General features: G+C 36.3%; 4 protein-coding genes across 6 annotated transcripts in view; 2 read left to right on the top strand and 2 right to left on the bottom strand.

Annotated features, from left to right (window-relative positions):
* The window catches only part of LOC121242699, a 35492-nt gene extending 6005 nt beyond the window's left edge, over window positions 1–29487 (top strand). The window contains exons 3-42 of one of the 2 annotated variants that reach the window (XM_041140630.1): window positions 1068–1127; window positions 1234–1314; window positions 1806–1882; window positions 1988–2042; window positions 2155–2203; window positions 2416–2553; window positions 5562–5640; window positions 9860–9938; window positions 10034–10080; window positions 10236–10430; window positions 11502–11577; window positions 13444–13524; window positions 13593–13673; window positions 14544–14620; window positions 14698–14752; window positions 14853–14901; window positions 15107–15244; window positions 16224–16305; window positions 16399–16477; window positions 17366–17412; window positions 18286–18497; window positions 18984–19071; window positions 19231–19350; window positions 19467–19585; window positions 19699–19771; window positions 19879–19998; window positions 23663–23731; window positions 23853–24023; window positions 24106–24153; window positions 24291–24432; window positions 24703–24800; window positions 25208–25352; window positions 25440–25528; window positions 25611–25721; window positions 26475–26549; window positions 27491–27556; window positions 27728–27916; window positions 28013–28123; window positions 28838–28918; window positions 29050–29487. In XM_041140630.1, the coding sequence (XP_040996564.1) occupies window positions 1068–1127; window positions 1234–1314; window positions 1806–1882; window positions 1988–2042; window positions 2155–2203; window positions 2416–2553; window positions 5562–5640; window positions 9860–9938; window positions 10034–10080; window positions 10236–10430; window positions 11502–11577; window positions 13444–13524; window positions 13593–13673; window positions 14544–14620; window positions 14698–14752; window positions 14853–14901; window positions 15107–15244; window positions 16224–16305; window positions 16399–16477; window positions 17366–17412; window positions 18286–18497; window positions 18984–19071; window positions 19231–19350; window positions 19467–19585; window positions 19699–19771; window positions 19879–19998; window positions 23663–23731; window positions 23853–24023; window positions 24106–24153; window positions 24291–24432; window positions 24703–24800; window positions 25208–25352; window positions 25440–25528; window positions 25611–25721; window positions 26475–26549; window positions 27491–27556; window positions 27728–27916; window positions 28013–28123; window positions 28838–28918; window positions 29050–29229 (3932 nt within the window). In that variant the 3' untranslated portion in view covers window positions 29230–29487. Of the gene's footprint in view, window positions 1–1067; window positions 1149–1233; window positions 1315–1805; window positions 1883–1987; window positions 2043–2154; window positions 2204–2415; window positions 2554–5561; window positions 5641–9859; window positions 9939–10033; window positions 10081–10235; window positions 10431–11501; window positions 11578–13443; window positions 13525–13592; window positions 13674–14543; window positions 14621–14697; window positions 14753–14852; window positions 14902–15106; window positions 15245–16223; window positions 16306–16398; window positions 16478–17365; window positions 17413–18285; window positions 18498–18983; window positions 19072–19230; window positions 19351–19466; window positions 19586–19698; window positions 19772–19878; window positions 19999–23662; window positions 23732–23852; window positions 24024–24105; window positions 24154–24290; window positions 24433–24702; window positions 24801–25207; window positions 25353–25439; window positions 25529–25610; window positions 25722–26474; window positions 26550–27490; window positions 27557–27727; window positions 27917–28012; window positions 28124–28837; window positions 28919–29049 lie in introns of both variants that reach the window. The other variant, XM_041140629.1, reaches the window with a different exon arrangement.
* Window positions 29478–30779, bottom strand: LOC121242700 (60S ribosomal protein L19-1-like). Its single transcript, XM_041140631.1, has 2 exons — window positions 30330–30779; window positions 29478–29937 (listed from the first exon to the last, which is right to left on the bottom strand). The coding sequence occupies exons 1-2, from the start codon at window positions 30439–30441 to the stop codon at window positions 29522–29524; spliced, it is 528 nt and encodes a 175-aa protein (XP_040996565.1). The 5' UTR covers window positions 30442–30779; the 3' UTR covers window positions 29478–29521.
* Window positions 30780–35350: 4571 nt separating this feature from the next.
* Window positions 35351–38651, top strand: LOC121242693 (galactose mutarotase). Its single transcript, XM_041140619.1, has 5 exons — window positions 35351–35600; window positions 35730–35779; window positions 36565–36691; window positions 37714–37818; window positions 37897–38651. Exons 1-5 carry the CDS (start codon window positions 35486–35488, stop codon window positions 38517–38519), a joined length of 1020 nt encoding a protein of 339 aa, XP_040996553.1. The 5' UTR covers window positions 35351–35485; the 3' UTR covers window positions 38520–38651.
* A 228-nt stretch (window positions 38652–38879) lies between these two features.
* Window positions 38880–46759, bottom strand: LOC121242694 (vacuolar protein sorting-associated protein 26C). 2 transcript variants are annotated; one of them, XM_041140621.1, is made up of 11 exons: window positions 46641–46759; window positions 46454–46546; window positions 46162–46226; window positions 43408–43462; window positions 42797–42886; window positions 42587–42671; window positions 42408–42503; window positions 41989–42173; window positions 41787–41875; window positions 39189–39288; window positions 38880–39090 (listed from the first exon to the last, which is right to left on the bottom strand). In XM_041140621.1, the coding sequence occupies exons 1-11, from the start codon at window positions 46689–46691 to the stop codon at window positions 39046–39048; spliced, it is 954 nt and encodes a 317-aa protein (XP_040996555.1). In that variant the 5' UTR covers window positions 46692–46759; the 3' UTR covers window positions 38880–39045. The 2 variants fall into 2 exon arrangements, with proteins under 2 accessions (XP_040996555.1, XP_040996554.1); XM_041140620.1 differs by having other exon boundaries at window positions 38880–39086.
* Between the last annotated feature and the right edge of the window lie 24407 nt (window positions 46760–71166).

Here is a 71166-nt window from a genome sequence, read left to right as displayed (position 1 = left end):
CATTTCCTACCGTAAATATTGGCTCATGGATATGATGAGGGATTGCAAAAATTCATTTCTTGGTTTTACGAGTAAAAGAAACCAGAATGTGGAAATCCTTAGTTAGTGGAAGCCATCCACTAGCTTTCTAAGTCATTTAAATTTCATGAAGTTCTACATATGAATTTCACATATCATGTGGAATTGACTAGTTTAGATTTTAGTCTTGTATTTTTTATCTGTAGAATCAGAATTGATTATAATTTCATGAAACTTTCAATAGATAAAAAATACAAGACTAAAATCTAAACTAGTCAATTCCGCATGATAAGTGAAATTCATATATAGAACTTTAAGATTTCTTTTATCAGTTCCACATGATAAGTGGAGTGCAACTCCCATAACTTCAAAGATTGTGAGTGAGCACTGTCAGAATTAAGACTTTATGCTTAAACTGTTGTATGAGGGGACTCTGTCCACAACAATTGTTGCTTTGTATTTTTCGTAGATTTTCTAAAGTGAAGCTCCAACTCCCCACTTAAATTAGCCGTCTCCGACATATACCCTCACTGTACTTGGGTTGCACCTTTAGTGCCTTTAATAAAATGTAGTATCTGTACCTTTAAGACGTGTACTGGACCACGTGTACTCGGTAACAGAATGGTTCGAATTGTCTTCTCTTCTGAGAAGGTTTTTCATTATATAGGCAAGACTGCCAGCTATACAAGGAAACTTAAGCTGTACATGCTAATCACATAGAGTGATCCTAGGGAGCCATACATGGTAAGCTAGCTAATTACATAGAGTGATCCTAGGGAGCCATACATGGTAAGCTAAATCTCCTCTCCTATTTAGGAGAGTATATACAGCCTAGATTAATGAGTCAATTACAGCTCTTACTCAGTAGGAATTTATCTATTGACACGCATAATTTATGGCCTTCTATTGACACTCAACAGCATCATCATAATTGTGCTTGTCCTAATGGTTTTTTTATCCTTGGCCTATGTAAATTATGAGCATTGTATGTTTTGTGCCATTGGATTGCCTATATGATTCTTTTTTCTGTGCTCAATTTTTGCATGCAGGTGTTGCAGCTTTGATTGTGTTGATATCTCGTGCAGATAATTTGAATGATGTAATATTTGGTAATGAGGGTGCTCTAAAAGGTCTTGATGAAGCTTCCCATAACATCTAATATAATTATCAGTCCCTTGCTTGATATACAGCATATGTAACTATATGCATATGCAGGGTTGCACAGGGATGTTGTCTTTATACTCCGCTCTACATTATTACCATCAGATATTCGGAACCTGGAAAAGCGTCTCACAGGCAATTTGTCTTTTAAAATTGTTACCTTTGTATAACTTCAGTTTTCTAGGAAACGTGTCTCCATTGAGCAATCTTTATAAAATCTTAACTTTTGTTTCTTTAATTTTGTTTCTTAAAAGTATACTGCTTGTGTACATGGATTACATCCTTTTTATTATCAATAAAGCTCAACTTACTTATAGAAAAAGAAAATTTTAAGCTCAACTTACTTATAGAAAAAGAAAATTTTACTTCAGCAACCAAATAGAGCATCATGGACCAGTGGTCTATGTTTAGTAGTAAGATATCTCACTGCTAAATGATGTTACATGAATAAAAAAGTTAGGGGTCCATCAAACATGCCCAACCATTTCACCAAGTTGGCTAATGAACTGATGGTTTCTGCAACGCACCACCTCATACTCACGATCTTGATTGTTGCCTTCTTTCTGGAACATATAGCATTAGTAGTGAATTTTTTGCTGACATCTACCCATATATCTTTCTTGCAGATGATTTTGCGATAGCCTATCTTGTGGATGCATATGTCTCCAGAGGAAAGTCTGAGCTGTTAGATGGAAAAGTCATGGTAAAATTATATCTTCTTTTTTACTTGATTGCTTCATTGTGGATGTAGAGATCCATTACTTCTAGTCTACTACAGGAAGAGTGCTGATATTTTTAAACTGTTTAGATTACTTCATCAGGAAGGTCAGACGCCATTGCAAGGGCTCAGCCTTTTCTCTCTGGTAAAATCTGTTCTTGGTACTCTAACATGGTTGTATTAGAACATCATTTAATGAACCTTTATTTTTCATTTAAGATATCAATATATCACCTGTTGTTGTGATTTGTGTGCAGCAATGTGTGAAAAGCTTTACATTTTTGAGAGTGAAGTTGGTGCTGGAAGGTGTGCTTTCTTCTTGGCTTGAAACCTTATTTATATATCCAAGACTGCTGTAAATTTTATTGGCTTGATGTCATGCTTTTCCTGGTCTTTGGGTAACTGATGTAATTGTTTTCGTGGATAAATGAAATTCATACTTAACATGCTATTTAGTTGATGAATAGTATTCCCTAAATTTTATCTTGTCATATTAGAGTTCTCTTTTTCCATTGCAGTAAAATTAATATGGTCAATGATCTGCTTGAGGGCATTCATCTTGTTGCTTCTCTGGAGGCTATTTCTCTTGGTGTCAAAGCTGGTATCCATCCTTGGATTGTCTATGATATCATTTCTAATGCAGCTGGGAATTCATGGTGAGTGCTTCTATTCTCAATTTAATATTTTGTTTGATAAATGTTTTCATGTTCTGAAATTTAAGATTCCAGATTAGAGGCAAGCCTAAGAATGAGATGCTGTAAATTCTTGGCTTTTTAATTCTGCAGCTATATCATGGAGGAGCTGGAAACATCTCTATGAGAGTTGAGAATTGTTAACAATACAATGTCACATTGTCTGTGTGGTCTAAAAATTTGCAGAGCAATGTTTTTAAATGAAAGCGTAAATAAAAATGAAATAGTGAAGTCATTTTGTCGAGTGCTTGAGCTATGCAGTAAAATCAATCTTTTGCTAAGAATCAAAAGATATGTTTGAGACTAAACCCTCGAATTCAGTTACAAAACTAATAACAAAATGAAGAGAAAATATAAACATACAAAGATCTCGTTTTTGTACTGTTCTTCCACATCATAAGAATACATAGGAAACATAACTTGCAAAATATGATATATACGCTAAGTGTTATGACAATGATTCTGATGCCTCTCTTTAAATCCTAATAGCATGTCTTTTTTTAGACAAGTAAGATGAATTTTAATGATAAAAAAGGCATTATCCAAGTACATAGGGAGTAGACATCAAATAAACTTAACTAGAAAAAGAAAGTAGGTCCAGAAAATTATGGAAGCTAAAACTAGATAAACATAAGTGGGCGGCCATCCAAAAATAGTGTATTAAAAAAAAAAAATTTGGGTTTCTCGGTTGTCCTTTTACAGCCTTTGAAGCTCTGTTCATTTCTTAAACAGATTGGAATCATTCTCCACAAAAGGCTACAGTGAATCTGTCATTGTTCTCAAATCTTCCTTTCTAGCATCCTAATAAATCTGCTACCCATCACTCAATCTAACCCAAAGAGACGAAAAACTGCTTGCCACAAAGTGCTACCGTCACAATGGAGTAAGAGATGATCGACGGATTCCCATTCCCTTCCTACACATGCAATACTACTCCATAACTAGGACATTGCTCCTCCGTGGAGTTCCAAATATAAGGTTTTCCCCTAGTATAGCCGTCCAATCAAACAAAGTTGCTCTTGGAGGGACCTTACTCTTTCAGATGGATGAAAACTAGTACATTGTGAGGGATTAATGCGTTGTAGAACAACTTGACTTCAAACACTCCTCTTTAGACATGGCTAGGCCTTAGACGTGGCCCATCTCATTTTATTTTCCCCATCCTATCTCAACCAAGCTGAATGCAGCAGCAAATTGAATGCATTAAAGAGATCCCTCTCCTAATCCTGTGCTGCTCTAAAGCCCACTTTCCATTGAAGAAATCTGCTTGAAAGCTGTAAATGATCTGCTACCGAATCATCCTTAGCCAAAAATGGGGAGGATCCAGAAAGGCTCTTTTGAAAGGTTGCGAAGTTTGAGCCTCATGAAAAGTTACCGTTTGACTCTTATCCTCGTATCATTTTTTGATAAGTAATAAGAATTTCAGTAAAAAGCATTCAAAGCGCCATCTGAGTACAATGGCAAGTGAACAAGATACAAGAAAATCATGGAAACTGAACCCATTAAAATCTATAGAAACTGTCCAAATGAGGAGAGTGTTGAAAAAGAAAGACGAGAGCTCCTCGATCATTTGTTTGCGAAATTCAGAATTTCTATTATTCGTTTCCCCACAAATACAACATATGAGGCATGCAAGTTTTTCACACTACTGAAATTTGTGGGCTACCACTTAGGGCTCGTTTGAATTGCCAAATCCCTGGCCTCGAGTGTTCAGTATATTATATATGGACTTTACAAGAATGCTATACATGGAAAGAAAGTAAGTTCCCAAATGATTCTAGCCCTATATATGGAAACTATATTCTGTCAAAGTTGTATGCTAACTGTACAAGCATAAGTAAAATAAGGAAAGCTGAAATAAGGAAAGAAGAATTATGGACAACAAAGCTGTCCGTTGATAGAGATGAGATGAGATGGTTTTAGATGAGTTGAATAAAATATTATTAGAATATTATCTTTCAATATTATTATTGTTTTGGGATTTGAAAAAGTTAAATTGTTTATTATTTTTTGTATGGGAATTTAAGAAAGTTCTAATGATGAGATTAGATGAGATGAGATGAGATGGGTTGAGAGTGTTTCTGTATCAAACAGGGCCTTAATCATCTCAAGATTTGAAAAGGTCCACTATGCCTCTAGACAGGACCCAAACCAAAACACCCCTGCTGAAAAATCACCACTAAGCACTGGCCACATTACAATGTAATAAAAGGTGATCCATAGATGTCCCAATCCTTTTGTACATCCAGCACCATCCAATCACATCAATGTGTCTTTTTCTTAGATTATTTGTGATGATAATCTTCCCTTGAGAGTCTTACGAAAACAAGGATCAGCTCTTAGAGGTACATCAATCTGCCATACTCTTCCAAGGGTTGTTATCACTAGGAAAGAAACATTATAGAAAGAGTGGACATTGAACATCTCTTTCTTGGAAGGGGTCCAGGGCAGCTTGCCTTCACTTTCCTGTTCTCAAACTAGTAGGGTACAACAGATTAAAAATGCAATAAAGGCCTCAATCTCCCAGTCACGAGCCATTCTAAAAAAGCTAACATTCCATTGAGTGAAATTCACTAGATGTCTCCAAAAGGTCCATTGAAGCATCCTTAGCACGAGCCACACTGTACACTTCCAAGCAAGCTTCTTTGAGAGCCGTACCACCACACAGACTATCCTTATGCTATAAACTCGTTCTGTACGGTAAATCTGACCTCGTTAACTCATAATTGATGGGTTTGTTTACCAGGAACCCCTTAGTAACTCGGACTGCTAAAGATTTTCCATTATAGGTTACGTTTTTGTACTAGTTATTGCTATTGTCATTATTCTGAGGATTCAAAGAAATCATTTAGCACTTTAAACTAATGCATTTACTTTCACGTACTATGCTACCACTAGAATGAAATTTCCATCAACACACTTTTTAATCTTTTTCCTGGGTTTGGGCTGGGGGGTTTATTTCTATGTTGCAGGGTGTTCAAAAATCATGTTCCCCCATTGTTACGTGGTCATACCAAACGTCATGTTCTGAATACTTTTATTCAAAAGTTGGTAAGATATATTATCGTCTGTCTTTTCGTGTTGTATGTTGCATCAGGTTGTTTTGGTTCTTATATTTCCTAGAGGCGTATCGACTTGAATCAAGTTGCACCTCTAGTTAGTTTATTTTTCTCTTAGATCACAAAATCTGGAACCTTACTAATTTATAAAGTGAATCTTACAGTGCTCAATTCAGACTATTAAGGTTGCATGAATCTTTTATATGCATAATTCCAGTGGAAGCTATCTATTAATTACACAATTATGCTGAAAAAAGCAACAAAACATGAACTAAAATTATAAATATAAAAAGCGAGAAATATGAATTTACCATGAATTGCCACATGGAGAAACAGTATATGCCAATAATTGAGAAACTGCAGCTGAACAAAGAATTTGCTGTGCGAAAGAATGTGGTTGGATTAGAAATCTAATGGTCCAAAATGCTACCTTTTTTTTTTAATGCAACTTGGTTTGCAATGGGAAAATGATGTAGCCTGAAATGTATGATATGAGTTGCTGGAATTTATTCACTATGAGGTGGTAATTTTTTGACATGAGATTCATCTCAATAAGCAACTAAAGACTGATGGCCAAAAGTGTAACACCCCGTTCCTGTAGGATAGAGATGTTACTAACATTCATAACATAATGCTCGGTAAAGAGATTCATATCCTGAAATACCTCATTTATTGAAAAGCATTAAAATGTTAAAACTGAATTGAACATAATTGTCTCAAAAACTGAACGTAAAGTAAAAGAACATAAACTAATCCTATGAATGATGTAAAAGAGATCTAATTCTCACTTATTCCTTCCTAATTCTTTATTCTAAATCTACTCTTGGCCATCTAGTTTTGCATCATCATGATCTCCATCTGTGAGAATTAAACATAGAAGAAAACAAGAAGACAAACAAAAATGAGTCGAATACTTAGTAAGTAGTTAATCATACCGTAAAATATAATTTGGCCTAGCATGGACTTAATTTTGAAAACTCATCGCAACATACAGTTTCATAGATTTACAATCATACACGTAACATGACTTTCTGAAAGACTTTACATACATATATCGTTACAGATTCATATAGCATATGTATTCATCATTAACATGAGCGGAAGTATATATGATCATGGCAATCTAACGTGAATGCATAATATCTTGTTTATCTTGTATTAACATGGAGTCCGTGTTTCACTTATCTTTCATAACATGGAGTGAAACACGCTTGAGTCCGTGTTTCACCTAACTTGCATAACATGGAGTGAAACACTCTTGGGTCCGTGTTTCACTTAACTTGTGGTTAACCACACTTGGGTCCGTGGCATCGTAACATTTCTTATCTTTCTTAATGCATGAGAATTTATTAGCTTCATGAACATTTTTAACATGGCATATTCTTGTACATGACATAGCATAACATGACATAATATGACATATTCTTGTACATGGCCTAGCATAGCATGGCATATTTTTGTACATGGCATAGCATAGGATGGCATATTCTTGTACATGGTATAGCATGACATAGCATAACATGGCATTTTCTTCTACATGGCATAGCATAACATGACATGACATAACATGCTCTGAACATTTTATGACATTCCATGGCATACATGATCTAAGTACTACATGAACATGGCATACATGATCTAAGTACTACATGAACATGGCTATTCCATACTTGACTTGAATTACTACATGAGCATCTCATGGCTTTCATATGATTTTAGTAACATTCAATCAATCGAGCCACAAATTCATTCATTCAAGCATAATCTCATATTTCATCAAAGATCGTAAAAGGAATCTAACCTTAACTTGCCTCTTAGCATAGCGTAGTTAACCATCATAAGAACATCATATTTTCATACATAACAATAATATTCACAGTACTCATGCATTTATATGATCATACTATTTACCTCTTAGCGCTGCTTACTGATTTCCAACTTGTAGCGCGTTACCTATACGAGGTACTAGACGTTATTAATTTCCTAGAAAAGCTTGTCATAATACTCCAAGTAATTAAATATGAATAATGGAACTTAACTAAAATAATAGGCTTCATAGCAAACTCTAAAAAACATACTTTAAAATCCCTTAAATACTTTTTATAAAATTTGCGTCTATGGGCTCATAATTATTCAAATAGATAAAGCCCATGGAAGAGTAATGTTTTTCTGAAAATATAACCAGCCCAATAAAATTACTAAAACAGTATAATAAAATTAAGGCCAATTAAAATACAAGACTATTTAAAGTAAGCCCAACACTCTCGTTGTTTTAAGAATAGACTTAGCCGGCCTTAGGGCCGGAGGGCCCGCTATGACACAAACTAATTCCACAGGAATTAAAACATGTGGGACAGCAGAGGGATGGCTGTGCGAAAACGAGGGACTCACCGAGAGAGGGACTGAGTGCAATGGCTGTTCAGGGTGGCTGATCTTGACGTTGGTGCAACTGGGAGGTCCCTATGGTGGTGCGACATTGAGAGAGGGAAAAAGCAAGAGAGTTTTAGAGAGGTGGAATTGAAAACTCAAATAACCGAGAGGGAGGAAGGTGGCGCGCGACGGCAGGGGCTTACCTGAGGGAGTGGGTGCGACAAAAATAGGTTGGCCGGCGTTTTCTGTGGTGGTGTGGGAGGTGGTCTGTCGAGATGGCTGTTGGTTGTCAGGAGGGAGGCTGCGTGGTGCTTGCGGGAGTGGGTTTCTTTCTCTACGTGAAAGAGTCTTTTCTCCAGGGATTTTTGTGTGTACAATTCAGAGGCCTTGTGGGTTTCTTATAGGCGACGGGAGGGAAGCACCGTGAATCTTTAGGAGATTGTTTATAATTCGAAATTGCTAAAATTTAGGAACATTTTCCTATGAGGGGTTAGATTCTGAGAGGATTTTGAAGAGTTTGAGTTGGAGTTAGTCTTGAACTAGGAACCAAATCTAATACGGGAACCTAATGGATAACCATACGAAGGTTCTGATAGGGAATGAATCACTAATTTAATCTTTCTGTTAGCATATTTCCTAAAATGATAATAAAATAATAAAGACAATAAAAATAAATAATAAATAAATAAATAAATAAATAAATAAAAATATAAAATACTAGTTTCAAGCCCTAAATTTGAACCCATATGTTGCAAAAAGAGTTCAATTTTTGGCTTGTGGAGGAGGCATATTAGTGTCGTGTTCATAAAATAGTGTACTAGCACGATTAAAATCAATATTCCCAGTTAATATTGAATGAGCATTATGGGGCTGTTGGAAGTCTGTGGGTGCCACTACATGTAAGCTTCATGAAAAAGTTCATAAAATGTTAAAAAACCTTGTATCTGTTACACGGGGAAATTGTTTCATCCTGAAACCCCAGTTGGTATAAACAAATATTTTGTGTTTTATTTTCTCTCTTTTCATGCTGAGTAGCCTTCTTTGTTAAGTGGAACCTTAGTTTCTAGCTACTCTCATGCCTGAAGTTCTAAAATAGATACTTGTTGGCTCATATGTATTTTAGTTAGGAAAATTTATAATTGAATTAATTCCATGATTTCCTTGTTTCTTTTTCTAGTTCCTGACTTGTAACTAGGTTCAGTTTTTGTATGCTTCCTGTGTACTTAGCTTTGCCTTGCTACTTGTCTCAATAAAATTTCTTATTTATAGAAAAAATTATAATTGAATCAATTAGAATACGACTTTGTGAACTTTAGGTGACTTTTATCTGTATCAGTATTTACAAATTTAATCTCAGTCATATTCTTTAAAACCAAATTATATTTCTGCAAATGCATCATTTATATCCGGAAATGATTAATAATCATAATAAGGTAATTGCTATATATATCCAGACATTGTTCATTGAACTGGTGAAATATATAGCAATATAGCACATTTCAGAATCGTTGAATATCTTAGTTCTGGATTGTTTATTAATTTCGAAAGAGAAATATAATGTTTTTAAAAAATGGACTTACATGATTACATCTGTGAAATATAGCTGATGTCATTTAACATGCAATATTGTGTGGCAGCTGTTAAGTTGATGTGCTGATATTGTCGGAAAGGTGTATCAAGTAGGACAAGTAAAATGTTCGAATATTACAGAAATCATGCACCGAATAATTGTACCAGTATGATTCTGGATAAAAAAAAACTATTGAATTTTCTGTGGTGTTGGTGCTGTCTAATATGTCATCAGTGCAGTACATGAGACTAACAGAGTTTCCATGTTCAAGGGGGTTATTTTGGATGTGGCCAAATCGCTCACTTTTCCTCTTCCTCTTTTGGCAGTTGCTCATCAACAACTTAATCTTGGTACTGTCTAACCACAATATATTTTGGATTACATAATCTGATATTTGGAAGCCACCCGTTTCCTTCTTATCTACTTCACACATTTCCTTTTTCAGGACGTTCACATGTTTGCGGAGATGATGACCATACCACACTTGTCAAGGTTATCTCCACAGAACTTTATTTACAAAATCTTCTGCAGAAAGTGTTTATGGCTTGCTTTCTAGAGATGTTTCAAACATATTTTTTTGAGTTATGCTATTTCATTTGTCAATATCATTTTTTTCATCATTTGTGAAATGTATAATTCTTGTACAGGCTTGGGAAGAAGTACTTGGAGTGAGAATTGCAGATGCAGCAAATGCAGAAATTTACAGTCCCGAGCAACTGGCAAACCAAAATACTGGCAAATCTAGTGCTGTGAACAGAATTGGATTCATTGGTCTTGGAGCGATGGGATTTGGCATGGCAACTCATCTGCTGAGATCAAACTTTTGCGTCATTGGTTTTGATGTAATTCCCTATTTTCAGTTCTTATTGGATTCTACTTGAAAGATTGAATTACTTGTGTGAATCAGGGCATCAGAATGATTAGTAACTGTTTCCTGTCCCTTCTTTTGCTTAACTCTCTCCATTTGGGATCTTTCCTGCTTCAAACTCTGAATATGTACGTGACTAAAGAATTTTCAGATGCTATAATGTAATTATTGCAAAACTTGAGAATAAGAAGTTAAATGTCGCTGAAAAGTTTTTGAATAGCAGTCATGCAGCTTACTCTGGAATTAGTTAAAGACAGTCTTGCAGTTTATCAGAATCCTCATGTCCATATTATTTTACAAGTTCTCAGGGTGTTGAATCAAAACCAAATGACTTTGTTTTAGTTCTTTCTTTTTGAGGTAAGGAATACTGAATTGTCAATATATGCGGTTTTCATTTCAAATCCCTTTTACGTTCTATCTTTACGGTGGGAAGAGGTGTTTACTTCTAAAACTGATGAAATTAGAGGACTTCAGAAATTCATACCCAATATATATGTATATTTCCTAGAGGCATGAAGTGTCATAGTAGTTATTCCTTTTAATTATCAAAAGTCATTATGCCAATGGTTTACTTGATCCATGTGATGGGGGCATGTTATACAGGTCCAGGTTTATCAAGGTAAAAGACATGTTGTGTTTACATGGTTTCTGGAATTCCTCGTCATAAAAAAATCTTCAAGAGTCATATCGCTATTTGCCAGTTTATTTTATATTAAGTACATCATATCACTGGCTTTCTAAAATTCTACTATTTTACGTGTGTTACGGTAACTTTATTGCCCGGGCTAGAACTGATTCTTACCTCATGTTGTATTGTAACTGTGATGTGTGCGCGCGTCCACAGATAATTGTGCATGCATGACCATATTTAAGGATTTGTGGAGAATATATTTATGTGTTTTTTGTAGTTTTGCGTGCATATTGGTCAGACAATGTTTTTCTTATTGTGCCTTTTGGTTAGAAATAAATATTTTGCCGCGAATTGAGATGATCATTTCAAATACCATCTTGATCAAATTATTTTTGCACCTTTCCTGGGATGCAGGTATATAAACCAACATTAACTCGATTTGCAGAAGCTGGTGGCTTGGTTGGCAACTCTCCTGCAGAAGTTTCTCAAGGTAATTGGGGACATGAAAAATGTACCTATATAAGCCACTATCTGAATGAATTAGTTAATCATAGAATAAATATAAAATTTGATGGACATTTCTCACAATGTATAATTTCTTCTATTATGATGAAATCTTTTGAGAATGTAAATTTCCATGATTCAATCAATACAAGTTTGTTTTTATCAATTAGTTCAGCTTAGTGATAATTAGCTAAATCTTATCCACATAAACTAATTAACTTGTCCGCATGGTGTTTTGATTTACTGATTATTACTATTGAAAAGACGATTGGCATGAACTACAACAAGATTTCTTTTACAAACACTTGTACCTTTGAAATAAAGAACTTGTCAATGAATATGGCACAAGTCCATTTTTGTTATCAGTGGGAGAAGCCCTGGACTTACGACCTTGCTTCATAAAGCAGCAGCCTATCATCTACTACTTGTTTTTGTCTCTCTTGGAACCACAAAATATATTCCCATTATGAAACACAAGTTACATATGCGATTTGCATGGATACAACATTGCCCCAAAAATTAGGTAGGTGCTCTGGACCCTGACACATTTATGAAGTTGCCACTCTGACAGATAAAACTTCATAGTGATTAGATGGATCTGTAAAGTAATAATTGTGAGCAAGTGGATACATCTGTAATTATCGGTTCTTTCCTTAATAGAGAGTCACCTTTCAGATTAGGTTATTCTTGCTCTTTTTTCTTTTGAAATCTTGTAAAATTTGATGTAAGTTTGAATTTATATTCCTATGCGTCACAGTGTAGTTGGGCGACGTTTTCTCTTTTTCTGGGCATGGTGGGTGATATAGTTCATGCATATGCTTTACCTAATATGTCACCATGGCTATATGGTAATTTCAGTGTCCGTGTCTGAAAATACTTCACAAGTCTTAGGGTGGTAGGTTCAACCATTTGTTATCTCTTGAAAGTGGAAATATGACCTTCAGTATTCTTGTAAGCCTCGGCCAACAACATTCCACAGATACTTTTTTTCAATTCTTGCTTGCATTCCTGCATCAACCCAAATTAGAGGTTAGTTTTGTCTCTAATCACGAAACAATAGGGCGGTACCTTCATTCTGAAGCAAAGAGCCATCATAGTCGCAGGAATTTGTTCGCCATTGAAGTCTAACTTATCACTTCTGTTGTTTTATATAGCATGTTTGCCTTCAAAAGCAATCATCCCGTATTAGAACTCACTTTATATGTTTGATATTTAAGTATTGAATGGGTGAACCCTAGTTAGGTACCTCTCATATATACTTCCTGTGTACTTGGGCTATGCCTTCTCTTCTTATGAATTAAACTTCTTGGTTACCTAAAAAAAAAAGTATCGAATGGTATTTATAAAAGATGCTAGCATTACCTAGATCTAGAATGCTTTAAAATTCACCAGACCTGTCAGTAGGACAAAACAGCAATCCCATGACTAGCTTTCCCTGATAATGTATATTGTGAAATGAAGGCACCATAACATATCCAGAGTAATTAGTGTTACTATTTTTACAGGCTAAGCACAACCCCGTACAGATTGATGTGAAATAAAGAACATAGACAGAACTAATGTGGACCTAAAGATATACTCCTGTATGAGTTGCTATGCGTTTTGTACCAAAACATCCAGGACAAAATTGGTGTATATATGTTTAAAAGTGAGCTGTAGCCTATTGAGTGTGAACTGCCTTCTCTGTTTCACTAGTTAATTTCAGTTGTTCTAGAATTAAAAAGAAAAAAAAAAAACAATTGGACATGTAAATGTGTTGTTAGATGTTTGTGTGAGCAAAACGTTTGCAACTATTTTCAAATTCTTTTGTGGAGCATGAGTTTATTTGTTTGTGGCGCATTTTGCGTTCCAGATGTTGATGTGCTTGTAGTTATGGTCACAAATGAAGCTCAAGCTGAGAGTGTTTTATATGGAGAGTTTGGAGCAGTTTCAGGTACACAAAACTTTCAGTATACCACTTCCAATCTGGAACACTGCTGACCTTATTTTTGTGTTTTTTAGCCCTTCCCTCTGGAGCATCAATTATCATTTCATCCACTGTTTCTCCTGGATTTGTGAGCCAACTAGAGCAACGTTTGCTAAGTATGTCCTTTATATGCAGAATTTTATCTGTTTTCTTTTATGCGGAATGAAAAATGCTGCCTTTTCTCTCTAAACGTTGTTGTTTATTTTACCCAGCCTTTAAGTTTTTTCAGCATTAATGTATATCTTTTTGAGGTGTTAGCTTATGCTAAGACTGCTAAAGATTGATAAAATCTCATTCTTATAGATTGTTAAGTCACTAATTGTCCCTAAAGTTAAAGCTGGTGACAAATTTTGATTTAATAACTTTATGTATAATTTAACACTTCCTGCATATGTGGTCCCAAATTCTCTTTTAATTGTGGGACTCAACACAATCAGTTTTGAACTTAAATGGGAGGCATAATGCGAGTCAAGTTTGAATTCAGAAACTTTGCTTTGTTTATCATGTTAAATCACTAGTTGAAGTGTATTACTTCTCTGGTACCTGTTATTATTCTGAGCTTAGTTGGAAAATGAGAACATCAAATTGCATCTCCAAACATAACTAGGTTTTGGTTAAATGCTTGATGTAAAGCTTCAAGAAATGTTTTATGTAATATGGTAATTTCTAATCTTGACACTTCAACCACAATAAATTTCATCTCTACTTCGGTACTCCCCAAGTGCTGCTGAACATGAGATTATAATGTTTGGAATGATTGCGAATTGTTATTTTCATTTAAATCCTATGATAGGTAGAGGAAAAGGCTGCTAATTGAAGGGTAATCTTATAATTCTCTGTCTGAATGTTAAGCATGTTTATGTTTATGATTCTCTGGTGTTAATTTTTCATTCTTTTCTTTATTTTTCTTAGATCCTTTCATTCCTTCCTTTTACACTGCGCTTTTTTAATGTGATAGTATAATGATCAATTTAAAAATGTCTTAGATGAAGGCAAGGGTTTGAAATTGGTGGATGCTCCTGTTTCTGGTGGTGTTAAGAGGGCCTCTACAGGAACACTTACGGTGTGCAAGGCCCCCTCCCATCTTTTCATTTATGAAAATAGCTCTTTTGTTGTGTGAAATTTCACTATCCTTTTCAGATAATGGCTTCTGGCACAGATGAAGCTCTTAAGAGTACTGGTTTAGTTCTTGCAGGTAAGAAGCACGCTTAGGAAATTCATCTGGGAAGCTTCTAGTCTTGGGCTGTGGTGATTCCTTATTAACTTTGTGACTGATACTTGGTTTTCATGTACAGCATTGAGTGAGAAGCTTTATATTATCAGAGGAGGTTGTGGAGCTGGAAGGTACCTGTTACTCAAATTGGTCGAAGTTGGTCCCCATATATTATACTGTCTTTCTTCTAATTATAAGTCCATAGACACATGCATCCTTATGTCTGCAAAATTAGAAAAAAAAAATGTATCTGTTCATCTACATTTGCATGTTGAATCTGATTATGCTGGGAAAGTAATTTTTTATTACTTTGTTCTTCCGTATTTTGTTCTCTAGTGGTGTAAAGATGGTTAATCAACTGCTTGCTGGAGTTCATATAGCCTCAGGAGCTGAGGCAATGGCATTTGGAGCTCGATTGGGTATTAATACAAGACTGTTGTTTGATGTCATCACAAATAGTGGGGGAACATCCTGGTATGTATCTTTGACTCTGTAATGAAATATTTTTAAAAAAACATATTCTGTAGTGATTGTAAAGTTTTTAAAATATGCATTTTTTTTTTTCTTTGCCAACATAAGTATGAGCACTTATTAAAATTGAATGTGAATAATGCATTAGATCAATTGGTACTCTTTTGACGCTATGCACTTAAGTCTTCTCTTTTGGCTTTAACCAAAAATTTGAACATTTGGCAGTCCGGTGAAAGAATTAAGCTCCACATTATAGGGTGTGACCTTGATTGTGGGTATCTGGACTGATTGAATTCTCCCCTGTTGGCTTAAGCTTTTGGATAGGAAGCTTTGATGTTGTCTTAGAGCCCAGTTTGTTGTTATTGGACTCCTTGTGCTTGGCTTGTTTGGTTATATGATTCTGTCTTTGGTCCTGTTAGGTTTATTGAGCCCTTAGGTGATTTTGTCTGTTTCTGTTGGTTTTGCACTCGAGAGGTGTAGGAAAAATAAGTTCCACAATGGTTGCTTGGGGTGGGTGGAATTCCACGAAATAAGTTCCAGTGACATATTTTTAGCCTCTTTTAAGTAAATTTTGAGTCACAAAATGCATGTGCAGTCCCAAGTTTATGTCAAGAAAGCTCTATGCTGAAGTGTCTATTTGGTTGCCCAACTTAATGGACTTAATTAAATGTGTGATGTACACATTCTTTATTCTGCGTGAAGAGTTGCAGGCCATCTAACAACCCATTAGGAAGAATTTTGAGGTTATAATTGAGAACCTTAAATGAAAGGTCAAGTTTACATTTCTCCATGTCTTTTCATTCTGTATTTGACTGGATCAGGCTTTGGTCTCTTCCTTCCTAGTCATTTCTGTTTTGTACTGAGATATACCCATAAAAAAATATTTTGTACTGAGATATGAAGCCTCATGAGTTGTGTCCAAGATTAGTTTTTCATTTTCATATATCTATAAATCAAGCTTGAGCAAATGGTTCCATTTCAGGATGTTTGAAAATCGTGTTCCGCATATGCTGGATGGTGATTATACACCATACTCTGCACTTGACATATTTGTGAAAGACCTGGTTCGGCCAACCTATGCATTTTTTTTTTATCTGCAAACTACTTATTTGACCAAAAGTCATCATGAGGTTAATAAGGATTATAATCATCTACAGGGCATTGTTTCTCGTGAATGTTCCTCCCTTAAAGTTTCCCTTCACGTTGCCACTGTCGCACATCAACTGTTCCTGTCAGGTGCTGTTTAGTTTTCCAATTTATTTAATGTTACATAGTCGTATACCTCTCTGTTTTACAGTCTTCAACATCCAGAAGACATTTTGCTTAAATCACCATGGAACCTAAACTATTGACATAATTTTTATTCTAATCTGTACTACAGATAGGCGTGTGTGTAATGTGCACGCACGCACATAAACACACCTATATATATACAGAGAGAGAGAAGTGTTGCAAATCTTTTAGGAGTCGTCAAGACCTGAGACACTTGTCATTAACATATGAAACTTTTTCTTCTTTCACAAAATCAACACAAACTTCTTGCAGACAAGAGTTCTTTTAGATTTTACCCTGTTGCCCGCCTCCTTGCACGCCTTTTATTAAATGTTTGCTTTACATCTGCATATCTTTAGCTATGCGGCTGTCCAGATGAGCTGGCCCAGTCCAACCCTTTTTATTATGGCAGCTACACCTAAATAATTGAGGCACTTATATATGATATGGACTTCTGCCACTTTCTTCTCAAAAAACTCTCATGATTTTCTGAACCATTTTTCTTGTCTTAAATATATATATATATATATATATCTGTGGTAGTAACCTGAGCAAACAATATTTTTTTACCATATGGAAGACTGCACTTTTTCAATAGGCCAATACATGCACACCTCTTTAATTCAAGATGCGAAACAATAAAACTCAGCTTCAATGTTGTTTTGTATCTTGAACTTTATCCTTCATATGGCGGAAACAAAACGTGCAGGAAGATAACACTCAAGATCATTTGTATGATGCGAACCACAGAAAGCCTTTCATTGTCAGTATATATGTTTACGATTGTTGCATGCATGACTTTTGAGTTGTTAGCTAGCAAATCAGTAACACTATGATTTTACGACTGAGCAGGTTCTGCTGCAGGCTGGGGCCGCCAAGATGATGCTGGTGTTGTGAAGGTATGGGCAAGTTGTGCCATGTTTTCGATTGCAATTGAGGAAACATAGTCCATAGACTGTGGGAGGACGAATTACTGAGATCAATAGATTATTTCAAAAGATTCAAATTTTTAGCCTTTTTTTCCATATGCTTTCCCAGCCAGAAGCCTTTTATTTTTGACTTACTTTTACAGCTCGTATTGATTGCATAAAGGTTTAAAATCTGGAAAGAGCTTTCCAACTACCTTATAAAGATGATAAAGCAATCATTCAGGGTGTTATAAGTGAATAATTGTGTACAGCCTTAATTGTTAACGTATACAATTAGGAGTTTATACAATTTAGGACTTCTCTCTCTCTGTTAATATTAGCTGTAAAGATATCTTACCATGTATATAGGCTGAAAATTAGGAATCAGTTAATTTCCCGTGTATAGCATATTATCTACTTGTATATTTTGGAGGTTCACGTTGAGAAGGACACACTGAATTGAAAGAGCAGTTTTTCCAAACAAAAGGTTCTCAGTTTCTTTTGGTTTCTCAGTGTTTTGACATTAATTTCCCCCATTATCTTAAGTTAGTATGGTACTAAATGACGTTGAATAACATATGATAATTTCTTTGTATAGCCTTTTTATGCCTCTCTTCTGCTTGCTTGAAATGTTGTGGTGATTTAAACTGGAGTGTTGTTAGGTAATATCACGAAGAACACCCACCCGAACTCTGATGACTGAAACTTCAGTGTTTTTGTTTCTTATCTTTATACTTTTTTTATCCCTTTTCTAACTTTATCCAATTTACGTGCACAATATAAAGTTATTTAAATCTAAAACGATCAACTAATGTTTGAAATCCAACAGTTACAGGTTTAACTGCAATAAGTATATTTCCACAGGTTTATGAGACACTCACAGGTGTAACTGTCGAAGGAAAACCTCCTGTTCTTAAGAAAGAAGTTGTCTTGAAATCTCTTCCAGTTGAATGGCCACTAGATCCCATTGATGACATACAAAAGCTGAATCAGAACAATTCTAAGACTCTGGTTGTTCTAGATGATGATCCAACTGGCACACAAACTGTTCATGATATTGAGGTTCTAACAGAATGGTGAGTCTCTTTAATTGTTCTTATATTTTATAATTGATAAGGTAAATATACAATCTAGATGCTATCAGAAGGTAAGCTAGGGACAAATGGATATTTAAAATGATTTCAGAGTAGTGGTCTTGAGTTCAAAGTTCAAACCCCAACTCTGCTCTTTATCTTTCATCTCGATAAAATATTTCCCATATTGGGCCCAATTATTAGTAGTCTAGCTCACATGTGAATGAAAGTGATAGTAGATAAATTAAATAATCAAATTCATCTTTTCCCATCATTTTAAGCTAGCTGAACAATTGGTGATTTAACACTACATAACCATTTATTATAAGTTAAAAACTATAAAAGTTGCTGCATTTTTATTGCATAATTAGGGAACTTCAAATATTCAGTGCTTCATAGAAGCCCTGTTTACTGTTTTGTTTGTTACTCAATAGAACCTTCCTAAAGATGAATTTCAAGCTATTATAATTTTCACATTTTTTATTGCAGGACTGTTGAGTCACTTGTAGCCCAGTTCAGAAAAAATCCTAAGTGTTTTTTCATTTTGACCAACTCCAGGTCACTAAGTTCTGAAAAGGTAAAGATCTCATTGTATCATCCAATCTTTAAAGCTTGTTTCTAATTCAAATAAGAAAACAGATCCTTATTAAAAGTCAACTTTCTGCTTTAAGAAGCATCTTAATACTGTCTGGTTGTTTCAGACTTATAATCCTCAATTTGAAATGAAATTTTACAGGCCAGTGCATTGATTAAAGATATCTGCAGAAACATACATACTGCAGCTAATTCAACTGAGAACAATGGTTATACAGTAGTTTTGAGAGGTGATTCAACTTTACGTGGTCATTTTCCAGAGGCAAGGACAAGAACTTCAACTAGAATTTTATTTTTGAGTAAATGGGATTGAGACTGACTTATTCAATTCACATTGTAAAATTGGATTTCCTTTTTTTTTTTTTTTTTTTTTTTAAGGAAGCTGATGCCGTTGTTTCGGTATTGGGTGAGATGGATGCTTGGATCATTTGCCCCTTTTTTCTTCAAGGAGGGCGTTACACTATCGAAGATATACACTTCGTCGCAGATTCTGATAAGTATGCTTTTATGTGTGTTTTTTATTTTTTATTTTTTTATAAATTTGTGTGCTTATTGTAGTTAATCATGATTAGATGTTAATTTATTACTCTATGGATGATGTTATCATTAGGCTTATCCCTGCTGGGGACACCGAGTTTGCTAAAGATGCTGCTTTTGGCTACAAATCTTCAAACCTACGTGAGGTCAAACATTTTTTCTTTATATCCGTTTGGAATGCATGGCCATTGATTCATGCTATTGATGAATAGATTTAGTTGTAACTGTGCACCTTTCTTCATCTTAAATATAGTGGGTGGAGGAGAAGACAGGAGGCCGCATACCAGCCAGCAGTGTAACGTCTATTTCTATACAACTTTTAAGGAAAGGTGGACCAGAGGCTGTTTTTGAGCATCTTTCCAGTCTGCCAAAGGTACATAATATTGTGAAGACGTGCGCATGAGCACATCATCACTAAAAGAGAAACACATTCACCACAGACACATTGGTTGAATGGTTGAAGTTAGGGCTGTTCAAACTCAATCATGTTGCAACCCAACCCGGTTCAACATGTTGACGGCTGGCATGTGTTGGCTTGGCTGGTGAAATACAAAACCAAAATCCAAAGCCTGTTGAGCCAGATTAGGGTTGACAAAATTCTGGACTGATCCCACCTGAAAAAATAATAATAATTAGGCCTAGTCAAGCCCATCATGTTCTTCACCTGTTGCAGAAGAGCTATCTGTGCTAGCCTTGGATGGCACCTACCTTAGTCTCCTTTTGTTCACCCATTGTCTTATCCCTATTGTATTACCACACTCAACCTCAGATGTTTAGGTCAACCAACAACTTTGGCCTCTATGGCTTAACTCATCATTGCAGTTTAACAGGCATAGAAAATAGTTATGCTTGAAGATTTTCCTGATACTGTTTTTAGTCAAGCAGGTTATGCAATCTACCCAGCCCATCTCATTCAACGGGTTGAAGGTAGGATGAGTTTAGACATAGAGATGGCTTGTATTAAAAGTCCCATCCAACCTGAAGCTGGTATGATCTGGGGCTCTAAACTCATTAATATTTCACACGTGCTTGTTTAAAGCTTTCCCAAATTTAGAAATCTTCAGGCACATTCAGCCACTAGTGAGCTTGACAAGCTTACAAGGAGTCTAGCTTGGGCTCAGGAGCTGAAACTTATACTATGATGCACCTAATGCAGCAATGCTGATAGGCTCATTGGAAGTTTTCGGGTTAATATCACAACTTAGAACCAAAAAAAAAAAAAAAAAAAAAAAAAAAAAAAAAATGGAAGTTGGTTCCAAGAATCTTATTTTCTTAAAAAAGGTGGTTATTCCATGATTTTGCGTACTTATCTTGGAACTTGGGCGAACATTCATAACATTTCAAATAAGCATTAAGAAACATTTATTTTAAAGTTACCAAGTAATGGATATTATGGATTGTATGGATGAATGCTAAACCTACATTAAAATTCATAAAACATACTCATTTAAATATGCCATCTATATTATTATTTATATCCAGTTATTGCTTTAATCCTTATGGAGAAACATTGGTAATTGAGTGATAAATGAAAACAAAAGCTTTCAATAGAACTGATGAGGAATTTAAATGAATATGCTTAATGTATAAACTAACTTGGCTTCCTTTGTTTGGTACTTGTTAGTATATCAAGTTAAATAATTAATTTAGATTAGGACCATATTATGTTTTGACAAAATAGTGGGGCTCTGTAGTAAAATGGACTCACTAGTATTATAGAGTTTCTATGGGATATAGCAGGAAACATTGGAGACTTGGAGTTTTGTGTGTGTGTGTGGGGGGGGGGGGGGGGGGGGGGGGGGTGGGGCGGGGTGGGCACACTACCCCAGGGTCTCCATGTGGTTCTGCGGTTCTGCCACTGTCTAGAGTATCATATTTGATAGTAACAACTACCCATACATGGGGGAAGTTTGAATATCAGTAATGAACTGGTGTTTCATGTGCAAGAAGAGCAAGGAAACAATCAATCACTAATTGCTGCATTCCGAAGTAGCTAGAAGAGTTTGTGCCTTGTTGTTCAATATTTTCGGCTTTGCTCGGATAATGCCTCAAAGGGTCGTGGAATTACTGGTTGTTTGGGGAAGCCAGAGTGTGGGTCACTGCGTGAAAGCTTGGTGGCATGTTCCTTCATGACTGATGCGGTGCTTTTGGATAAAATGGAACGTGTGATACTTTGAAGGCTGTGAGAAGACAGTGGAGCGTCAGCCGATATGTTTAAAAAAAAAAAGAACAGAGTTTTGATTTCCGTTGTCGTTTTCGTGGGAGGGGGAGCTATTTCACTTTAGACAAACATTCAAATCAAACAGGGCATATCTATCCTTGGATTTAATTCATGAGAATTTTACAAATGGTTGAATTGTGGGATTACTACTGGAAGACTTTAGAGGCCACCGAAGTTTGAATGGAGTTTCAACATCATTCACAAAACTTTCTAAGAAAGGGAAAAAAAAACATTCCTTTTCACCCTTGGCTCAAGATTTAAATCATGAAAATAATGTCTTAAGAAAGAAAGAGCCTTCCTTTTTCAATGCTTGCTCTCATCACGAGTTTGTTCTCATGGTGAATCTCTCGATGTCGTCCAAAAGAGATTTTTTCCTTAGGGCTTGTTTTTTTTTTTTTTTTTTCCCGGTTCTTGCTGGGCTTCTTACCAAGTGTGTGCTCTGAATCCTTGGCTTCTTTGTAAAAATCCTTGGCTTAGCTACAAAAACCCTTGGCTTGACCCTAGTCTTGTTACAGAACTACTGCACCACGGCCTCATCATGTTTCTGAATCCTCCACCCCAGACTCTCGGTCAGCCCCAGCATCTTGTCCTTTTGCTCCTATGTGAACTTGGTCCTAAACCTCTTCTTAGAACAACGACCCACCTAATTTCCCCACTTGGATTTCATCTTCTTGGTGATGGAAGTAAATCTGTCATTCTCTCTTTTAATTTTCAACCAAGGTAAAAAAAGGTAAAGAATTAGATAAATAGGTGTGGGGGAGGTGGCTGTGACTGTGAAATTCAGAAGAAAGAGTGGTTTGTGGTACAGGTGGCTGGGACCGTGAAATTCCCAGTCTTATCTTCTCTCTTCAGCTTCGTCTAAGGAAAAAATCTAAGGAAAAAAAAAATCTCTTTTTTAGCTAAGCCTAATAAAATCAGAGAGATTGTTAGGCTTCGGCAGATGCTCAAGAAGTGGAGAAAGCCTCCCAACACGTCAAAAGCAATGAGCAGCAGCAAGAGCATAAAGTTTCTCAAAAGAACACTTTCTTTGTCAGATAACAGCTCTACTCGGGAAGCCTCTGCCATTAATGGAGTCCCGAAAGGCTATCTCGCCGTTTGTGTTGGAGAAGAGCTAAAGAGATTTGTAATACCGACCGAGTGTTTGGGTCTCCGGACTCTGAAATTCCCACCCACACCTCTTTGCTTTTCTTCTGAATGGTGAGAGAGTGTGAAAATGGTTATGAGGAGAGGGTCATGTGCCTGGGTTGCAAGTGAAGCATAGTAAGAGTCGGTGGACGTCAAGCCTGGTTCTCGATGCCTGGGTTGCCATTATTTTTTATCAAAAGGCATGCCAGTTCTGCAGTGTTTACACCAGGCGGTTACAATAAGCATTTTTCTAATTCCTTACTGCTAAAAATGTTGGATATGGATGCCAGGTCAGAGTAGCTTTGGCTCCCCTAGTTTTTGTTTTCCCCGTTTCTATTGGGTGCTTTCTCTCGCATACACCTTTGGTACTCTTAATGAAATTTGAATTCCTTAAATAGAAAAGCACTAACAACTAGCCAACATGGGGCAAGTTGCAAGTTTGTTGCTTAAAGTTTTATGAGGCGTCCATAGTAATTAGCAATGGGTGTACTCAAGTCATGGAAATGATATTATTTCCAGGTACCATGTTTAATGTACCTCACTTCTTAATTTAAGAAGTTTCTACTGCATGAAGCTGTTGGTTAAAATCCCATTTGTCTTCTCTATCTCTCTCTCTTTTTTGTTTGGAGAAAAAGTTATAAACTAATACTAGGTTTTCTCTGAAGTAGTTCTGGTTTATTACATGAAACAGGGGTCGACATGTATAGTTAATGCAGCTAGTGAAAGAGACATGGCTGTATTTGCCGCTGGAATGATCAAGGTAAAATATCCTGCTATTATTATGATCTTTCTGTTTTTCCATTTCAATGGTTTTGAGTCCTATTTGTAATGTTTTCCTAAAAAATTGGTACATCCCTTGATAAGCCATGTTGAATTGACAGGCAGAATTGAAGGGAATGCGTTTCCTATGTCGTACTGCTGCTAGTTTTGTTTCTACTCGTGTTGGAATTATTCCAAAAGCTCCAATTTTGCCAAAGGATCTAGGAATAAACAAAGAAAGGAACGGTGGTCTCATAGTTGTGGGCTCATATGTTCCTAAAACAACTAAACAGGTCGAAATGGTGAATTATGGAGATTTCTGTTTCTTTCTTTCTCCAATATTGATATCTCTATTTGGGTATGTCCTCCTAATAGGTTGAAGAGCTTAGATTACAATGTGGCCAGATCCTGAAAACCATTGAGGTGACCCAAACACTAACTTTCCTTTTATGTCATGGATTTGTGTTAATTATGTCTCTTTGCATGAAATTTACGTGCCCATCATTTTGAATTATACTTGTTTATAAACGTTTTGAAATACCTTCTTTGCAAAAAAATAGGTTTCTGTTGATAAGCTTGCAATGAGATCAGTTGAGGAGCGGAAAGAGGAGATCAGCAGAGCAGCTGAACTGGCAGATTGTTTTCTTAGGGCTCGTAAGGATACTCTAATATTGACCAGTCGGGAGCTCATCACTGGAAAAAGTTTGTTTCATGTTCCTTTTGTTTTACTTTCTGTCATATTTTAAGTACCCCCAATGCCTTTCTCAGCTATTGCATATATTGAAAAACAGAGAGAGAGAGGGATAGAGGGAGGGGGAGAAGGGGGTGAGAGCGAGAGAACTAGAGAGAGAGAGGTGTGAGGGAGCAGGTTAGAAAAGTAGTTAAAGACGGTGAATGTTCCTGTTTTCCTAGCCTCCCTCCCCCCTCCTCCCGCCCCTTTTCTTCAAGTGCTAATTCATTTTCATTGGACAGCTCCTTCTGAGAGTTTGGAGATCAACTTCAAAGTGAGCTCTGCTCTGGTGGAAATTGTTAGGGAGATCACTACGAAACCTCGTTACATTCTTGCAAAGGTACTTCTAATATCAAATAACCAAATGCTCCTCTTTTTTACTTTACTGAAATGGCTATTGACCATTAAATCGAAATGGGCTTTTTTTCTCCATTAGCCAAACAACTATTTTCTTTTCCAATTTTCCTAATCATTATTTTTTAAGTAGAGAGTCAATGGAATGAAGTAACCAAGAAATAACCAGAACTTACGGTGGATGTGAACTACTTGCAGCCGGACCACTTAAACTTGCTTGTGCAGTTTTTTTCTCTCTTTCTTCTTGCTCTTCGACTTTCTACCATGGCTATATAGCCATACTTTCTTAATTTATTGTTCAAGCTTTAGTAAAAAAGTTTTGAGTTGTTTGGGGGCTGGTTTCCAAGTCCTCAATTTCAAGTGCCATGTACTGAATACAGTACTCTGTTTTAGGGTGGAATCACTTCATCAGATCTTGCTACAAAAGCGCTTGAAGCAAAATGTGCCAAGATAGTTGGACAAGCACTGCCGGGTGTTCCCTTGTGGCAGTTGGGTCCTGAAAGTAGACATCCAGGAGTTCCATACATTGTTTTCCCTGGTGAAAATGAATTCTTATTTGGTTTCAGTTGTATAATGTTTTCTTGAAAGTTTTATTTGTCTCACTTTGAAAATTTACTTTACATAGGTAATGTTGGTGACAGTAAAGCACTGGCAGAAGTCGTGAAATCATGGGCTCGTCCAGTGAGACTTCCATCAACAAAAGAGCTTCTTTCTGTAAGGGCCTTAAACCTATAGTTGAGGATTTCATGACGACCTTTTTCCTCTGATACTGAAAAAAAAAATCTTCCGCATGCAGAAAGCGGAAAAGGGTGGATATGCTGTTGGAGCGTTCAATGTTTACAATTTGGAAGGAGTTGAGGCAGTTGTTGCTGCTGCTGACGAAGAACAAAGTCCTGCCATTTTACAGGTTAGGAGTAGTCAATTTAGAAGATGGATATTCTGGCTAGGGTAGCTTAGAAACATCTTGTGTTGATTGTGTCCATGATTTGCGATAACTGTTGAGTTTGCAAAGCTCAAGCATGGTCATGTGATTTGTTAGACGGAACTTCCTAAGATCTAGAGGTGGCTGCAATACTTTTTATGTCAGTTTCCTGGTTGCTAGGCCATATGTGGTTAACTTTTTTTTTTCGATTGGGTTTTTTTGTTGGGGGTGGGGGAGTTCCTGTGATAGCTCTTTCCGTCCGTCAGATCTCTTCTCTGAAACTCAAAAATTAACCAAAGTTTAAGGTTGTATCAAGCATATGTGATCATCTGCACAAGCTTGTAATAGTCAAATTTTGTGGGTGCACAGTTATAAGGAATAAGAAGGTATCAAAAGTTTAAGGCTGGTTGTCAATTTGTAAAGGACTATCACAACATACATATACTATGTCTAATATGTAAGGACTCGAGAGCAATTTTTACAATGTAATATTGAGGGTGGATGGAGCTAGTTCTGCTCTACTTAAGATGTTTCTCTGCACTGTTCTAACACGTTTATTTCTCTTGGATGACTAGTCCATCTCATGATTCTCTATCTCTCGTTTTCTCCACGATTTTTTTTCCTTGTGTCTTGCATCTACCCCAACATCTAGCAAATACAGAGGGAACTGACTATATAAATTTCTAAAAGCTCACCCATGTTGTCCCAACAAAATTTGCTGCCTTTGTTCTTTTCCAGATTCATCCTGGTGCCTTCAAGCAAGGAGGAATTCCTTTGGTTGCTTGCTGTGTCTCTGCTGCTAGGCAAGCCAGTGTAAGTGCCATTTTCATATGCTTAACAAAAGAGGAAAGTTAAAGGGGGCAAAACGTAAAGCTCTGAAAGGTTGTAAAAAAAGAGGAATAAATAATATTTGCAGATTGAGTGAAAGCACTGAAAGATGAAAGGCAAGGGTTTTCCTTGAATGTCTATCAATCACTTAAAATACTCAAAAAGTGAAGGTTATGCTTGGCAAAAACATCCTATTTGGCTTAATGCAAAGATAGATGCCTCAGTTTACCTTGGATGTGACATTCTTTTTATAGATTGGTTATGCAGCTTCACAGTTATTCAGAGGTATATGTGCACCACATTCTGCTGAATTCAATTTGTTCTACCTTCATTGCTTCTCTTTTGGGGCAGTAGTATTTGATTTTTTGGTAATTTTTCTCTATATAATTCTGCTTTTGGTAAAAGGTGACGGACGGGTAAGAATTTTCTCTTCTCAGTGAATAGCTTCTTCCTTTAAAGAAGAAGAAGAAGAAATGCTGGATGTGTACGTTTCTTTTAATTAACGAAATTGTTTTTACCAAAAAATTAAAGGAATAAAGAAAATAAGCTATTTTGTTATATGGTATAGATTATCAAGAAGAATGTGTGGAGAAAATAAAGGACCAAACAAACTACATAATAATAAGCCATCTGTGTATTGAACACATATGATTAGGACTGATGCAGCACATTCTGGAAAACGATTCTCTCATAACCCAAATACCAGAGCACTTAGTAAAAAACGAGCCATTGTTGTACTGCAACCCTTTCAAATCATTCCAAGAGGTTTACAATGCCAAACTTTGTACCTCTTTATACTTAAAGGTAAAATGTGCAGATGTGATTGCCTACACATGTAAACCAATACCTGTCTTGTGATAACTTAGTGCTGCCATTTATATGAAGATGTAGAAGGCAATGCTTAAGTGCTTATAAATGAATGGCAGGTTCCCATTACTGTTCACTTTGATCACGGAACTTCAAAGCAAGATCTTGTGGAAGCCCTTGAATTGGTAATTCTCTCTTTTCTTTTTCTTTTTTGTTTTTATTATCCAACTCACCTTTTTTCTATCACCACATGCGATTAGTGTTTTGCATTGTGTGATGTCAGATTGCAATCTAGTTTATTTCCAATAACTTAATAACTAATAGTCAAATTGTGTTTCTTGAATCAACCTTACCAGGGATTTGATTCAGCTATGGCAGATGGTTCACATCTTTCATTCGAGGACAACGTATTATACACAAGGTTCATATCATTATTGGCTCACTCAAAAGGTATGCTGGTAGAAGCTGAACTGGGGAGATTGTCAGGAACGGAGGATGACTTGACTGTTGAAGATTATGAAGCCAGACTGACTGATGTTCATCAGGTTACTTATCATTCAAATTGGCTAAAATCAAATTTCCTTTTTTTTTTTCCTACTTATTGTTGCCAAACTCATTAAAATCAATCTCATGTATTTTAGGCTCAAGAATTCATTGATGAGACTGGCATAGATGCTTTGGCAGTATGTATTGGAAATGTCCATGGAAAATATCCTGCAAGTGGCCCACATCTCAGACTTGACTTGCTTGAGGTAATGGATATCTATAAATACACCTCATAGTTTTACTATCAATTGGGGTTAAAATACTTGCTGACTTATGTGTAAATTAGTGTGACCTCATAAAAGGGTTGCTGCATTTCATTTTTCTAGGGTTATTGGGTTACACAGTGTGGATTGAAGTTTTTATTGTAATTTAAACGGGTGTCACTAAAGATATTCAACATAGGTTAGTACAGTCCATCTGCTTATAATAAATTTGATGTCGACTTAAAGCTATGAAAGGCTGTGTCCCAAACACATTGCCTATAAGTTGTCTGCTTTGCTGGCATGCAAATACGTGAAATTTTCAAGCAAAAATTTTTCCTTTCACATATTCTAAAACTAATTCCAATTGTTCTTGGCCACACAATTAACAGAGAACCCTAACAATTACGGTGCTACAGAGTACCCGGTTCATTAAATACAGGTGTTGAAGATTTATATATCTTCTAAGCCATACTTGAACTTTCTCATAACTTGTTTTATTCAAATTCGTTTCTTCATTTCAGAAGAAACTTAATAAGCACATTTTGATTTTGTTTTTGTTTATGTTTTTGCTCTCTTGTTTTTCTTTTTCGTTGGTCTTTTCCTTTTCTTCAAGTCGGAAAGGAAAGGAACATGGTTTTACCTTTTGGGATTGACTCAACAATCCTCCACCTCATCCATATCAACTAGTTTACTCATTATACTTCCTTCCACATTAAGGATTTGCATGCTTTGTGCTCGAAGAAGGGAGTTTTCCTGGTGCTCCATGGAGCTTCTGGCTTGCCCAAGGAACTCATCAAGGTACAACTCAAATATAATACCAAATTCCAAAAACTAAATAGATTTGTGTTCACTTTCAAAGACCGAGGATTTCATATGTGTAAATGTTCAACTAAATTAGTGACTGCTTTGATGTTGAATGCTTTGAACAGGGTTGTATAGAGAGGGGGGTCACAAAGTTCAATGTGAACACTGAAGTTCGGAAAGCTTACATGGATTCACTCAACACCCCAAGTAAAGATCTGGTCAACGTTATGGCATCTGCAAAGGAAGCCATGAAAGCTGTGGTTGCAGAGAAGATGCGTCTATTTGGTTCATCAGGCAAAGCATGATGATAATTTTTACAACCATCCATTACTTAATTACTTGGTTAGTTATTTCTTTTGTTTTACCAGAATTTTATTTTTTGGCCATGACAAAGTTGTTTTGACGTCCTTTTCGGAACATGGGGATTTTGCTCCGACGAAGACCCGATCAGGCATCCCATTATTTTATTATCGACGGGGTGATATTATCTTTTATGTAAACTGATGTGGCAAACTTCGACATCAGCAGTGTGATTGGTGTGTCAATAAAGAGGTTTACAAATAGATTTATTCTTTTATTATTAAATAAGAATTTGTGTTATGAGTAGCAAATACTATTGAAGAATGATTTCTCTCTAGTGTTCTTCTTGACACAATCTTTCCACTTTGCTTTCATGGACTGTTCGGCCTTGACCTTGTGAATGTTCTCCACAAGCACTCGTTTATTCATGAAAACATTTCCCTTCACCCTCACGTACATGTCATGATAAATGTGCTTGTCAATCTTATCCACCTCTCGATACTTCCGAAGCAAGCGCCGCAGCACTCTCATCCGCTGCATCCACAACGTCTTCGATGGCTGCCTTGCCTCCTTTGTTCCCTTTCGCTTTCCATGTCCTGAGTGCCCACCTTTTGTTTCTGCTTCCTTCGCTTCCCTGCACCGTGCCCTTGAATGGATTATCTTCTGTTTCTTTATTATGTAACCATCCCTCACCAGCTTTCTTATGTTCATCCCTGCATGAAAACAAATACAACTCCTTATTATGTGACATTCTCACATTTTTCTACAATGTTAAAACTGTTAGAAAACCTCAAATTAATAGATTCAATAATGATTACGTTTAATCATCCTTATAAGATCTAATATCACTGAAGGGACAAGGACATGATGCCGCAAATAGGCCAATAATAGTATGCAATCCTTCGTTTCGAATTAGCAAAAGCAAATGTCTCCTTGCATAATTTGGGTTCAAAACATGCATTATTTAGACATAAATGAGTCTAATTACATATCCATCGGTCAATGAGTGAGCTATCTCTCTAGTAGCTTGGTTGATTTTGCATTGGTGATAACACATCAAATAATAATAGCTCAAGTAAGAAGAGGTTGCAGAAAATAGACATACTTGAATTGGCCATGGAAATATCGTGGGTCTCCTTGGGATCGAGCCATACTTTTCTTTTACCACATTTGAGTACCCTGGAGGCCAGCCGCTTCTGCAGCCTCAGTGACACCATTGCTACAAAGGTTTCTTTTTGTCTGTTGCTTAAAAAAAAGAAGAAGAAGAAGAGGAGAGAGGTAAAGGGGGGATTCTGATTCTCAAAAGCCCCTCAAATCCTGTAAAAGATGGATTACTTTCTATCTTCCAAAAGGCTTCATCAATTTATATAGGACAAGGTGTGACTACTTCTCTTCTTCTGCATTATGATCAAAAGATAAAGAATTAAAACTATTTTAGATGTCCCACTTGTTACTTGGGAAGCAAGTTGATCCATCTCATCTAGTTTGTTTGAATGTTAAGACCCTCGTTTTAAAAGTCAATTACTCTGTCTTTCTTTTCTTGGGGACAAAGTTTGAGCCAAGTAAAACATATCATCCAATTTAATTTGAGAGCACTCAACTCAATCATCTTGGTAGAAGTTTTTCTTGTTGAGTTTATTATGTCCAGATTGAGAATGGTCACAGTTACCTTTGTTCACTAAAATTTTGAGAAAAACACAACAAAAAAGAAAAGAAAACAGAGGTTGTGAAAATGGGCAATATACATATTTGTCACTTTGAGGCACTCCAAAAAAGTAGCTTATAAATTTCTTACATAAAAGTATTTTTTGAACAGATCTTAGTTTTTTAAAGTAAAAAGAAGCTTATAAAGTCCTTTTTTTAGAAATATAATAATATTATTAATCAAATAAACAACCGTTATATTTAACTTAATAAGTAATTAATATGAGACTTAACACCTATGATTATCCTTTATAATGTATCCGCTATATTTTTAATATAAAAATAGTGTTAAAATAATGGCATGGTGCTTTGCACCTCTTTATATATATATAAAATTGTATCTTTAGGAACCATACGCGCACCTTTTGATGCATACATGTTATCAAAAATTGTAAAAAAAAAAGAATCAATGTGTAGATTACAGCCCGCATTCTTTTGGACTCCTTCTAACAAAGGACCTTTTTAATTCCATTTTTATTTTTCAAGAAAGATTCGTTTTGGTCTGCTTACTTTACCTATAAATATAAAAAAATAGAAAAATAATTGACTAAATTTATCGAATGAACTTCTCATTGATGTATTGTTTCATCGAGATTGAATACAAATCATGATGTCATTTTCTTGTTCCGGAATGGGTTTCTTCAATTTTGTTAGGTTTATGTTCTACTTCAAGTCAAGTAAAGATCGGCCCTATTTTTATTTGCACATATAGGACAAATGTCCCAATACCAAGTCTTTTTGATATGGCTTTTTCATTTTTCAATTTTTTTTTTTTTATGTCATGTCTTTTGCCAAATATTCAATGTATTCATTATATTACTCTGACCTATTTGGTTTTATGAAAAACAAGTTGGTAGAGTAATCTTTTCTAATGTACTCAGTTTTTCCTTTTGAGAGGAAATACTGGGTAGAAGTAGTCTTTGACGTAATTGCTTTGGCATAGGGGTCAAAGGAGGTAGAAACAGTTGAAGCAAAGGTAGCAGGTAGGATTATTTTACCAAGAGGGGAGAACCTATTGGTAATTTATAAAGCAGTTGAAACAGAATTTGAAATAGTTTCATTCTTGATAGATTTTCTATCAAGAATGGGGGTGGAGCAGTTGTCTGTTTTTTTTTTTTTTTCTTGCTCATGGTTTGGTGTCTACAAGAATTTACGGGTGAGAAAATCATGAATGAAGTTATTAGTGCTTTTGATAAATTTGATATCAAAATAAAAAACACTTAAAATAGCTTGTCATCGTGCAAAAATATGTTTTGATGCAATGCTTTTAACATCGTTTTCTAATACATACTTAGCACTTTTGCAATCAATCCTCAATAGGAATTTCTTATTGAGTAAATCACTTTGAAATTTAGAAATGCATAGTACTATATATATATATATATAAAGTTTTACTACACATAAATCGGGTGTTAACACACCATTTATAATGTGACTCATTATAATTTAAAAAAAAAAAATCAAAACACCAATCATTTTTTAACATAACTAATGTGGAAGGCTTATACTTCTGTGTGTATGTATATATATATATATATATATATATATATATAAGTTTTACTACACATAAATCAGGTGTTAATGCACCATTTATAATGTGACTCATTATAATTTAAAAAAAAATTAAAACACTAATATTTTTTAACATAGCTGATGTGGAAGGCTTCCACTTCTATGGTGTGCTAGGTGTGTAAAAAAAAAAAAAAAGAAGCCTATAAATAGATTATATATATATATATATATAAGATTAAATTACTACATAACTAATAATAAAAATATATAAAACCTTTACTTTTCCCAAAACTATTGTGTATTTCTCAAAACAAATAGTTTACGAGTATTCAACTCAATGCATATTGAAATTCTTGAAAAGGGAGGAACTGTTCCATTAATTGCTTGTGGGTGATTGGACTCTTGTTGGAATTATGAACACACCACTTGGTTGCATGAGCTTGAGTTCTAAGCAGTCTTTATTCTTTTATGTACAAAAAAATCCCTTTTGTTCTTCATAATCGTTCCTATCAGAATATCTTTATGCATTGACATTAATCAGTCAGACAGTTATTTGAAGGATTGTCATTTATCACTTAATAAATAAGGATCAGATAATGCCATGACTCATGCCATATGAAACAACTATGCTAGTAGACATATTTCTTTGGTCCGACTTCAATATCTACAAAGTCTAATAAATATCTTTTTATTGGCATTCTGGTATTCGAGAATAAAATTTTGATTAATGTCGAAGGTTAAACACCTTCAGCAAGCAATTTTTCGTAAGTGTACTTTAGATAAATCAAGAGGAAATTTCTCATATCCGATGAACCCTAAAAATTATTTGCACCCAAAATGATTGAAACTTTAAATTTGGAGGGAGTAGACCACCGAGGCCAAGGTCTTTTATCACTTGAGCCAATCCATAAGGATTTATCTAATAAATATTAATACAAGCATTAATAATCATATATATTTTTGTGAAAAAAGAAAATCTCATATACGGCATTATCATTTTACTTTTATTGTACAGTATTTATGATCTTTGAAATGTAATCATTATGAATAATTTCATATCTGCAGAGTAAAATAAAAGTAAGATAGGAATATGATATAATTTTAAGTAATATCGACCTCAAAATATCCTCCGATATGGTGGCTATTTATATTTCTGATACGAGAAAATCCTATCTAAACACCACCAAACTTTGGCCTTGAATTACTTTGTCTAAAATAAAATAAAACAAAATAAAATAAAGAGTTTTTTTAAAAGGATAAAATAAAGAGTTAAGACTACAAGGACACTCACAAATAAAATATTTAAGCTGAATTTGAACCGGAGTTGAGTTTTTTTTAACTTTAGTACCCTTTGAGTTCTAGCTCAGTTCACTAATTAATTATATATTAGTAATGTTTGAACTTGGCTTAACCCATCTTAATTATTTAGATAAGTTTAATAATATAAAGCCTAATCCTTTTTTTAATATAAGCTCAGATAAAATTAAATCATTTAAAAACTTGTGGTTAAACCATTAAGCAATATGAATACAAGTAAATCTAGTAGATAAAATATCGTATACAAAGAACAGAAAATAATTTGTACAATATTAAAGTGTGTAAGACCCTCTTCGGAACTTGGACTGAACTGTCTTAGTTCAGTATCAACTGAGTTGGTATTGAAATTTATACAATATCAACTCAGTTCAGTCTAATTTTAAACTGAGTCTAACATCAAAATTCATCTCAATCCAAAATCTCTTTATACATGAGACTCATAATATTTTTTAACTCAATAACTCTTTATACGTGAGATTCACAAAATTTTTTCAACTTCTCATAATTACATCTAAACTCATTTTAACATCCAAATACAATTAAACTCATTTTAGGTAGATCTCATAAAATTATTCTATTATCTCAATTTACTATTATTCATAAATAATTCAATTCGTCTCAATTCAGCTCAATATCTAAATGGGCATGAATCTCGCTCACTCTTTTAAAAATGTAGAAGGTTTTGAGTTACCCAATTCCTCAAAAAATAAGGATACAAATGAAATCCCTCAAATTCCTAGTAAATCCACGCTAAACTGTCAATTACCCAATTTTTTATTTTTATTTTTTTATATTCTCATACCATAATTTTATATAGGGTTGGATCTTAGAGTTTTGGGAACAAGATATTTTTAAAAACGTATCTGATTTTTTTTAAAGAAATCACCTCTGATCCAAACTTCATTAAATTCCAAGAAAATCTCAAAAATCATTTTTATTGAACCAATTACATCCGTTTTCTTGTGAAAAAAAAAATACAAAACCCCCCCCAAAAAAAAAATCTCTTACAAAAATTTTATTCCTACATATGTTATCAAATAACTTTATTTTTTTTTTAAATCCAATAAAAACTAATCTAAAAGATCTTCTCATTCCAAAAATAATATTTTGGATCCCCCTTGGATATATTTTTTGGATAAGTAGTTTTATCCTCATTTATTATATAGGGATTTTTTCTTTATTTCTACACCAATAAATTTCTGATTTTCAAATTCCATGAAATTTGGTTAAAAAAGAGAAATAAATAAAAGAATTTATTATGTATTAGTCACTATTTACACTTGAGTAATGTTATTTATCATCTTAAGTTTAATCATCTTTTTAATATTTTATAATGTGACATTAGGTGATTGAAAATTATTTATTATATTTTACTTGTTAATTTATTATTTAATATCATATTATAAAATGATAGAAAAATTATGAAAGTTAAGATGATAAATAAATTTTTTTATTTTTTAAAAGTGTGAGCGGTAAAAAATGACTAATTAAATAAATTCCATTTGTCGGGGTCAACAAATCTGATACGGAACAGAAGATCAAGCCAACCAAGAAACATAACTGGAGTGATTAAGATGATGTCATTCTGCACGTTTCAACTTTCAACCCTCCTTTTTTATAGAATCCGATTCCTCTTATCATGCTACCGTAATAAAGATGATTGACATCTCTCCCCAGCATCACGCAACTCTCTCCGACTGAGTCCTCTGAAGTCTCAAAGAAATTCCAATGGCAGATCCGAACACGAAGCCAGAGCTCTTCGAACTGAACAATGGAACAATGAGTGTTCTCATTACCAACCTGGGCTGCACCATCACTTCATTGTCTGTACCTGGCAAAGACGGTATATGTGTTCTGCCATGCGTTCTCATCTGTGTTTTGTCTCAGAATCGTTTCTTTCTTCTCTTTTATTTTTTCTGGGTTTGTGGGAATGTTACTGATTTTGGGTTCTGACTTCCGTGATACTTTGAAGAGAAATTGGCTGATGTTGTTCTTGGATTCGACTCTCTTGAACCATATCTGGTAAAATTCTGTTAACCCTTCTGATTTTCATTTTGTTGTATAGTGGTGATCTAATGATGACGAATTTGGTTGTGGGTGTAATGTTTTCTGCATGATTGGTTTTTTTTCCTTTTATTTATTTATTAATTGTGGAAGCCAGCGATTTTCTTAGAGGATGTTCAATTGGATGATGATGAGAATTATATACACCTTTTCTTCTGCAATTATAGAAGCTTATTCATTTTGTTGTATAGTGGTGATCTCATGTTTAATTAAATCTTTCTGGGCATATGATTTTTGAATGGGAATAGATTCTTTATTTGAGTTTTCTGTGGGGAATTTATTTGAACAATTCTTACGAGATGATGATGTGTATTCTACCCACTTTCTCTGCAATGTCATTTGATTCAGTCTCAACTTGCTATAGAATTCATAAAATTATGATTTTTGCTATAGCTATATTCTTCAAGTCATCTGTTTTTGATGAGATGGCACTATCACATTGGTAGTTGTAACCGAGTTTTAAAAAGGTAGGGTAGGTATATCATCATAGTAATTATACTTATCATTCTAATTCTCATCATCCTCTCATCATCACATGATGTGGCATTAGATGATTTGAGACTATTTATTATATTTCATTTGTGAACCTATCATCTAATGCCACATCATGAGATGATGAGAAAATGGATGATGAATAGATTTTTTCTATCATTATTCTTGTTTTGTTTAACTATTTCTAATTCCTGGATTATTAAGCATTGGTTTGATCTCATGGTTTTGTGGGTTTGGATTTTTATGATCAGAAAGGTGCTGCACCCTATTTTGGCTGCATTGTGGGTCGGGTCGCTAACAGAGTCAAAGATGGAAAATTTACACTTAATGGGGTTGAATTCTCTTTGCCCATCAACAAGCCTCCAAACAGTCTCCATGGTATGAAAATTGTGAAGCTCTTTCTATTTTTTATCACTCTTTTCTGGGCAGCATGGTATGAAAATTGTGGTTCACTAGTTCTAATTGTCTGCAAGATTGGCACTTATATATAAAAAAAATGTCTGCGAAATTGTCTATTTCATTGCCTCCTAGAAGTAGCCAAAAGTGGTTCTAATTTGTTGTTTGAATGTTGAACGTGTAACAAATAACAAATATATGGTTCTCCAAGTTTAATTCCTCAGTCTGTTCTCTTTCGACATAAATAGGAACAGTGCCATCTAGCGTGCAGGTGCTTGTTCAAAATGATGGTTCACCTTAGGGTATGAACATTTTTTAGAAAAAAGTGCACTTTGGCGGCCATACAAAGAAGGCCCAAAATCAAGGTGTAGAAGAAAAACATTATCTATCTAACACCACAAAATTAGCCAAACCATTACAAACATGGAATATTGTTTTTCACTTTTTTTTAGAAGATCGGGAGACTTGTATTCTTTTTGTTGAATTAAAAAAATCTAGAAAATTGTCTAATTAAAGCTCCTATATTACTATTATAATTGTCCTTTCCACTGTGATGGGCGTACTCTATGATCAATTCTTATAAGTCCATGTTATTAGTTGTTCGGCATTCATCTTGCTTGAAGCAGGTTGAAGAGATCATCCGTATCAAATTTTCATTATTGCCTGTGGTTATTACCATGATGAGTGTGTTGATAAAAAGTGGGTTGCAAACTACTTGAGATTAGTTATATAGACTCTGCATTTATCCAGGACCTTTCTGCATTATTAAGTTAGCAAAAACAATCAAGTTGTACTTTCCTAAAACAGATTTCCCAGCTCGAAGAATACTCAGGTTCTACATGATAGTTTTATATCACCCTCAAGTCCATGTTTTTATTGTTCATGTTCCCATGGAATTCTATCGTTCAGGTCAACTGAAATTTCACGAGTTCTGTGTTTGTGTAGAATTATGGTGATTTCTGTTTTCTCTCTTCTTCATGATCTTTCTTTTCCCCTTTCTTTAGGAGGGCACAAAGGATTTGATAAAAGGGTGTGGGATCTAGTCGAACATAAAAAAGGCGAGAACCCTTCAGTGACTTTTAAATATCACGCCCATGATGGGGAGGAAGGTATAATTCTCTCTCTCTCTCTCTCTCTCTCTCTCTCTCTCACCTTCTCTTTTTATATCTGTTTTTTTCTGGTACTAGGTTACCCAGGTGATGTCTCTGTGACTGCAACCTACAAACTTACTTCAAGCACCACACTGAGGCTTGACATGGAAGCTGTGCCAGAGAACAAGCCAACTCCAATAAGCTTAGCTCAACACACTTACTGGAACTTAGCTGGCCACAACTCTGGGAACATACTTGACCACTCAATTCAGATTTGGGCGAACCATATTACTCCTGTGGATCAGAACACAATCCCTACTGGTGAGATCGTGCCAGTGAAAGGCACCCCCTTTGATTTCACCTATGAAAAGAGGGTAGGCGAGTCAATCCATGAGGTTGGTATAGGGTATGACCACAACTATGTGCTAGACCATGGGGAAGAGAAATCAGGTTTGAAACATGCCGCCAAAGTGAAGGACCCGTCGAGCTCTAGGGTCCTTAACCTGTGGAGCAACGCTCCTGGGATGCAGTTTTATACAGGAAATTACGTGAATGGAGTCACTGGTAAAGGAGGTGCTGTTTATGGAAAGCATGCTGGGCTATGTTTGGAGACTCAGGGATTCCCAAATGCCATAAACCAATCGAACTTCCCATCTGTTGTTGTTCAACCCGGTGAGAAGTATAAACACACAATGTTGTTTGAGTTTTCAGTTGAGTGAAGTAATCAATAGTCTTTTTGAGAAGATATCAGAATAAGGTTAACTTTGGTTTGGTTGCTACTAATATGTGCATGAACCTAAATTATTTTCCCTGTTTATTATTTAATAATATGATGAGATACGTATTTGTTTTCTTGATACCAAAAATCTATTTGCTTTGATTGAAAAGTGTTCACTCTTTGGCAGCTACCAATGGTATTTTTGCATTTTGAGATTTTTTTTTTCTTTTTTTTTTTAATCTCCATCTTCTACCCCTATTTTATTTTATATTTTTACAAGTTCTTCTACCTCTATTTTATACCATGCAAAAACCACTCTTGATGGTTAATGGAAACTCTTATGCAAATTACGCAACAGTTACACAATTCACGGTTGCAAATATATTTTTCCACGTCAACTTTTCACATCGGTGAAGCACTCAAAATTTGAGAGATTAAAATTAATAAAAGATATAGTGTCAGAAGTTTAAGGTACTTCATATACACATCTTCATCTTGATCAAACTGTTGTCTCCGTTCGAATCAACCTATCTTGTTCGAACCAATTCAAGTGGCAAAGTTTCCATCGCTATCTGACATATGAATATAATAAGATTTTAGATACAATTGATTAGAACCCGAAAAAACAAAACTGCCATCTTTTTCAGTAATCAGAGAAGATGATGCTCACCCAAAGTCTAGGGCTTGTGGGATCAGATTTTGAATGCAATTTTGATAGCTCTGATTGAAAGCTTATGGCTATGCAAGCTTTGAATTCAATTGAAAATGGACTGCAAGATATAATTTTAAATGGAGTTAGTGCAAATACTTTCTTTTACATATTGTCAATTAAATTGACGCTAGCAGCATAAGAAGGAAGGCACATCAGCAAAAGAAATCTACTAAAATTAAAAGGTAAGGCAGCTATGGGTTGCCATCAACTGAGAAAGATATTAATAAAATCGACAAACATGGTCACATGTGAAGGTTTAAGATTTACAGAGCAACCGGCATCATTAAAGAGGAAATTAGTTCAAATGCTTGTTTTCGGCAAAATCAGTGTTGTGCTTCAATGAGGCGTACATTAAATTGAAGTTCAAGAGGAGTAATCGTTACCAGGCAAAGGCAGACTAAAGACTAATGTCTATATGGGTTTTGCCTCTCAACACTCCTTTTTCTTCAGCAGATAAGTCCAACAAGTCTATCCTTGTCAGATTTTAAGTTGAGACACAACATAATTTAACAACACAAGTTGTCTTTAGAGTAATCTTGGATGGGCGGTGTTTGAGACCATTAGGTAAAGAGGTGGATCTTGAATCAGATTCTCAAGTCGTCGTTAAATGGTTGTTTGGGAAAGGAAGACTTCCTACGATGCGATGGAGATTTGGGATGAACTTTTTGAGGTTTGTAAGCATTTTTTTTTTAACATGGGGCATGTGTTCTGGGAGGTTAATCGAGTGGCACATTATTTTGTCAAATCAGGCAGGAATACTTTGATTGGCTAGACATTCCAAATAGAGGTGAGGGGTTTTTTGATGACTGAAAAAGCGGGCTTACCTTATTTGAGATGCAAATGATTTTTGCCTCGTATGGTGTGGAGTGTAAATGTATGTTTCTTTGAGCTATTTGCAATGGTATTGTACTGAGGTATTGCCCACACCCTAAGGTGAGCTGATATATGAGATACTTTGTTCTTGACAAAAAGTTATCTTTAGTCTATCATGAGTCAGATAAGACTTACTCCTGACTTGTGAAATAAGCAATATCATGGCATCAAATCATGAACTCCAATTTAAGGAAGCACGGTATTGTAGTTATGGATTGTTGCTTCATGTGTAAGAAGCATGGGGAAACCATGGATCATTTAGCTTTGCATTGTGAGCTGGCAAGGGTTTTGTGGGATGGCATCTTTTGTAGAATTGGTTTGGCTTGGGTGATGCGATTGAGAGTGGTTGATCTTCTTGCATGTTGGAACAGGCTTCATGGTTGTGCTCAAGTGGATGCGGCTTGGAAGATGGTTCCTTCGTGTCTTATGTGGTGCATTTGGATGGAAGAAATCAGTGGTGTTTTAATGACAAGAAATATACTTTGGAGCAAATCCAGAACTTTTTTGTGGATTCTTTATTGCTTTGACTTTCTGCTTTAGTGACTAACGGAATCTCTGTTCATGATTTTCTGTTGTCGCTTTCTGTTTCATAGAATGTATCTAGGTGTTTTCTTTTGTATACTTCCTATGTACATGGACTTCGCCTATACATTCGTTAGTTTCTAATAAAATTACTTCTTACTTAACAAACAAAATCACGTAACTCCAAAAAAACAGTTTCAGTCCAATATATAAGCTAATAAGCAACACCGTTATATCATATCCCTTAATTCTATCATTGATTTATATGTTTTTTAAGATCTGGACAACAGCAAATAAGGATTTCAAAAGTTAGTTTGATGGGTTGCTCGGTAGCTAAAGGAGAAAACAAGCGTGGGGTGTAGGGTTTACAAGAAGGAAAAAGATAATTTGTAACACACTGAATTGAGTTGGTAATTGCACTCAAAAGCCAATTGTGCATGGAATAACAAGTTACACCAACGAAAGACTTCTGTTCAGAAACAAATATTATTCTATCATTGATTGATATGTTATTGGAAGATCTGGACAACGACCAATAAGGATTTCAAAAGTCAGTTTGATGGGTTGATTGGTAGCTAAAGGAGAAAAAGAGTGCAGGTTCTAGGGTTTCCAAGAATGCAAGAAAAAAGATAAAATTCCTAACATACTAAGGCCTCATTCACTTTTACAAAACTTTTCATCTCATCTCATCTCATCTCATCATAACAATTTTCCCAAATTTACCTATAAAAAAAAAAAAAACTTTCCCAAATTCTCACACAAAATAAAATAAACAATTCAACTTTTTTAAATCCCAAAACAAAAATAATATTAAAAAAAATATATTCTAACAATATTTTATTCAACTTTTAACTTTTATCTCAACTCATCTCATTTGATCTGCGAAAACAAACGAGGACTAAGTTGTGTTGGTAATCACACTTAAAAGCCAATTGTGCATGGAATAATGAGTACAACAAGGAAAGAATTTTCTTAAAAAAAAAAAAAAAAACCAAGATAATAAATGCCCTCCTTGGGGGCAAATAAGAGATTTGAGTTCCATTGAGTTGAGTTGGTAATCACACCTAAAAGCATGAAACTTTTGGCTTTCACTATTATTTATTCTTAGAAAAAGGGAATCATAAGAGATTTAAGAAGAATAATCTGTAATAGGGAACTCACCCGGGTAAGATTGTTGGACAGGTCAAAAGACGCGGAAGTATTACATAGATGGGCAAAGTCATATTGCGACAGACATCTCCATCTGCAATCTAATAAATGAAAAGAAATCTAATAAATGAAAAGAAATTAAAGAGTATGTTATATGGCATGTTAATTGAGTAATAACTTGAGATGTATTAAGAAGATATGGAATCTTGCGTGCCTGTGTAGTCTGAATCAGAGAGGTTTCAGTAACAATTTTCTCCCCAAGAAGAACTGACTCTACTCGAAGCAAGTGAATGTCAATAGAGCAAATGGGAAGTGCGGATGCTTCTACAGTTAGTTCACCAGTGATTGGATCTGATAAAGAAAATTGAGTGGACATCTTTCCTGTCACCCGGAATCCTGCTATTCAGCAAAATTCTCAGTATAAGTGGATCAAATGACTAAAAGAAAGTCAGATACACCGCATTCTATAAAGAGTAGAAAAAAGAGGCCACTTCAATAAGATGTCTTTATACGAAGCAGTTATAATTTGAAATGATGCAATTGTACAAATAAGAGGGGGAAAAAACCAAGATCCCAGACACGAGTTTGAAAGAAAAACTGGGGGGGAATGGCAGCGGATGGCGATAAGGACACCTGACTTTAGTTCAGCAAGCAGTGGGTGTCTTTGCGTGTCTTGAGTGATATAAAAAATAACCATCTCAGGAGAAACTGGCCGCTCGAAAAGATCAGCTGAAAACATAAACACAGGTAAAGGAAGGAAGCTTTATGTAACTATCTAGAAGATAATATTAAGAAGTATGATCAAACAATACCTGCATCGCTTTCAACTATGAACTCCACTGTTGTAGATATTGTTTTGTGAAGATAACCTCTCATTATATCTACAGAAACTAAATACTATCAAAGGATTTATTAATTATCCAGAGTCAAACATGTTATTAGGAGCAAAATGAGAGCCAAATACAATAGTTCTCTCAGCATGAAGGTGAACAATAAAGTTTTTCTAAGATGAAAATACACACCTGTATGCTGATATTGGCTCCATGGAAGGTTTCATAAAATCTTTCTAAGTTGTCTTCTCCTGGCTGTCTCAGAATCATGGAAAATGGTATCTGCCACAGTACATGAACAATTATAATTTCAAAGGACACCATAAGAATTTTCTGTTCCCTTAAAATGTAACATAGAGCAAACCCAATTGCAGATAAAAAAGTCCATTTGCTATGATTTTACCTCAATGAAAGAAAAATTGAGGAAGGCTAGTAATTCGCGAGGGGGGAGGGGGGGGGGGGGGGGAATAAAGTATGAATCAAAGGGGGATCTGTAAAGCGGAAAGGAGAAGAAGCGTAGATACACGCCAACAAACATTTAAGTGAGAAATATTCAAATGTCAACTACGACAAGGCACTTCATGCAACATGAGAAAGACAACCTCCATGGAAGTTCCTACACCATTGAATACCACATTTCAAAATTTCCAAAGACTTAAAATTGCATGCTCATAAAGGTGGTTTTAGAACACTAGAGAAGTTCCACCAGTAGTACTGCAACATAGGTGGAGTTATTTAGGATCATAACATTGTTTCAAAGTAAAAGCATTACTAGAAGAGATTACTCGTTACAGATACACTACCTCTGCTATACCCGGACCAATCTTTCCAGAAGGTCTAACCTCTATGCTCTTTTTCCTGTTTCCCAGTGAGAAAAACAATTAATTTACACCAATCTCCAAATCCGACAAAACTAAGGGGTCAGGAAATACGAATTGTAATTTATCTTACCCATGAGAATAAAAAGAACTTCGTGGAGAAAAAAAAAAAAGAATTAAAGTTTGCACCTCATTACAGATTTATTGGGTTATTATGTAACAAACGGGTCCTAAATTAGGGCTTAGAATTATTATTTTTATAATAATAATTATTATTATTTTAGTAAATATTTTATCAGATCAGTTTTAAAATAGTGATTTTAGTTGATTGTTTCTTCCACTATCTTCACCCCGTATATCCCTCTGTTTGATTTCCTAGTTTGAATAGTTTCCTAATTGGAAACCAACTCTCAACTCAAAAACCCTCCCATAAATCCTCTCTTTTTCCTAACGCTTTTTCCTCCATCAAACCAGCAGCTCCCTTACGGCCAAAACCTTCCCATTAGCCACTGCCCATACTCACGGCCAAACCCATTCTCACAGCAAGCCCCACGTTGAAAACAGAAGCCACCACAGCACTTTCTCTCCATACCAAACTGCCACCTCACCGGCAACTACCACAGAAGACGCCACCGCCACTGTCGACCACAGAGGACATCGGAGCACCACCCATGCTGCCCAGAAACCACCAGTCAGCCAAACTCTGTCGAATCCCCCACTATTCCAAGGGACCCTCCAGTTGCACCACTGTGACCCTCGGCCAGCCACCTAGACCCACTATTGCAATGGTTCTTCTCTCTCTCTCAGTCACGAGCTAAGACGTGAGATTGTGGAAGCAGCGCTAAGGGGTAAGTAGTATGATCATAATTATATGTGTGCTGTAATTATTCTGATTGTGCATAAAAAATGTGATGTTTACCTATGCTATGCTACGAGCCAATACAAGGTTAGCCCTTTTCATGAACCTCAATGAATTATGATGATATGTTTGCGAATGAGATGATATGTTGTTAGATGGATGCGAGGAGATGTTATGAAAATCACATGTAGGCCATGCAATGTTTAGATCACGTTATGCCATGCCTATGTTATGCTATGTGGTGTAAGACTTATATTAATATGCCATGTATAATGTTATGCCATGCACAAGAGTCTGCCATGAAATGTAAATTCATGAAGTCAAACATGTTCTCATGCATTATGAAAGTTAATAAGAAAAGACATGAATGACAAGTAAGCTTTAAGATTGGCCTTAAGCTATGGGTGGATGTGCAAGCCATGGACTCAAGCGTGGTCCACCACATGTAAGCTAAAATGTTTTGAGGTGACACCGACCCAAGCGTATTTCACCAAAGGTTATGATATATGGTGCCACGGACTCAAGTGTGGTTTACTATATGCTATGAGGTGACACAGACTCAAGTGTGGTTTACTATATGCTATGAGGTGACACGGACTCAAGTGTGGTTTACTATATGCTATGAGGTGACACGGACCCAAGTGTGTTTCACCACAAGTTATGATATGTTATGCAGCGTCATGGACTCAAGCGTGGTTCACCATATGATATGTGACAACATGGACTCAAGCGTGTTTCACTACATGTTATGGTACGTTAGACAGTGCCATGGACTCAAGCGTAGTTTACCATATGCTATGTGATAACACGGACCCAAGCGTGTTTCACTATATATTGTGATATGTTAGACAATGCCAAGACCCAAGCGTGGTTTACCCTATGTTATGATATGTTATATACGGTCAACGACAATTGGACCAATGCACACATGTTATGATTCCCACTAAGTAAGTGAAAGACAAGATGAATAGGTTATGTATGAATGATAGGAAATGCATGGAGTCAGTCATTCATGCATCTACGTTACATGTATTGCCATGATTATGTTTGATTCCGCTTATGTTACTAATGAATGATCTATATGTTATGTATATGTGTGATGATGTATGTAAGTTTTCAAAATTAAGTCTAATGTTAAACTAAGTTACGTTTACAATATGATGTGCTATTACTGAGTCTTCAACTCATTTGTTTGTTTCTTTGTTTTGCTATCCCAAATGATGATTTGGTGGATACAGAGCAGGAGTGCTAGGAGTAGAATAAATTTCCAGAGACTTAGTGTATGATTTAGACATTTAAGCAGTGTTGGTATCACCTAGAACTAGCTTATGTCATTTCTTTATTTTTCAGCTTTTATGTTATGAAAGACTGTCATGCTAGTCAAGTTTTAAGATCCAATAGATGAGGTATTTTATGAGACTAAATCTCTTTATTGGACATTATGTTATGAATGTACGTAACACCTACGGGAAGGGGTGTTACATGTTAGCAAACTAAAAAATCCTTTAGCAGTCCAAATGTTGGGTAAAATCACACCAGTTATCATTGTTTCCATTGATACAGCCAGCCTAGTTATGGTAAATACCAGGCTAGCTAGTTTTCTAATGGAAGCAACAAGCCTTGAGTAAAATTACTGATTTAACATATATTTCAAACTCAAGGGGGATGGCTCTGAGTACTAGTACATTACAATTCATCAAAAATCACAATTTCTATTTTCTCACAAGCCACGGCGCAAAAGAACTGAATGGATTTTAACTGAAATTATGGTTGAATTAACATGAGCCACAGAGAGTTTATCGCAAAGTTAGTGCCTCTCAAAAGCATACTGCAATTTGTTTTAGCTCTGGAAACAAGAACAGCCGAGAAAAGTAACTTACAAGATGGGGATGGGCTTGAGAACCCCATAAAAGGACTCGATAACTCCAGCCGATCCACCACGAACCTTTAAGCAAAAAGTGTTACCAAAAAGCAAACGAAAGCATTTCACTAGATAGCAACCAAACGAAGAAGGATTGCTAACAAACACATTCAAACAGAATTAGCTTACAGCTATTCTAGCCGGCTCGAAATTTTAAGAAGGAAACGAGTCTCAAAATTTTCTCTGTATCTTTTCGATCATTCATTAATAAAATCATTTTCTCCGGATCCAAAAAGAGGCTCGACTCAAACCTGCAAGTTGACGGTTCCGTTGAGAGTAAGGCGAATTCCATAGTGAGAAATCGAAGAAGGAGATTTCACAATGATCTTGCCCTCCAGAGGTTCCTGAAATTCCAATAGTCATCTCTCTAGAGATTATATCTAGGTATTTAGACAAACCGAGAGAGAGAGAGAGAGAGAGAGAGAGAGAGAGAGTTACAGAAGGGCGATAGATACGATTGGCACGGGAAAGTCTGAGCTCTATAGACATTGAGAGGAAGGGAGGTGTGGGCAATGGTGTAAAACCAGGTAGGATTTGGCTTTTAAGTTCAGGAGGAATTCTACACACTCACACCGGTATTTTTTATAAGGTGTGAAATATAAGATAATAATAAATAAATAGTAACTGATGATTTTTTGTTTTTCAAATTCAATAATGCAATATATAGGAGAGATGGGTATTTATTACTTATTTAATAATTATTATAATCCGAAAGAAATTCGACTAATAATTAATATTTAATAAATATTATTAAGATTCAATTTATATATATTTCCTGGTTTTCTTTTTTTTATCCACAATCTATGAAATTGGCCATGGATATAATCGAGTTATTCTATTATCAAGTCGGTGTGTAAATTATAAACACACCATCCACATCATTTAAATAAAAATGATTGAATTGTTAAATTTAAATTTTAAAATTTATCTTTTAAATCAAATTATATCGTGTAAGCATTTTATTTCTTATACTTTACAAACCGGCTTAAGAATAGATTTTTTCATACCAATATCAATATTGTTGCAAAGACTTTCAAGGCCGGTTCTAATTATCACGCATAATGCAATTCTATACATATGATTTTGTAAGAAGGGTCACATTCTTTTTTAAAGATGCATTTTCATCATCTTGCCCTTATATTTTCTCCCCTCTTCCATCGTGATTGCTTGATTCCATCTTTTGTCAAAATAGCGATGTCCGAGCAGGTATTTGAAATCTGAAAAATTTCCCTCATCTCTTCAATTTGTGTTCAACAGAGTCGCAATGGTCGTGTCCTCCACCATTGTCAGCCTTCGCCACCATTGTCTGCCATCGACCACCGATCCATTGTTGTGTTCGTTTTGAGTTTGACTACTGATCCATCAACATCGACTTGATCTTCTCCTCCACCACTGTCGGTTGTCGAACGCGTAAGAAATCGTTATTGTCACCTTCTAATTTCAGCTCTCAATCTCTACATTTTGCGCACTCTCTTTTCTGCATTTTGTGCACCCAATTTGAGGATGTAGAAAGCGGAACTAAATTTCAAGAGGAAGAAGAAAACTCCAACAAGGTTGGTTGAGGGTGGTGTGGTGGGTGAAATAGTACCATTAGCTGGTAATATTGATATGGTTGAAAGAGATCCATTACTAGAAAGCAAAATTGAAACACATTCTTATTCTTGCAAAGTTGTAAGGTTGTAAGGTTTGTACTGATAAAAAAATTGGCAAAGTACCTTAAGAGCATGTAGGAAGAGTTAGTAACGTGGACAACGTGGACAACTCATCCCAATGAGGTTTGATAATATTGCAGTAAGTGGCAATGGACATTTGTTCAATAGTTAAGGTGCACATATCTATCTTCCAAAAAATAATTACAATAGAGAAAATTGCTGCTCTAAATCCAGCCATTCTTCGCGAGGGCTGTTGGAGTAGATGATTGTTGACAAATAGAATGGAATTTAGAATCCATGTGGCATTAGGACGAGTACGAGTGTTGTCAACAAAGCTAAATTTCCTGCTATACATTACGAGGAAAAGCCCTAGAGAGAGAACCTCCACCTTCTCTCTGAAAAAAAAAACTTTCCCAAGCCACAACTCGCTTGAGGGGGTGGGAGTTTGGCTCCTGCCCCCTCACTTCTTTCCTTTCTTCCTTTTTAGTTTGCTTTTGTGTGTTGTTTTTAGTTTTTGTGTTTTATTAGGTCTAATAAAGGAGGTGGTCTAAGTTCTATGTTTATCGTGTTTCCTCTATTTTCTCCCTCACAAATCCACAAATCCTCTGTGGCCATGCGGTGTGTGATGGTGTTCGTGCGATGGCTGTGCGATGGTACGATGGTGGTCGTGCGATGGTCATCGATGTGTGATAGTGCGATGGCCGTGATGGTCATGCCCTGTGCGATGGGTGCTGGTGCTCGTGCAGCCTAGTAGAGCCACCTGGGTGGCCATGATGGTCATCGATGGGTGGCTGTGTGATGGCCATCGGGTGGCTGTGCGAAGCTTCTCCCTTGCGATGTGTTGAGGAAACTCAAGCCAGTGATGAGCCACGGGAGGTGCATGGGTGAAGGATCCCGATGTGCCACGAGAGCCTCTGTTTTTTTTTTAGTATGGTGGAGGAAGCTAGAAGTGGCTGGTGCTTGTGCGACGATGGAGGGGAAGTTCGAAACCCAGGTGGAGGTGGCCGATGGTGGGGAACGGGCAAGAGGGACAGTGGTGGGAAGCTGGGCGAGAGGGCAACTGGGTGATGCCCATCTGGGCTATGTTTGTGCGAGAGGGATGGTGGTGGTAGATGGCAGGAAAAGCTAGGAGCAATAGTGGAAGACCAATGCTAGTGCGAGAGGTGGGCGGTAGTCGCAGAGGCAAATGTTCATGCGGAGGCGCACGGGTGAAGGAGAAAGGAAAACAGAGGAAAAAAGAAAAAAAGAAAAGAGAAAAAAGAAAAAAAGGTTGGGGGCGATGGCTAATAGTTAGAGATGAAACCCTAGCTGTCTTCCCACTGTTTGCAAACAAGCTGGGTTTTTGTTTAGAATGGGCCATGTGTTTCTTCAACCCATGTGTTATTTATTTAGAGTTGGTGTGTTTTGGGTTCTGTAATTCTTTTTTTTTTTTAGGGTTTTTGTTTTTTACCTGAGTGAGGTGTTGAGCTGCTAAATTGGACGCAATCTGGGGCAAGAGCTGGTCGAGAATGGTGGGCGATGCTACGGTCGGTGGTCGTACAACCGACCTGTGTGGAGGTTGTTGTCCGTGCAAGAGTTGGGTGCTCGTGTCGTCTGGGCTCGTGAAGTCGATGCTTGCAATGGGCATGCCGTCTACGTTCATGCCTGTGCTTGTGGTTCTGTAATGGTTTTGTCGTGTTTTGTAGTGTAGTTTTTTGTTCTTTAGTTATTAATAAAGAATAAATAGGCTATTGGAGTTGGCGTCCAAAACAGCAGTTCCTGTACTGCTCCTTCCTGGGAGGATGGAGGGGACTACTCAGTTCTATTTTTACAGAACACTTTTTCCATTAAGAGAGAGTTATTGAGAAATTAAGATAATGTCCGTCACAATGTGTACGGGGATGCCCCAGAGCAGATGCGTAGTTTGGCTTATAGTCTGGATTTTCCTATATTGATAAGTCACAGTTATAATTTCGGTTCATTGAATGAAATGAAATCTATTTCTTAATATATATATATATATATATATATATATATATATATATATATATAAAGAAGCTAAATTTAGTTGATGACATATCCTATGCTCTCACTTCATATCTGGAAACAAAGTGGGGCTATGCTAGGGGAATTATATGCCATGAGTTGTGACTTTTCCTTTCTCCCATTTCCCATTTCATATCAACTTTTCTTCTTTTCTTTTTTGTTTTCTTTTTTCTATCATTGAAATAGGCGGAGAGAATCTCTGGCGCAACAAAAAAAAATAAACCAACACAGTTTAATTTGAGTCTTAAAAGGATAGAAAATAGGAAAGTGTATGATTTGTTTTTATCTTACTGTCTTCCAATCTATCTCTCTCTCACTTCCTCTTTGTGCTTGATTCCTTATTGAATTAAATTAGGTAGCCCCACCATGATGAATAATGGGTGCGACTTTTTTAACATCTTAGTCACTTTTTTAACAAGCAAATGACAATCTTGTTGATAAAAGGATAAACCTAAGTGTAGAGCAAGTATTCAAATCTATATCGTGCTCTATTTTAACATCCACACATGCACGCTGGACATTTGTATATTTCCTCTTGTTACTTATTTCTTTTAATTTCCTATTTTGTTTAAATATATCAAGATGGTTTATCGGTCCATTCTTGATGTTTGTATTATTAGTGTACAACTTGATAGAGAAATGGGAAGAAGGCACATTTGCAAGACCTACCAACATTGCTATAATGCCTGCCTATACTGTTGCAATGCCTGCGAACATTGCTACATTCACTCAAGTATTCTTGTGTTATTCTAAAGTCATGTTATTGGTTTGATTTATAATTTTGTTATAAATCATAAGTCGATATTATTTAAGGAAATATTAAAACCATTATATCCAGATTGGTTAACGTATAGCTATATGCATGGTTATCATGGAATATGACATCTACATATTTTCCACCTTTTGCACTAAGTCCAAATGCCAATCCTTTTTTATGGAGAAATGAGATGATAAATTTCATTTTCAAAGTGGTTATGTTCAAAGGGATTTATTGAGATTACATTTATGATTTGATATTGTAAATTGCAGGAACCGACGGGAATCCCATTTGGACCACAAATTCCATATATTTTTGGACTATCAATTCCCTATCCGGGATGTTCAAGTAATTCTAAAGAGGTGACAAAACCCACCTCATCTACTAGGCGATTGGCTTTTTCTTCGGAAAGTAGTACTTATCTAGATACCCCAAATGTGAGAGATGAGTTACTTGAGCAATAGGTAAACCATAACTATTTATGTATTCATGTACATATTAAACAAGCGTAATATATAGTCAAGTTGGGTTGATACCTTCCTTAATATTCCATTTTGTGATATCATGTAGAGGTTGATTGTTCTAAAGAGAAACATGTAGATGAGGGCACTACAACTACTTTATTTGTGCATTCGGGGAACACTGATGAGGAATACTAGTATTAGAGCCAATACCGAGGAATGATGATGATGAGATTTTAAAGCCAATGCCGGAGAATGATGATGATGATGGGGTTTTAGGGCCAACGTCGCGGATGTTTTTTAAAACTGAGCGTGAACTCATTGACTACTATAAGCAATATGGAAAACAGGCCAGGTTTGACATAATGATCCAAAGAAGTAAAAGAGAAGATGACGGGAGTATTAGATATGTAACACTTGGTTGTGCTCGTGTGTAAGGCAAGGAACCGTACTACCAACCTTTCTAAACCATGCTCGACAACGAAAATTGATTGTAAAGCGAAGATTAATGCAATCTTGATTGGCGGTGTCTTGTGCATAACTACTGTTCAGAATGAACACAACCATGAGTTAAGTCCACAAAAGGCAAGATTCTTTAAATGTAATCGAGTTATTGATATTTTTTAAAGAGTCAACTAGACATTAACAACAAGGCAGACACATGTATGACTAAAAGTTTCAATTCATTGGTTGTCAAGGCTGTTGGATTCAAGAATTTTTCATTTATTGAGAAAGATGTACGAAATTATATTGACAAGGGCCATCACCTTATACTTGAAAAATGAGGTGCTGATGCACTTCGTGGATACTTTGAGAGAATGCAGAATAAGAATGATAGGTTTTACTTGTTAATAGATTTGGATGATAATGGAAGATTACAGAATGTCTTTTGGGCCAATGCACGTTGCAGAGCACCATATGGGTATTTTGGGAATGTTGTGACATTTGATACAATGTACTTAACAAATCGATATGGCATGCCATTTGCCCCTTTTGTCGGTGTTAACCACCATGGACAATCAATATTTTTTAGAGCAGATTTGACATCGAGTGAAAACATTGAAACTTTTGTCTGGTTATTTGATACTTGGTTAAAATGCATGAATGAAAAAGCTCCAAAAGCTATCATCATTGATCAAGATAGGGTCATAAAAAATGTTATCGTAATAATTTTTCCAAACACCTGGCATAGATACTTTTTGTGGCATATAATGCGAAAACTACCATAGAAGTTGGGTTCACATTCTAAATACAATTGTGGCTTGAAGAGCGTATTGCACAAATGTGTTAATGATCGTTAGATTTCTGACGAGTTTGAGAAGTCTTGAGAGGTGTTTCTTTATACTTACAATTTGCACGAGCATGTATGGCTTCAAAGTCTGTATAGTGAGCGAATGTATTGGGTTCCCGTATACCTGAAAGACACATTTTGAGCTGGGATGAGCACAACTCTGAGGAGTGAGAGCATGGATGCATTTTTTTATGGATTTGTACATAGACCACTTTAAAAGAACTCGTTGACCAATTTGAAAATGTACTGAGAAAGAAAGTAGATAATGATATGGAAGCGGATTTTTACTCATTCAAGTGCACAATTTCATGTTGGAGATTACAACAAATCAAGGTAATGACTAGAGGCAAGTTGAAGATTGCATCAAACGAGTTACTTATCAGGCGTACTTCAATGAAGATGAGTGCAAGACGAAATGCATTTGCAAACTATTTGAGATGAAATGAATTATATGTAGGCACATTCTTGCAATTTCCAATGCAAGGGATGTCCGACTGTTGCCGAAAAAGTACATTATAAACAGGTGGAGGAAGACATTAAATGTAAATATACTCTCATTCGAAACAATTACGATGACTTAAGTGGTAAATCAGCTATTGGTAGGTACTCGAGTTTGATAAAAATATGTTACGAAGTAGCCACAAATGCAGCAAAAACTGAAGATAATTCCCTAGACATGGCACAAAAGTTACAGACCATGAATTTGATTTATACTAAAACAAAATCTCAGCCCACACTTGCAAATACTGGTACTTCCATTGATGTCGAAACTGGAAGTTTCAATAAAGGGTTGAGTGCTCACGCGTTAGAGGCAAAGGGAGGCTCCATCAAAAAGGAGACAACTTATAATAAAGAAGTTATAGAATAGGTTGCAAACTAGAAATAAACAACCCAGTGGCAAGTGACAGAGGAAAAATATGGGATGATTTTTTTATTATTTGATATAGGCAAAGTTTAAATTTTTTTTTGTTTTACTTATTTAATTTTTTTATGTATTCAAATGTAGGCAACTGCACGCTCGGAAGATGTATTCAACCCAACAGATGAGGTAGTATTGCCTAGCACAAAACAAATTGTTGTAAGAAGAATTCTTTTGGTTCTATGCTAAACAAATAATGAGATTTTTAGTCATGATTTTTACACAATTTTTAAAATTATTTTCAGGTGGACTTCCAATATTATGGCCCTCTCGAGGATTGATGATCGCATTTGCATGATGGTCATTGTTTGTAATGAGATTTACACTTTGCAGACTTTGTTGGAGAATAGGTTTATGTATTTTGTGACTTCATTTGTGTAACTCGATGAAATCATGAAGCATTCAGTGTATTGTTGTAACTCGATGTATTTTGCTACTTGTTTCCAGTATGTATTTTAATCATTTTATGAGTATGGATTGGTATAAAATTTGGTTACAAGTTAGATTGATCATTATAATTTTCTAAATCGTAGTAGTATATGTTGCCATCATTTTCATGTATTCTGGAGTATTGAAAACACAACAATACAAATTGTTGGAAACATAAGAACACTTAATAATATATGAAATATATATTATAGGTTCTGAGAGTTTGGCAAAGGCTCTAAAGATTACAATATTGACAAAGGTTCTAAACCTATTACAACCTTAACAAAGTTATACAGTCTGGTACACATTTACTTAATTTGTAATTGGTTTTATCCATATCCAACAATATGATATTAGAATTGAAAGTCCACAATATACGCAAAGTAGCATGCTTGCATGACTAATATCTTTCATTCAACCTTAAAGCTCATCCTGATCATTAAGAAGTCCCAACACTTTATTTTGGATGTCATTCTCTTTTTTTGGATCTCTTCCCTTGCATGTTGGACTTCTTCCTCCATCTTTTGGATTTCTTCTTCTCTCTTTTCCAGGTTAAGTTCTCTTTCCATGACAACTTTTATTTCATTTCCTTATTCAATATTTGCCAATAAAAAGTAGTTAGAGTATACTCCTCCCTGCAGCAAAGAGCTTGTAAAAATCATCGTAGGAAATTAAGATTACTTCAACAATGTAGTAAAGTAAAAGTACACCAACAAGAGTAATTAGTATTGACCTCTTTATTATACTCTGGACAAGTAAAAAAAGGTCGTCTAGGATTTCTTGGGGTGTTCGAGATTTTGAGACATGCCATCAACCTGCATAAACAAATTGGAACATGAGTCGAAGAACGATAAATCAAAGAAGATGAAGACTGCGATTACGATGAAGACATTATAAGTTAGCAACAAGAACACCCTGCAAAGAAGTAATGGTAATCATTAAGCCCTTCCCTCAAAACTGTCTTAAAATGATGAACCAAAAGATATACTTTAAAGCAGCAATAGATCCAAGACTAAGAAAATCTTCCATTTGTTTAAAAAATAGCAACTTGCATTAACTAAGCAGATCCAAGAATAAGAAAATCCAAAGTATTTGGTTTACCACTCAAAAAGATGTTTCCACAAACATGGTAAGCATTAACACCCAAATCAAAAGGATTTTTCCTTCCTACAGTAGCAACTAAATCTCACAGTGCCTCAATCCCTCTCAACCAACAAGCACCATATAAATTCATTGTATCTATGCTTAAAAATTCATCAATCAAACAAGAAGCCCTCTTAGCCAGAAAGCACCATAAACAAACTTTGGTTTTACAAATGGTTTCAATCCCTCTAATCTCATCTCATTTCAACATTGAAACACCATTAAAAAACAAATACTTTTCAATTTCAAGTTTTTAAATTTTCAACATTTTCATCTAATCATTACAACTCTTTCAGACTTTCAAACAAAACACAAAAAATAATCCAAAATATTCAAATCCTAAAATAAAAATAATATTAAAAAAATTATATTCTAACAATATTTTAACTTTATAATATTTTTATTCAATTTTTTCCTCTCGTTTTCCAAAATCTCATAAAACATCTTAACTCAAATCATTTTACTATTATTTATAGAATATCTCATTACTATTCACAGATTTCTCATTACATCTCATCCTCATCTATGTAATCAAATGAGGCCTTACAAATTCATATACGCATCATAATGAATCAATCCATGTCTCACAACAAGCACCATATAAATTCATATCAAAATTCATATAAGCCTCACAGTGAATCAATCCCTCTCAAGCACCATATATATTGTTATTGGTAATATTCACACAGGAAGCTATAAATTAGCAACATACATCTTTGAAAGAAAAATATAAACTAAGGGCTGAAATCTGAATTGCTGCTCATCTCGTGAATTAAAACTCAGGAAAAAATATAAAATTTCATCAATCTAATAAATAAAAGCAAACCACCAAATCCTTTAACCCTAAAATCCCAAATTCCACACCTCAGAACTATAATCACACCCAAAAATATGGAAAACATAAAAAAATTTCAGTTTGTAATTGTGACCAACCGCTACTTTTTCTCTCTATTGGTCTCTATTGGTCACGAGTCTCACATTTGTGTTTTAAATCCCGAAATTGTGTTTTAAATTTAGCAGATGATTTTTAAATGAAGCTCAGTGTTTTAAAGTCTTCGAATATTGTAAATGTCCATAATTATTTTAAATGGAATATTTTTTAGTATTATTAGACCAAGCCTAATTTTCAAGTAAGCATTTTTTATATTGTGAAGCCCCGAAAATGATATAGTTTTAGTAAATCATTTTGATTAAATGATTTTAGTTCTTTAAGAGTATTATTTAATATTCATTATTTCATTATATGTTAAAAACTCTACTTCTTTAGATAATATTATTTCTCTTAAAAATATTTAATAAACTTCATCATTTTATTTTATGATGAAAGATTATATTTAGAAATTAAGTTGGGTTTAAAATTAGTCCCATTATATTTCTATTTTATTTTTCTAGTTTTAGGTAGTTTATTATACGTATTTAATTTTTACCGTTAGATCAATATGGAGACTCCAAGATGAAGGGATGTGATTAAATTCCAAAAACCCTAACTTTTCCCCCTCACTTTCCCTTTTCCCTCTCTCTCCTCCCCTCCCTCCCCCAGCCCGAACTCTCTTCTCCAGTGCTGCTCGCTGCAGCCCACGCAGCACCACCACCAGGCCCAGTCGCTGGCCACCCTTTCCTCCTCCCCCAGCCACCCTCACGTCGATCCCTCTCTCTCTCTTTGTAATAGGCTGTAATATTGTATAGTAGAAGATGATTGAACATATGAGATGTTTAAAGGATATATATATATATATTGATAAAAGGTATATTTGAGGTATACCCAACCTCCATAGCTCTGAGAAAGCTCCAGAAAATATTCAGTAAAAACACAAAGAAAAACTCACTGTTTTCACCTCACTATATTCCCTTACAAACAAATAACAAACTTCCTCACTTGCATACTGACACCTGGAATTCTAAAACTGAATTACAAAGGGTAAAATGGTAAACTAATCAATTACAAATTACAAAATGGTCTTCTAGAACATAAGCTAAATTCACGCAGTCTTGTAGTATTTCTCCCCACGTCTTCTGTCTTCAGAAATAGCTCCCAAACGCCCCGTTTCACTTATGGGCCCCTGGCCCCTTATTTTCGTCTTCTATTTCTTCACTCTGCTTGGCCCAACTTCGTGGGGTTCATTACAAACCTGCCCATTTAAATAACCTTGCCCACAAGGTGTGGGTAAGATTCTTAAAGTGCTTCAGATATTCCCAACTATTGTTCTTGACAGAAGCCCCAATCCATTTGACTAACACCTTCGTGTGAGCTCGATGGCCATGTCGGAGGATGCGGTGATCTAGCACCATTTTAGGTTTAGGTTGCACTTCTCTGGCGTCATTGATGGGGGGAAGCGAAGGAAGAGGCTGTACCTGCGATCCCAGTTTCTATTTGAGGCAAGACACATGGAAAACGAGATGGATCCTCAACTCCGGCAATAGCTCCAGTCGGTAGGCCACGGTTCCCATGCGTTGCACCACCTTTAAAGGCCCATAAAACCTGGGTGATAACTTGAGATTGTGTCATGCAGCCACTGTCCTCTGGCGGTAAGGTTGTAACCTAAGGTACACCCATTGCCCTACATCGAATTTTCTCTGTCTAGCGTTGGTCAGCATATTTGTTTATCCTTTGTTGAGCAAATGTGAGATTTTCTTTTAAGATCTACTTAGTTTGTTCTCTGGATTGAAGGATCTTGTCCGCTATGTCATTAGAAGTCATACCTGGCACATAGGTAGTTAACTCTAGGGGTTGATACCTATACAACACCTCAAAAGGTGACATATTGGCAGAGGTGTGGTAGGAAGTATTGTACCACCACTCTGCAAGAGGAAGCCATTGAACCCACTGTTTTGGTTTAGCCCCCACGTAACATCTTAGATACCCTTCCATAGCCTTGTTTAATGACTCGTTTGACCTAGGGGGCGGGTAGTGGGGAATTTTTCCATGTACCTCGCCCCCGTCCATGAAGGGGCTGGGGTACCCTGTCCGCTGTCCGAGGTGCAGGGATGGACCTTCATCCATCTGCACCCCCCCTCGCGCCAACCCCTACTAGGCCTATGGCCCAGTTCAGTTATCTGGGCCCTAAATGGCTTAGAATATGTTTTTGGGCCCATAATTTAACTAAAATAAATAAATATATTTAAAAAATGAAAAAATAAAATAAAATATATAGATAGAACTATTAACTATATACTAAATTTCAACTAATACTATTAAGTATTAACTAATTAAGTAATAATCATCACTAAGGTACTAAACTATTACAATTTACAATTATACAAATTAAGAGAACTAATAAACTATTACAATATTACAAACTCGTCTAAAAATATTAAATATTACAAATTGTACTATTAATTATTATAGCAACATTACAATTAATTGTAAATTAACAAAATCATAACATTTTAATTTGATTAATTTGGGATGGCACTGTGGCGGTGAGTTCACTGAGTGGAGAGTTGTGTCGACTATTGTGAGACTGAAAATCAAAATCATAAGAGTTAATAAATTATAAAATCTAAAATATTATTAATAAGTTAAAAATAAAATAAATTAGAATTATAAAGTTATAAAGATGAAACAAAAATTTAAAATACAAAATATTAAAAGTACTAACCAATATGAGATTGGAATTGGGCCATTGGAATTTGGGATGAAGATGAGGCAGATGAGCATAGATCAGTCATTAGGATTCGACATATTTATATTGAGAATATAAAAGCTAAAAAACATACAAGCAAAATAATTAGATACTAAAATATTATGTAAAATTATAAATGCAAAAAATAATTAAGGGACAAATTATGCAAACAATGGCAATGGTGGGTCTAATACACACAAAGTCATACTGCATCGGAGGTAGTCGTAGACGCCGTCTCATGTATCACTATAACAATTAAATTTGAAATGAAATTAATAAATACCGATTAAATGAAATAAATAAATTAAAACAAGAAATTAGAAATGAAATTAAAATAAATACCAGATCCAGGCTGATCACCACCCTTCTCCTCGATGTCGACCTTCTCATACTCAAGAACATCCGGAACATGAATTGGAGTTCCCTTGATCCAATTCTACATGCAAATCAAAACCTTCATAGTGGTAGGAGCTAATGAACTTCAAAATGAATCCAATACACGCCCTTCGGTTCTAAAGGCCGACTCTAAGGCTACGGTGTTAACATGGATGGCCAAAAGACTGTGGGCTATCTCTCCAAGGACGAGATATTTCACAGCATTCACCTTCCACCAATTTAATATATCGAAGTCTCGTGAAAATGATAGAAGCTCCGCTGCTGAGTATCTGTCTATCTTTGATTGAACATCTACAGAACTCCGAATGAAGGAGGTTTGCTCCAACCTCTCACCCCAGTCCAATCTATGTCTTTTTCCAACCTCGACTTCTGGAACTTGTGGGGGGGTAGGTGTAGGTGCCACAATATTACCACCCCGTAGGACGGTAAACTCATCAAATAATCTACTAAGGGTTTCTCAAACCCTTGCAGCAATAAGCTCTGCCTATGCTTGCTAGTATTCAAGGCCCAATCCAAATACCATACCATCCACCTTAAACCGAGGGTCAAAGACGACAGCTACATATAACAAAATATTAGCCCTAGTAAAATCTCTCAAATACTTGTCGCACTTTGTCCTCATAACCAATGTCATCTCCCGCTGTCTAATGTGACCACCCGCTACCATGTCATCTAATTCTTCTTTTACCCTACATATTTACTGACAAAATTGATGGGATCTATGGTACAAAATTTCAGATAGCGTCGTGGTGACCTCGTAAAAAAGCCTTAAAAACTCTACAAAATATATACAATTTTTCAATCATCATCTACGGGTTTCTCCAATCTTCCGTGATCATCAAAATATTTAACATATTGGATGTCTTCGTCACCCAATAATGCAAATGCCAGCTTATATACGTGGGCCGCCTCCAACTTAAAAAATATTGAGTTCCATCGTGTAGGCATATCTGTACAAAGACCCTTCTTGGATGTTAGGCCCGCAGACTTCGCAGCAACCTTTAATTTCTCCAACCTCGAAGGAGAATATCTTACCAATCTCACAGCAGTCCTAACCCGAGCAATCGCTTCATGAAGATCTCTCAAACCATCAGTGACAATAAGATTCAAAATATGTGTCGCACATCTCCCATGCAGACATTCACTACCTATGATTGTCTTATTTGCCTCTCTAAGATAGGTCTTCAGATGTTCAGATGTGACATCGTTAGACGTCAACTGTGACTGTAACAGCTCGGGTCAACCCCCACTCCTTTACTGCAGCCTCTAAGGTCTTCCCAATTGTCTCACCCTTGTGATCGGTGATTTGACAAAATTTTATAATTTTCTTATGCAATATCCAATGACAATCAACAAAATGCACAGTCAAAGACATAATTAAAATTTTGGACTGATGTCCAAGTATCAATGGTGAGGCAAACAAATTGATCAGCCAATTAAAACCTCAATTTCTCTTTTTCAAACCAAAAATATTTTTTTACATCCTTTGCCACCATGTGGTGAGAAGGAATATTAAACCTTGGTTTCAAGTAGCGAGAATACGCTTGGAACCCTTTCCCATTAACAACTTGAAAAGGTAGCTCGTCCATGATGACCATACGAGCTAGGTGTCTTCTACACTCATCGGGATCATACTTAATATACCCCCTCAAAGTTGCACCCTCACTAGTCCTATCCGCCATTTTTTGAAGTCCAATTTCTAGCCTAGATTGACTCTTATAATGATCTTAATATTAAAATTTTGGCGTTGCTCTTTTAATTGTACCTTTAATTGTGAGGTGCCATGTTTCTTATAGTGGCATCCATAAATTTTCTTACAGTGGTTACACTTGGCTTGAGGGTTATTGGGGTCATCACCTTCTAATTTGGTGAAATGAGCCCAAACTATGGAAGCAGGCTTCTTGCTGGGCATGGGGGCAGAGCAATGTGCCATAGGGCTAGTTGTTGGGCCAGGGGTAAGAGTAGGAGTAGGGGTACCCTGAGCCTAGAAAGTGGAGCTCGCACTAGAATCTATTTGCATATCTATGAATTCAAGCAAACAAGAAATCTAAAATTATAGCAAAAATAACAACATGCCAAACAATTAACATCCAAGCATTAATTATGAAAATTAACATCCAAACAAATTACATCCAAGCATTAACATATATATTGGAAGTTGGAAGATGGGGAAAATGATTATGAAAATTAAGGAAATGGTATCGAAAAATTTGTCTTAAAACATAAAGTCACTTATTTCATAATATTGATCCTCTGTTCTAAGTTGAAATTTTGAACCATATATATATATAAGAGCTAGCTTGTATGGTTAATCTTTTTTTCTTTCTAAGCAAAGTTTTCAAACTTAATCCAAATTAAATTTAGGGTATTTCGAAATACCCTAAATTAATTTAGGGGTTTCGGATTGGACCCCTAAAAATATAACATTAATTTAGCTTTTCTTACCTTCAGCGATGAAGATGGGGATGGAAGGCTACAGTGACGACAACGACGTAATTTACTAGTTCCCCGACACCAATGGACTATGGAGAATCAGAGATGTAGATTGTAGAGAGGGAGCGAGACTTAGAGAGAGAGAGAGAGAGAGAGAGAGAGAGAGAGATTCAAAGTGGGTGAATTGAGCTCCGGGGGGGGGGGATCCAAATAAATTACAAAACGACGACGTTTCATGCCTGATTTTTTTATATATATATATAAATACTTATATATATAATTATACATATATATTATGTATGCGGGGCGGGGCGGGGCGGGGGTCACCCATATCCTGCCCCCGCACCATGGATGCCAGATGCCGGTGGGGCCACCTGCCCCACATCTGGCGGACTGGGTAATCTGCCCTGCCACACGGGGGGCGGGGCCCCGCTGCTCACCCTTAGTTTGACCATCACTCTGGGGATGGTAAGCTGAACTGTAGTTCAAAAAAGTTCCTTGTAGTGAAAATAGGATTTTCCAAAATGAACTTAGGAGTGTAGGATCACGATTCGAGATAATGGCTTTTGGAAAACCATTGAGTTTGAATACCTCTCTTAAGAAAATCTGAGCTACATCATTGGCAACATAAGGATGTGACAGACTCATGAAATGGCCGTATTTTGTTAGTCTGTCAATAACTACCAAAATGACATTGGCCTCTTTGGCTGATGAAATACCCTCCACAAAATCTATATAAATCTCTTCTCATGCTTGCTCAGGTATGGGTAGAGGCTGTAAAAGACCAGCTAGGTAGAAAGTCTCGTGTTTGTTAGCTTGGCAAACATCACAGCACTTGACCAAGTTCTTGAAGTCCTTTTTCATGTCATGCCAGAAAAAATCTCTTTTAGCTCTTTGATAGGTTTTAAGAAACCCTGAGTGGCCTGCTTGTGGACAGCTATGAATGATTTGTAGGCCCGGTTTGGATACACAAAACTATCTCATATCATCTCATCTTATCTCATTATTACAACTTTTCCAACTCTCACAAAATATAATAAATAATTCAACTTTTTCAAAAATAATTGAACTTTTTCAAATCCCAAAATAAAAACAATACTAAAAATTTATATTCTAACAATATTTTATTCAACTTTCAACAAAACATCTCATCTCATCTCATCTAAACTGTGTAACCAAACGAGGCTGACTTTCTCATTGAAAACAGAATTAGGAACTATCACAAGCCTCCCATTCTTAAGAAGCAGCCCCTACTGCAGTATACCGTTTAGGAACCTCCTGTTGGTTTTTGAACTTACTCACCAATTCTAGTAATTCAGGAGCAGAAGAATAACTCTACCTTAGTTCTTCTATCCAATTAGCCGTTGGAAATGAAATGATTGCTAGCAGTCCTTCTTCTTCCTCAAGTTTTTCATGCTTTCTAAAAAGTGCATTTGCCACTTTATTTTCTCTACCCTTCTTGAACTCAATTATGAAATCATACCCCTTTAGCTTCGTTATCCATTTCTATTGAGCTGTAGTGCCCACCTTCTGCTCTAACAAGTACTTAACAGCCTACTGGTCAGTTTTAACAGTGAATGATTTGCCCAATAAGTAAGGCCTCCATCTTTGTACAACAATTACTAGGGCTAAGAATTCCCTCTCATAGGTGGATAAGGCCAAAGCCTTGCCTTTTAGGACCTTAGTGAAATATGAAATGGGCTGCCCAACTTGCATGAGTACGACCCCTATGCCACACCCACTAGCATCACATCCTATGATGAATGGTTTAGTAAAATCTGGAAGTTTTAAAATAAGGGGTTGAGCAATAGCCCATTTTAACTGCTGGAAAGCCTCTTTGACTGTTACATTCCAAGTGAAGGCATTTTTCTTCAAAGGGGCAGCTATAAGGCCATAATTTCTTATGAACTTTCGATGGTAACCCGTTAGCCCTAAGAAGCCCCTCAAGGTTTTTATATTAGTAGGAATGGGCCAATCTACCATTGAGGCCACCTTGTTCGGATCAACCTTAACACCCTCACTAGACACAATATGTCCCAAATACTCCACTTCATGGACCCTAAAACTACACTTGGATAGTTTAGCATAGAGTTGGTTATGAGTTAGGACTTCTAACACTTGCTTCAAATGGCCCACATGATCCTTCATGTTTCAGCTATATACCAGGATGTCATTAAAAAAAAAAAAGAACAAACCTTCTTAGAAAGGGCTTAAAAAGTTCATTCATTAGGATTTGAAAGGTGGAGGGTGCATTGGTGAGCACAAAAGGCTTCACCAAATATTCATAATGGCCCTCGTGAGTACGGAATGCAGTTTTGTGAACATCCTCGGGGACCACCCTGATTTGATGGTATCCGGACCTCAAATCCATTTTAGAAAATACCACCAAGCCATAAAACTCATCCAACAGCTCATCAATGATGGAAATAGGAAACTTATCCTTCACCATCTCTTGATTTAGGGCCCTATAGTTTACACAAAGGCGCCATCTGCGATCCACCTTTCGGACTAGTAAAACAGGTGAGGAAAAAGGGCTTGAACTAGGTCTAATCATCCCTAAATTAAGTAATTCAGTGACGATTTGTTCTATTTCAGTTTTCTGGTAGTATGGGTATCTATATGGTCTTGTGGAAATAGGTTGGGTTCCTCTTTGAGGGTGATTTTATGGTCATGGGTTCTTTTGGGTGGCAATCCTACTGGTTCCTCAAAAACCTTTCCAATTTGCTGTAATAACAGGTTAAGGTTGCTATTTAGGGTAGTGTTTGGGTTGTGGTTGGAGTTTAGGTGTGAATTCATTACACATAACTAGATAAAAGACCCCTTTAGGCCCATTCATACTCTTTAACATCACCCTCCTTCCTTCCTCAAATGAAGGCCTTCTAACTCCACCAATCTGCCTTGTCATTGGAATTGCATGAGTAACTTGGAAAAGTTCCAAGTGATAGTTCCCAAATTTTCCAACCACCTTATCCCCAACACAACATCACACCCACCCAAAGCCAACAATTAAAAAGGAATTGTAAACTGATTACCTTGTAATTTGAGGGTTGTTTCTGAGCATGCTCTTGCACTTGTCACCATTGGCCACCCACACCTTCAGCCTTTGAGTATGGTCCACATGTAACTTTGCCTTTTTTGCTATGGAAGGATCCAGAAAATTGTGTGTGCTTCCCGAATCCACCAAGACCAACACCATTTCCCCCACCAATGGAGTCATGGATTCGCATGGTATTGGGGCTAGGAGTGCTTGTGATGGCATTGAGTGAGATTTCCAGCTTCTTTTCCACTTGTTCATTGTTTTTCACCTCTTGAGAATCAAAATAAAGTTCATCTCCTTTATCATCCAACTCCTCTTCACAGCCTTGGAGCACATACACTTTAGGAGATTTGCACACATGATTAGGGTTCCATTTTTTCTTTACAATGGTAACATAGTCCCCTCTTTCTCTTCTCATCCATCTGAGATGAAGAAATATGCCTTCCTGCTTTATACAACTTCTATTCAGGCCCTTGAAATTGGTTAAAATGAGACCCAACCCAAGAACTCAAGCTTGATGAGGGTGGATGTTTGTCCAGCCAACCTGTGGCGCCCCCGACCCCATGTAAGGAAACACGAGAATCGAGACGCCAGGATGATGACAACATGGTCACGCATCCCAATGAAAGTGCCAAGTGTGTGTACATGCAACAGTGTACAATAAACAACACAGCGGATAAATATAAATTAGTCAATTAAGTACCAGAATTTTTAATACAAGCTAACATAAGTAAAATGATTAAAAGAGTTATAGAGTCATCCCAAATAAAATATAATACAAGTCTCAAACCAAATATGAGTGATCCAATCACTCCTCGAGCGGAGCCAAATCCTCAGGCTCACCCTCATCCTCCTCTGCATCAAAATCTGCGTTACCATAGAACGGTACCGCAGGTAAGTATAAACCAAATAACCACGAGATAAAAACATATTAATGCAACCAACATGCATGCATATGATGAAATATGCGTCAGACCCAAAATATCATTTTCTCCGAAAATAGATATTTTTCAACACACACCAAAATTTCATTTTGGACCAAAAATAATAATTCGTCATTTTTTCAGAAAATGACCCAAATCAATAAAACATCATTTTCCCAGAAAATGAATCACATAAAAATCATTTTATTCAACACACGCTATTTTTCGAGAAAATAGTCTATTAATCTATTTTACCAATGCACCATGATCTCCTCTAGGGACCATCCGCACGTCCTGACTTCGTAGCGATGCTCAGTTCTGTGCCCAGCGCGTTCATGGCCAAGCATCCTCTAACCCTTACCAGCAGAGGGGCCAAGGAGTCGGCACGAGAACATCTCGTCCAATCCTGTTGTCGCCCAGCGACAACCCAGGGGACGTCACTCAGTATATTCCGCTCCCAAGTGACCAGAGGAGCTCCACCGAGATAATGCCCCATCTCGGCTTGGGGTCGTGATACACACGCACCCAAAAATCCTTTAACACATGAAAACTCAGTTTTCAATAAACACATGAACATGAATGCAATTATACGAAAACCCAGTTTCATTTACAAACATGATCATGTGTGCAAATATGTCATGTACATGGAACGACGCCTTAACCAACAACCAACAACTCTTAACACAAACCAAACACACCAACCTCTCCATCCTCCAATCCATCCGACCCCCATACTCCTTGAACTCAGTCCGGCATAACCAACCAGATCACAATAAATAAGTCAATGCAAAAATATATTTAAATCACGATAGTTCTTTAGAAAAATACTTACAGTGCTATATAATAATTTCCGAATGATCACGGAGGTGCAATAAGTGGCGGCTCAGCAACGTAACAGTGCAAAATACATTGTGGCCTTGGGTCTCAAAAATCCACTTTTGAATGGGGACAAACCAAGACCCGAAATTGATAGGAGAGGGTTTAGGGATGTCGGTGAAGCCAATGGTGGTGGTGGGTGGCCGTGGGTGGCGGCGTAGAGGGTGGTCGAAGACCAAAAATTCCAAAACAGAAATGTTGATGAATGTATTTCACTGGTGGTAGATCGGAGTCAAGGATGGGTGCATTGGGTTGCTAGGAGGTCGAGGATGAAGTGGTGAAGAAATGGTGGCCGGAGGTGGCACGATGGCGGCGCTGGAGCGAAGAGAAGGCCGCGGCTTCGCATTGGGCGTGGGGGCAAACGACGGTGCAAGGGAGGCTAAGATTGGAGGGGGGTGGTCGCCGGCCAGTGGTGAAGCTAATGGGAGGGGTGGTGTCAGACACGGCGGCGCTGCGGCGGCGAGCTAGGAGAGAAGGAGAAACACACGGGGAGAGAGAGGAGAACGGACGCAGTGCGCGAGAGAGAGAGAGAGGAGAAAAAGAAAAATAAAGAAGAAAGAAAAGAGAAGGAGAAAAGAAAAAAGAAAAGGAAAAATGAAGAGAAAGAAATGAAGTTCAATCCTCACATCTTGGATCATAAAAATGATCCAACGAAAAAAATTTTAAAACAACAAGTCAATTAAAATAATTTAAACGTAATGATAAAATGAAAATAAAATAATTAAATCCAACAATAAATTAATTGAAAAAGAAGAACAATTTAAATGCATAACAATAATTAAAATTAAGGAAATATATCAAATTTAATTTTCACAATTTAAAGATCATAAAAATAAACCATTTAAAAATTCGACAATTTTAAAACAAGAGAATAAATTTTTGAATTAATAAAAATAATCCTTCAATAAAAATACACTAAAATACGGGGTGTTACACAACCCTTCACAGATTTTTTAGAACTGGTTAGGTACTCCTCTTGGATCTTAGAGAGGCCAAATGCTGCATTAAGAGTCACGGGGTTGAACATCCGCACGAGAAGGCAGATTTCATCCTTTAACCCACTAAGAAAACAACTTAGTTTGTGTGTTTCAGGAAGTCCCCTCAATCTATTAGTGAGGGCCTCAAATTGAGCTTTATAATGTACTACTATGTAAACACTTGTTTGAGCCGTGTGAGGGCTTCCATGGGATCATCGTATGTCGTAGGTCCAAATCGAAGTAATAAAGCTCTAGAAAATGTCTCTCAATTATTAAGCTGACCCATTTTAGCTGCATCTTGATACCATATAAGGGGATCCCCCTCCATGTAATATGATGTCATTAATAGTCTTTGTGCATGTGGTGTTTAATGATAGTCAAAATAATGAAAGGTTTTGAAAATCCAACCTGTTGGATTTGTGCCATCGCAGTAGGGAAAATCCAACTTCACACCTTGCTGGCCTCCATGCCTGAAGTCATGGTTATCCCTGTCATGCTACCCGTTGGGGTCACGGTGCACCACCTGAGCCGTTTGGTTGGTCACCAAGGTCTTCACCATTTCCGTGAGTTGAGCAATGTCAGCACACATAGAATGCATTCTATCTTCCTGGGTTTGTAGAAGTTCTTCCTGAGCCTCCTGCCTCTGTAGGACTTCTTGATGCTTGGATCAAGTGTTGTTAGCCATTTCTGTAAGTATAGAGGATCGGTGATGCAGGTACCAATTGTAATAGTTTGTAATATTGTATAGTAGAAAATGATTGAACATATGATATGTTTAAAGGAGATATGTATTGATAACAGGTATATTCGAGGTATACCCAACCTCCATAGCTCTGAGAAAGCTCCAGAAAATATTCAGTAAAAACACATAATGAAAACCTCACTGTTTTCGCCCCATTATATTCCCTTATAGACAAGTAACAAACTTCCCCACTTAGGTGCTTACACCCGGAATTCAAAAACTGAATTACAAATGGTAAAATGGTAAACAAATCAATTAGAAATAACATAATGGTCTTCTAGAACATAAGCTAAATTCACGCAGTCTTGTAGTATTTCTCCCCACATCTCTCTCTCTCTCTCTCTCTCTCTCTCTCTCTCTCTCTCTCTCTCTCTCTCGGGTTTCCTTCATCATCATGTGCCGACGCAGCTCAACCCAAATCCTAGCACCGAACTACCATTGTGAGCCTCCTTCCAAGTCGAGCCACTATCGTCCGCCATATCCTAGCTTAGCCTGAGGCCTCTCTCTCGCGCTCCCTCTCTGTTCCTCTCAGCCCCAGCCCATCGTCCCAGTGCCACCGTGAGCGGCCATGATGTCACCCCACACCCACCACTGCGACCCTACCCTTTCCCCTCTCAGATCCATGCCTCTCCCCCTTTCCTCTATTTCTCTCCACCACGGCCTGCGTCATGCCCTTCCCGTGCCTCTTCCAGCCACAACCTCAGCCACCCATGACCACCACTACCTCAGCTACCTCATACCACCAAACCCTAGCTCAGCCCCTACTCCCCTCCACCCACGGCTTTGCCGCCACCACCGTTAGCCCCCTCTGCCACCACACCATGCTACGACCACCCCTCTCCATCTCATGTCCAGATCTCCTCAGCCACCCAAACAGCCCCTATTTTAAGGTCACAACAGAGACCACCACTCCTCAACCGACCCCTCCTTGTGTGTGCGTAGCCGCCACCCTGGGACCTTGCGGGACAGCAAGTGACGCAACGGGTTAGTCCCAACGCATGATATAATTCCTATTCCTTTCCTTGATAGTTTATTTATTGTGAAGCTTGATTGTGTTGTGGACTGTGCTGTTGTTGTGAAGTGTGCAATGTTGTGAACTATGTGGCGTAATTGTGAGGTGATGGGAGTATATGTGAAGTGTGTTACGTCATTATGGAATGTGCTATTATTTGTGAAGTGTGTTATGTGATGTGAAGTGTTGGGTGATGGTGTAGTTGTGAAGTGGCAGGATGCCATGTGTGTGATGGGATGTGTGGTATGTTGTGTATCTCATGTGAAGTGACAAATGTTATTGAGTAGTTTGTATTGTGGCTGTAAGTAGTGTGAAATGGCGGAGTTGTGCAATTGTAATGTAGTGGAGGTTGACGGAATAATACGAAGTGATGGGGATTAAGTGTGGAGTTCTGTTGCGTGAAGAATGGGTGATGGTGTAGTTGTCTAGTGGCCGGATGCCATGTGAAGTGATGGGATTACGGTGTTATTTGGAAGTGGTTGCGAGCTATGTGACGTGAAGGGATGTGTAGTTGTGAATGAGGGTATGTTATGTAAAGTGTCGGGACAAGCTAAATAGTTAGATGGATTATGGAGTTGGTGGTTAGTATTGGATTATGGAGCTTGTTTACACAAGCGGGCGTTAGTGGATTATATGTTGATCTTAGGTGATAAAAGGGGTAGGGTACATGTGTAATTTGGTTGGACACATGTGCCGGACAGATTTACCATATGTAATGAATAATTTATCTTAAGTATGAGTACACAATGTTTAAGTCTCAAGGTTGGTTTAAAATTGTGTATTATGCTTGGTTAGGATTACGATGAAATGTTGATTTGTATTATGCAGGAACGAAAGGATGTATGTATTGACTAGGATTTGATTGTATAACTTGGTTGGTCAGAGTTATGCATCGGAAGTGATGGTTGGGTAGGAAAAGTATGATGAAGGTGATAGTGTGTCTTAATCTTGGAAGTGAATCATGGAGGTTCACTTTAAATGATAAGAACATGAAATAGAATGTTGTGTTTGGAAATGTGACCTTAAGTGGATCCTAAGCTATGGGTTGAGAATTTAGGAAATGTGATAAGTGTGTCTAAGTGAATAAAGTCCTAGTGAAGAGAAGTTTATGTATTTTCTAAATTTAGTTACTTACGCACTTGAAAATAGAATGATGTTAAGGTTATGTATGCATATAGGTTACCATCTGACACGCACACAAATGGATTGCATGAAATGAATGTAGTATGGAGTCCAGGTAAGTATTATGTTCATACTCTTATAGAGTTTTCTAATGATATAAAAATGAAAAGAAATATTTCTCTTTATGATACTTATGAAATGAAGTTTTACGAAAGTATGCTAAGTATAAGTATTTAAAGGTGTATATATATATATATATAAAGTCCATCTTTAGTAGTCCATATTTATGCACCCAAAGTAATAGTTGTGTACATGTGAATGTATGCTATACGTAGTAGCTATTGTCCTTATTTTCATGAAAGGAAATGTTGAGGTTTATGCTTGATGTTTTTAAATGATGTTGGAATGATGCAATGAAAGTGTATTTAAATGAGGCTATGAAACGAGTTTTAAATGTGCTATGAAATGATGTTTGTGATGATGTTTAAGCTTATGCTTTGAAATGATGTTTACTGATGATGTTTATACTTATGCTTTTTTAAATGATGTTTATGTAATAAAATAGACTGATAAAGAATGAATGAATGAAAATTAAAAGGAAATGACTGAAATGAATGAATGTTTTAATGTATGAAAGTACTCGGCCATGCCTGAATGAATGATGGTATCAAAGGATTGGGCTAATTGTAATGCCAGGTAAGTAGTACTAGTAGTGCACCCAGTGCTACTCCCTAACTGAAAGGAATTTCCAACTTGTAGCCACGGGTGGAATTTGGATCCAAAAGACTTCTAACCCCAACACACAGGACGTAACAATGTATACCGGCCAGATGAAAAGTGAAAAGAGTTAAATTGAATGTTGTATAATCATTTAGCTCTTTATGAAGGATGTACAAGGTGTGAGAAACGTTTTAAGAAATGAAAACATTTTTAAAGAAAAATCTCATCTTGTAATGTTTTCAAATGGAATGAATGTTTTAAGTAAAGTATGTAGATGAACGATGAATGCATGAATGGAAACTTATGTTAGTATAGTTTACAGTATGAAGTAATACTTATTGAGTATTCGACTCACTTCAGTTTTTATGTATGCCCTCCCCCTCCCAAAGACAAAACAAGAAAGAAGCGTTAAGACAGACATGGCCC

Source organism: Juglans microcarpa x Juglans regia, chromosome 8D (assembly GCF_004785595.1).
Source record: "Juglans microcarpa x Juglans regia isolate MS1-56 chromosome 8D, Jm3101_v1.0, whole genome shotgun sequence".
Taxonomy (NCBI): Eukaryota; Viridiplantae; Streptophyta; class Magnoliopsida; order Fagales; family Juglandaceae; genus Juglans; species Juglans microcarpa x Juglans regia.
The sequence above is the reverse complement of the archived record's forward strand: the minus strand, read 5'-3'. Positions and strand labels throughout refer to the sequence as shown.

What these genes read in the sequence shown, in the direction of transcription:
- LOC121242700 (XM_041140631.1), bottom strand. Translation starts at nt 30,441, where the DNA reads ATGGTGTCACTGAGGCTGCAGAAGCGGCTGGCCTCCAGGGTACTCAAA. An exon ending in TATTTCCATGGCCAATTCAA is followed by an intron (nt 29,938 to 30,329) that starts GTATGTCTATTT and finishes GTTTTCATGCAG; the next exon opens with GGATGAACATAAGAAAGCTG.
- LOC121242693 (XM_041140619.1), top strand. Translation starts at nt 35,486, where the DNA reads ATGGCAGATCCGAACACGAAGCCAGAGCTCTTCGAACTGAACAATGGA. An exon ending in GCCTCCAAACAGTCTCCATG is followed by an intron (nt 36,692 to 37,713) that starts GTATGAAAATTG and finishes CCCTTTCTTTAG; the next exon opens with GAGGGCACAAAGGATTTGAT. An exon ending in CGCCCATGATGGGGAGGAAG is followed by an intron (nt 37,819 to 37,896) that starts GTATAATTCTCT and finishes TTCTGGTACTAG; the next exon opens with GTTACCCAGGTGATGTCTCT.
- LOC121242694 (XM_041140620.1), bottom strand. Translation starts at nt 46,691, where the DNA reads ATGTCTATAGAGCTCAGACTTTCCCGTGCCAATCGTATCTATCGCCCT. An exon ending in GAGCCAATATCAGCATACAG is followed by an intron (nt 42,672 to 42,796) that starts GTGTGTATTTTC and finishes ATCCTTTGATAG; the next exon opens with TATTTAGTTTCTGTAGATAT. An exon ending in GCTTGCTGAACTAAAGTCAG is followed by an intron (nt 42,174 to 42,407) that starts GTGTCCTTATCG and finishes TTTGCTGAATAG; the next exon opens with CAGGATTCCGGGTGACAGGA.